A 72,089-nucleotide genomic window follows, 5' to 3' on the forward strand; every position below is an offset into this window, starting at 1 on the left:
CCATGCGATACGGCAGAATAGAAATGGGCTGAGTGCCCGGAGCCAAATCAATGCAGAAGTCAATATCCATATCGGGGGGCATCCCCGACAGGTCTGAAGGAAATATCTCAGGAACTCGTGAACAACAGGCACAGAATCAATAGAGGGAACCTCAGCACTAGAATTGCAAACATACGCCAAATAGGCCAAACACCACTTCTCGACCATATGTCGAGCCTTCACATACGAGATAACACTGCGGGTAGAATGACCAGGAGTCCCTCTCCACTCTAAACGGGGCAAATCCGGTAAGGCTAAGGTCACAATCTTGGCATGACAGTCCAAGATAGCGTGGTAAGGTGATAACCAGTCAATCCCCAATATAACATCGAAATCAACCATGTCTAGAAGCAACAAATCCACGCGAGTCTCAAGACCCCCAATCAAAACTACACAAGAGCAATGGACTCGATCTACCACAATAGAATCACCCACCAGTGTAGACACATAAACAGGAATAATCAGTGAATCACTAGGCATAACCAGATACGGTGCAAAATAAGATGACACATACGAATACATAAACCCCGGATCGAATAACACTGAAGCATCTCTATCACAAACCAGAATAGTACCTGTAATAACTGCATCTGAAGCCTCAGCCTTGAGCCTAGATGGAAGGGCGTAACATCGGGGTTGGGCCCCACCACCCTTAACTACCTCTCTGGGATGGCCTGCTGCTGGCTGGCCTCCACCTCTGGCGGCCTGAGCTCCACCTCTAGGACCTCTACCTCCACCTCTAGCACCTCTACCCCCACCTTTAACTGGATGGGCGGGCTGTGGAACACCTGGTGCCTGTACCATAGCATGAGAACCCTAATGTTGAGAGCTACCCAGTGCTCGAGGGCAAAACCTAGCAATGTGACCCGGATCACCACAAGTGTAACAAGCCCTCAGCTGCTGAGACTGTTGGCCCTGTCGACCTGAATGACCACCTCAGAAACTCTAAAGCAGCGGTGCGCTGATGGGAGCTGGTGGTGCACTATAAGGCTGCTGATCAAAATAATGCGTCTGAGAACCACGACCACCTGAAGTGCCATGGGAGACTTGGAGAGCTGACTGAAAGGGCCTAGGAGGATGGCCTCTACCATATGAATCTCTACCTCCAGATGAGGTACCACTAAATCTGCCTGAATGACGGAGTCTCTTATCCGACCCATGACCACATACTTGTGACAGAACCATCTCAACTCTGCGGGCCACATTGGCCGCCTCCTGAAAGGTGATCTCACTCCCGGCCTCCTTGGCCATCTGAAGACGAATTGGCTGAATAAGACCATCAATAAACCTCCTCACCCTCTATCTCTCTCGGTGGGAAGTATGACAAGAGCATGGCGAGCTAGATCGATGAACCTGGTCTCATACTGGGTGACCGTCATAGAACCTTGCTGGAGGCGCTCAAACTGCCTCCGAAAGGCCTCTCTCTGAGCCACGGGGAGAAATTTCTCCAAAACAATGCTGTGAACTGCTCCCAAGTCAAAGATGGCGAACTGGCTGGTCTAGCTAAGAAATAATCCCTCCACCAAGTCTTGGCGGATCCAGACAGACGAAAGGTAGCAAAATCAACTCCATTGGTCTCAATGATCCCTATGTTCCGAAGAACCTCATGACAACTGTCTAGATAATCCTGGGGATCCTTAGTAGATGCACCGATGAATGTAGAAGTGAAGAGCTTGGTGAACCTATCCAGCCTCCACAAAGCATCGACGGACATAGCCGCTCCATCGTCGGTCTGAGCTACTACACCCGGATGAAGTGCCACAGCTGGTTGAACCGCTGGAACCTGAACCTGGGGAGCTACCTGCTCTAGAGTGCGCATAGCAGGAGTTTGAGCCCCTCCTCCAGCCTGAGAAGTGGCTGGTGCTACAAGAAGCAAACCTGCTCGGGTGACACTCTCCATGAGGCCCACCAATCGGACCAGAGCGTCCTGAAGAACTGGGGTGGCAATGAACCCCTCTAGTACCTGAGCTGGGCCCACCAGAACTGTTGGGGCCGGAACCTCCTCCTCAAAATCAACCTGAGTCTCCGCCACTGGTGTTGCTGCTCGGGGCTAAGCTCTGCCCCTACCTCGCCCTCGCCCTATGCCCATAGTGGGAGCTGTTGTTGGGAGCTCGGGCTGCTGAGCGGTAGATGAGGAAGCGCGTGTTCTTGCCATCTGCGAAAAAACACAGTAGAAATCTAATTAGCATTTGAGGAACAAATCCGCACGACAAGAAAGAACAAATGTGAAATATTCCTAACTTTGTAGCCTCTAGGGGATAAATACAGACGTCTCCGTACCGATCCCTCAGACTCTACTGAACTTGTCCGTGAGTTATGAGACCTATGTAACCTAGATCTCTGATACCAACTTGTCACGACCCGGATTGTCCCACCCTCGGGAGTCGTGATGGAACCTACTAATGAGAGCTAGGCAAGCCAACCCTTAACTACCTTTTTCATTATCACATTACTTCTTTTATCAATTATCAGTGATAGAATTAGAACAACAGAATTAAATAAGTAAGCGGAAGACTTAAATTAAATAAGCTGAACAATAATGCGAAAGTCAACATACGCTTCTACCCAAGAACTGGTGTCACATCACTCACGAACTACTAAGAGTACTAAATACAATCGTTTGAAATAAATATAACACTGTTTGTCTCGAATACATGAGATAACATAATGAAATATAGGATAGAGGAGACGTCGGGCCTGCGGACGCCTGCAAGACTACCTCGGTGTCTCGGTGGACTGAAAGCTGGCTCCCGCGCTACTGCTGCTGTCCAATACCTGGATTTGTGCAAAAGAGCACAGAGTGTAGTATCAGCATAACCGACCCCATGTGCTGGCAAGTGCCTAGCCTAACTTCGTCGAAGTAGTGACGAGGCTAGGACCAGTCTACCAAATAACCTGTGCAGTTCAAATGTATGTACAACGGAAAAGAAATACAAAACAATAACCAGTCAATGTGGGAGGGGGAAACATGCTGTGGGGAAAATAATAGTTCCGAATAGAAAGGCATCAAGTAAGGAAAGAAACAACATAGCTAGAATATCAACAAGGAAGCAGAAATCCACAATTGCACAGCATTACCCTTCGTGCTTTTACTCTCAGCCTCACCAAAACAATATTTTATGATAAAAATGTGCACGGCATCACCCTTCGTGCTTTTACTCTCGTTCTCACCAAATCAATCGTATCATAATAATGTGCACGACATCACCCTTCGTGCTTTTACTCTCTTTCCTCACCACATAGTCAATGAATATCGGTTTTCCGCCCCGCGAGGGTACAAGGGAGTTTTTTCCAATTAAAGGACGATCGAAACGGGATTTATTTATTTATTTCAGAGTCGCCACTTGGGAGATTTAGGGTGTCCCAAGTCACCAGTTTTAATCCCGAATCGAGGAAAAGAATGACTCTGTATTACAGTCCGTGAACCGGAAATCCGGATAAGGAATTCTGTTAACCCGGGAGAAGGTATTAGGCATTCCCGAATTCCGTGGTTCTAGCACGGTCGCTCAACTGTCATATTCGGCTTATTTATCTGATTTTAATACAAATATGAACTTATGTGCCAATTTTAACTTTTTACCGCTTTATTATTATTATTTTAAAGGGATGTGAACATTGTTTAAAACATGTCTTTGGATTACGTCACATGAAATGCACCCGCAATCCGAAACACATTTTTATTCAATGTTTTGGGATTTGGATTTGGGTCGCATGAAATGCACACCCGAGTTTAAGAAGGTAAGCTTATTAAAATGCGCGCCTAAAGCAATTAACGTATTATTATTTTTGGGTAAGGCCGTGGAATTTTGCTAAACGGCTCATCCCAAAGTCTATTTAATTTTAATTAAACATTTATCGAGGGCCCCACAATTTTGTATTTTTATTCGGCAAGGCTCGTCTCATTTATTTTAAAAGACAATACTAAAATGCCTACATTATTCTCTATTAAATTTGTCTCTACAAAATAAAATAAAAAAATGTCTTAATTTATTTACATGCTGAAATTAACCAATAATATTTAATTAAACACCATTCCTCCAAGTTCCAAAATGGTCTATTTTGATAAACTAACGTGTTTTTGAGACATGATAATCATCCAACAATACCGAATTAACTAGATGAAGTTACTACACCATTTATTTATTTTTAGGCAATATATAGATAGTTTGTCCGTTAAGCTATCATCCGATGTTTCACTATGTATATTAAACAACTACATGATTCTGATTAGAGTAAGCTAAACAATTTATATATACAAATAAAATTTAGAATATAATTAAAATAAATCTGAAACTTCAACTCTTCATTTTCGTATCCATGCTACATGTTTCAGTTTACAATAACCAGCGTGTCAGTTGTGTACCTGATATTGGAAGCAAAAGAAAATGAAGATGAGAATCAGCAGCAGTAATAACAATACAGCACAGCAACAACAGCCCAGCAACAGTAACAACCCAAGAAAAGAGTTTGCAAACCGGTGGAATAGTAATCCCAAAACAAAAGCTTCAAGCTTCGATCAAACAACAACAATTAATGCTAATTTCAAACAATGAAAGAAAGCAGAAGATTTTTTCTTTAGTTTTTTTTTATTTGAAAGTTTAAATATTTTTCGGAATTTTCTTTCTCTCTTAAATATTCAGCTCTTTTTTTCTCTCTCTTATTCTCCCTGTCCGTTTTTTTTCTGTTCTGTTACTCTTTTTCAGATTAGTTCCTCTCTGTTATTCTTTCTATCTGTGTGTCTGATTTCAAGACCTCTATATATATCACATCCCATAAATCTTTTAATCAATTAAAATCAACCCATTTTCTCCTACCAAACCCATTATCTTCTCACTCATCCCCATTACATTAAATAAATATATCAACCTCACCCCATTATATTTTGTCCCCCATGCTTTCACTAAACAAATACAAGATTCCTCCCCACTAAATTTTGTCTTGTCCCCCCTTTATATTAAACAATTATATCAAACACCACCCCATTATATTTTGTCCCCCATGCTTAACATAAACAAATGCAATAATGTTCAATTACCAAACTACCCCTCCGACCTTATTGCAATTACCATTTTACCCCTAAATGTGATGCAATTTACAAAACTACCCCCGTCAGCTCTAAACAATCAATTAATCAAAGCTTAACCAAAATATAGCCAAGATGACCAATTTCTCAACAATCTTCAACAACAAATCGTATGAACACGATGAACAACACAACTCAAAATTAATGGAATGAATTAACCATATCGGGAACCAATCCTGGTTAATTTAGACCATCAATGGATGAGCAAGGATACAACAATACCAACAACAAAATACATGATTCAAACTAAATCAACAAATCAAAAACAAACATAAACTCACATTAAATCACTGGATTAAACATGAACTTCAAACAAAGATGAACATGGACTAAATCTATTTTTAAACAATAAACATGACGGATTCAAACGATTCAAACAACATTAATAATTTATGGAAAATACATAACAACACATGAAACAAATTGAAGAAATAATTAATTAAATTTCAACTTGAATCTACCAAACATCAAACTAACAATTCTTTTTTACGAAATAAATAAGATTAACATGACATAAACATGAAAAACAACTGATTAAATTTCCATTTGAAATCTGAAAATTAAATCAACAAAACACATGAACAAACCAAAAAAATTAATTCAAACGATAGACATGAACAAAACAAACATTTGCCGATTTTAGATTCGAGAATATCAAAACAAAATACGGACAAAAATGGAACTCAAAACCCAACTAACCGAAAATGACCCACGACGAACGGAAATGGAAAACTCGGACAGAAAACTCGACATACAGGATCTCGACTCGACGAAAAACCCTCGAACTTTGCCGGACTTTAACCGGACTGCCTTACGTCGTCAACAACAGTACGATGGTGAGCAACAAACATGACTCATGGAGTCGTCAATGACAGTACGCAGCAGTGAAGTATCTGAAGCAGACGCAGCTTGACGCAGAAACAGGAGCAGTGAAGCGAAGCGCCGCGTCCATGGCTGGAGCTCGGGAGCTCGACCACCCAACTCGAAGTCGACGAAACGAAGAAGATGAAGCAGAAAGATCGATCATGGGGCAGTTGCGGGCAGCATGGAGGAACTGGAAGGAGGGGTCGTTTGCAGTGGGGTTTCCACCATGGGAGGGCAGCTATGGCGATGGGTTGACGCGGGGGAGGCAGCCATAGTCGAGCAAGCTTTGAGCTTGACGAAAGAGATGAAGCTATGGTAGCGACGGTGTTATGGTGGGTCGTTGGAGATCGAGGGACTTGTGTCGTTTGGTCGAGGAAGAAGAAGGCAGAAGCAGCTGGTTGAGGGCATCCATGGACGACGTTTGGTGGTTCTTAGTTTTTTGGAGAAGATGGAGAGTGGGGGGCGGGTAGTTTTCTTTAGGTTTTAGGGTTTGGTTTTTTGTTTTGTTTTTTGCAAGATAGGGGTGTTTGGACTTTGGACGGATGTTTTTTGTTAATGGGGCAGACCGGGTCGACCCGGTTTGAAGTGGACCGGGTCATAGGGAAGGTTGGGCAATTATTTGGGCCTGTGGTTTGAAAATTGAAGAAGTGACCCAATCCGATTTTTCTTTGTATTTTTGTTCTCTTTTCTTCTTTTATTTTTCTAAAACTAAATTATAAAAGTACTTAAACTATTATTTAGAACTAAATTAAGTTATAAAAGCGCAAATTAACTCCCAATAACAATTAACGCACAATTAAGTAATAATTAAGCATAAAATTGTTCATTTGGACATTAAATGCTAAAAATGCAAAAGATGCCTATTTTTGTAATTTTTAATTTTTGTAAAACAAATTTAATTACTAACAATTGTAGAATTAAATCTTACATGCAAAATGCGACTTATTTTTGTATTTTTTTATTAATTTAACAAATAAACAAGCACAGACAAATACAAATAATTATCCAAAAATCTCACAAAATTGCACACCAAGGAAAATCATTTTATTTTGAATTTTTTGGGAGTAATTCTCATATAGGGCAAAAATCACGTGCTTACACTCACCATATAGTTAATGAATATCGGTACGGAATGGTACATCGTACGGCACGACATCACCCTTCGTGCTTTACACTCTTTCCTCACAATAGCAAACAATGCACGGCATCACTATTCGTTCTTTAACACTCTTCCTCACCCAAACAACAATCACAAACAAAGGGGCAAGGGAATAGACAAATAATGGTAGAAATCCCGGCAAGGGAATACAATTAAACAGCTAAATCCCGGCAAGGGAACAATATCAATAAATCTCAATATCCCGGCAAGGGAGATAATCAACAAAGCAACAAACATCCCGACAAGGGAACAATTCAATAACTCTTTCTCTTTCTTTCACTTCTTACTTTATAACTCACTTTACCACTTGAGTCAATGCTCTAAAGGGTTCAATTACCTCATATAATTTTACCATTCGTATTATAACTCGAGTCAATGCTCCTCGAAGTTCAAAGATCACAATTTCTTTCACATGCTTTTTACAACATATAGGAATCATCATTAAGGCATGAAAGATACAACAAAAATCAGAATATCCGCAATATAAAGACTCACGGTCATGCTAGACACTAACGTATAGATACTCGTCATCATGCCTATATGTTGTACTCGACAATTAGCACGTAGCAAATAAGACTCAACTCATAATCCCTCAAGCTAAGGTTAGACCAAACACTTATCTCAAACTTCCACGACCAAATCAATCCTCAATTACTGCTTTTTCTCTTGAATTTGGCTCCAAATCGATTGTATCTATACAATAATGACTTCAATACATCAATAAATGCTAAACAATGCGAACCCAATGCCTAATTATAGCTTTCCAAGCATTCTTCCCAAAATCCCAAAAATCGACCCCGGGTCTGCTTGAACAAAACACGAGGTTCGGACCAAAATAAAATCACCCATTCACTCACGAGCCCGAATATATCATTTGTTTTCAAATTCGACCCCAAAACGAGGTCTAAATCAAGAAAAATCAAAAAGCCCTAACTCTACCCAATTCCCTAATTTCTACCCTTAATTACATGTTTTAAGCCTAGATTTTCAATAGATGTTGATGAAAAATGAAGGAAACGAGTTAAAGATTACTAACCCAAGAGATTATGGTGAAGAATTGCTTCAAAGATCGCCTAAGAGTTTTGGAGAAGAAGAGGTTTTGTGAAATTTTGAGAAATCCCGTAAGTGTTCTGTTTTTGTCTTTTTAAAAATCACTGGGCGATTTTACTCTGCGCGTTTGTGACAGACCCTTCGCGTTCGCGATGGTCAGGCTGGTTAGCGTTCGCGTTCGCGTTAACGGGCTCGCGATCGCGAAGCTTTAGCTTCTCGATCCCTCGCGTTCGCATCCTACAGGTCGCGTTTGCGTAAGGTAACTACCCTTCCCCCTGCCCAGGCCCATTTGGCCTTCGCGTTCACATGGCCAGGAACTCGTTCGCGAAGGTATAGCCCCCCGCTGCCTCGCGTTCGCGACCTGGGCTACGTGTTCGCGTAGAAGGAAGTTCCTTTAGTAACATTTTACACATCGCGTTCGCGAGGGCCATCCCACGAACGCGAAGAAGGAAATACCAGAACACCTGAACTGCTTTTTCTGCAATTTTTCTTAAGTCCGAAACCTTCCGAAACACATCCAAAACACACCCGAGCCCTCGGGGCTCCTAACCAAACACATACTAACTCAGCAACATCATACGAACTTATCTGTGCGGTCAAATCGCTAAAGTAACCTTAAAAACAATGAATCAAACCTAAAAATCAAGAATTTTTCCAAATACTTCATCAAGTTTCAAATTTAGGATTTCAAGTCCGAAACACGTCAAACGACGTCCGATTTTAACCAAACTTTACAGAAACATCTTAAATCATATATAAGACCTATACCGGGCGCCGGAACCAAAATACGGGCCCGATACCAACACGTTCTAATCAAATTTCATTTCAATTTTCCTTAACAATTTCAGAAAAATAATTTCCTTTAAAAATTCATTTCTCGGGCTTGGGACCTCGGAATTCGATTCTGGGCATACGCCCAGGTCCCATATTTTCCTACGAATCCTCCGGGACACTCAAATCACCGGTCCGGGTCCGTTTACCCAAAATGTTGACCGAAGTCAAATTTATTCATTTTAAACTCAAAACTTAGCATTTTTCACAGAATTTCATATTTAAGCTTTCCGGCTACGCGCTCGGACTGCGCACGCAAATCGAGGCGACTCTAAATGAGGTTTTCGAAGCCTAGAAAGCACATAATGGGTAAGAAAGCAGGTGATGACCCTTTGGGTCGTCACAAATAGTAATGCATTTAATAAGAGAAATATTTCTATCATAAGATTAAAACGCAATTTGTGCAAATCACATGATAGAATTAAAAAGATATCTTAGCTAGCAGAAATGAATATGTGATGAACTAAATAAAAGGCTGATTGCAAAATTTTATAATAAAAATAAAATGTTTTTTCAAATTTGACTCAGCAGAAATGATACCAATAATTACTACCAAGAAGAATACTTAAATATTTTAATACCAAATGACCTTCTACCATACATGTTTGTTGTCAAGTTTAATATTTCTTACGTATGTTAGTGTCACCGTATATATAATAGACTAGGTTAAAGTTGATCTTCCATTATATAAGTTAATTTTGAAAACAAAACTTGTCCGTCATGCTACTAGAAAACGTAGATACGCCGAATAACTTATGTAATAACACACAAATGGTATATAAGAAGTTTTGACAATAACATCATACATGCAAAAATTATGATACTGGTCAATGTGCTTCTAAGTATATTCTTATCCCTCAATTCAACTTTTGTTTTCCGAAACTAAGGAATATCCTTTTAAATTTGTGTGAAAATAATTATTAGTATGTTTATGTTTTGCAAATATAACAAATAAAGTACAAGGACAAATATCCTAAATATTGGACTATATTTACAGCAATATTTTTTTGCACGAACAACTGTATGTTACACTTTCAAGAGGTATATCGAGATCGACACTTTCAAGAGGTATATCGGGTCGACCCGGTTTGAAGTGGACCGGGTCATGGGGAAGGTTGGACAATTATTTGGGCCTATGGTTTGAAAATTGAAGAAGTGGCCCAATCCGATTTTTCTTTGTATTTTTGTTCTCTTTTCTTCTTTTATTTTTCTAAAACTAAATTATAAAAGTACTTAAACTATTATTAAGAACTAAATTAAGTTATAAAAGCGCAAATTAACTCCCAATAACAATTAACGCACAATTAAGTAATAATTAAGCATAAAATTATTCATTTGGACATTAAATGCTAAAAATGCAAAAGATGCCTATTTTTGTAATTTTTAATTTTTGTAAAACAAATTTAATTACTAACAATTGTAGAATTAAATCCTACATGCAAAATGCGACATATTTTTGTATTTTTTATTAATTTAACAAATAAACAAGCACAGACAAATACAAATAATTATCCAAAAATATCACAAAATTGCACACCAAAGAAAAATCATTTTATTTTTGAATTTTTTGGGAGTAATTCTCATATAGGGCAAAAATCACGTGCTTACAGCTGCCCCTCTTTGCCCGAAGACACGAAGGGTTTTCGTGCAAAGATAAAGCGAGCGATTTTTGCCCATCCGAGTACTCCGTGTGAAGCATTTTTTGAAAAAGATTTGACCGAACCTTTGCTTCAAAGGTTTCCTACATATCCTGGGCTAAACAGGAATCAGGTCAATGTAGTTCGGGAAGTTTTGGTAGCTGGGACTACCGTGGGACTGCAATGTTACTGTTGTTGCATGCTATTACCACTGCTTACCGATCTCCTTGTTACACCGTGCTTAAAAGAAAACAAGAAGCTAGGCTAGACTACAATTTGTTCTTGTTACCTTGCTTTCTTGTCTGCTTGCATTTTTTCCGGTGCTTTTCTTTTGATGTTTTTCTTCCTTTTGACACATGCACTTGAGTTTGTGCTGGGACCTCTTGTTGCAACCTTCTGCTTCCCGGTGCTGGAGATTTTTATTTTTTCCTGCTGGGGATTCCTGTTGTAACCCTCTGTTTTATTGTCCTCTAACTTGATCTTGAAATGTATGCCTCTGTTGTATGGGCGGGCTCCCAACTTCAATACTTGAAATGAAAAACTGAAATGTATGCCTCTGTTATCTGGGCGGGCTCCCAACTTCAACGCTTGAAATGTAAAGACTGAAATGTATGCCTCTGTTCTATGGGCGGGCTCCCAACTTCAACACTTGAAATGAAAAGACTGAAATGTATGCCTCTGTTCTATGGGCGGGCTCCCAACTTCAACACTTGGAATAAAAATACTGAAATGTATGCCTCTGTTCTATGGGCGGGCTCCCAACTTCAACACTTGGAATAAAAAGACTGAAATGTATGCCTCTGTTCTATGGGCGGGCTCCCAACTTCAACACTTGGAATGAAAAGACTGAAATGTATGTCTATATTCTATGGGCGGTCTCCCAACTCCAACAACAACTTTAAAAATAAACGTCATTCCTCTCTTCAGGCGGGCTCCTGACTTCAACCAATAAATCGCCATTCTGTTATTCAGGGGGGCTCCTGACTTCAACCAATACTTGAATTGTGTGTCTCCGTTCTTCAGGCGGACTCCTGATTGCTAAATTTAAAATTGAATGTCTCTATTCTCCAGGCGGACTCCTGACTTTTGAAATTTAAACTGTATGTCTCTGTTCTTCAGGCAGACTCCTGACGTCAAACTTGAATAGTATGTCTCTGTTCTCCAGGCGGACTCCTGATTGCTAAATTTAAAATTGAATGTCTCTATTCTCCAGGCGGACTCCTGATTTCAACAACAACTTAGGAGGAAATGCCTCTCCTATGGGTAAAACTAAACTTTAGGAGGAAATGCCTCTCCTATGGGTGATACTAAACTTAGGAGGAAATTCCTCTCCTATGGGTAAAAACTAACTTATGAGGAAATGTCTCTCCTATGGGTAAAAAAAACAAACTTAGGAGGAAATGCCTCTCCTATGGGTAAAAAAACAAACTTAGGAGGAAATGCATCTCCTATGGGTAAAACTAAACTTAGGAGGAAATGCCTCTCCTATGGGTAAAAAAACAAACTTAGGAGGAAATGCATCTCCTATGGGTAAAACTAAACTTTGGAGGAAATGTCTCTCCTATGGTAAAAAAACAAACTTAGGAGGAAATGCATCTCCTATGGGTAAAACTAAACTTAGGAAGAAATGCCTCTCCTATGGGTAAAAAAAACAAACTTGGGAGGAAATGCATCTCCTATGGGTAAAACTAAACTTAGGAGGAAATGCCTCTCCTATGGATAAAACTAAACTTAGGAAGAAATGCCACTCCTATGGGTAAAAATAAACTTAGGAGGAAATGCATCTCCTATGGGTGAAACTAAAACAAACTTAGGAGGAAATGCATCTCCTAACTTCGATACTTGAAAATAAAATGTCATTCCTTTCTTTAAATTGGCGAGATTTAAACAACTTTAAAGATAAACGCCTTTCTCTGGGTAAAACAAACTTAGGAGGAAATGCATCTCCTATAGGTAAAAATAAACTTAGGAGGAAATGTCTCTCCTATGCGTGAACCATTTCCTTCTTCCTGAATTATTTACTTACCTGTGTTGTCTTCCCTCGAAACTGCTGGGGATTATTTTGATGGGGATGACTTTTCCTTTTCTTCCTTACCCACTCTGGGTTGCCCGAAACTCTGTCGAGGATGCTTCTACATCTCGATGATCCACTAGGGATAACACTGCTGTGGATAACTCTGCTGAGTAAATATGTTATCTTACTCCTTCCAAAATTACTTCCTTTTGAGTAGGATGTTTCATTCCTCTGCAAACTACTTCCCCCTTTTTCTTTTTTTCGTTTTTTTTTTGAAATGAAAAGACTGAATGTATTCCTCTGTTATATGGGCGGGCTCCCAACTTCAACCAACAAATCGCCATTCTATTCTTTAGGGGGGCTCCTGACTTCAACCAATAATGTCAAAAATAAAACGCCATTCTGTTTTTCAGGGGGCTCCTGATTACTTAAAATTTGAATTGTATTCCCTTATTCTCCAGGTGGGCTCCTGATTGCTGATACTTCCATTGTATTCCCTTATTCTCCAGGTGGGCTCCTGATTGCTGATACTTCAACTGCTCTTCCTTGTTCTCCAGGTGGACGCCTGATTGCTAATACTCCAACTGCTCTTCCTTGTTCTCCAGGTGGACGCCTGATTGCTGGGGATAATACTACTGGGGAAGTCTCTTTTCTTCCCCTCCTTCAAATTCAATTTTTTTTTGTTTTTTTTTTCAACACTGCTGGGGATAAAAGTGTTATCTTCTCGGGATAACGTTGTTGAGGATAACGCTGCTGGGGAATTTTATCCCTTCAAATCGATGTTTCATTCTTCTGAAAGCTGCTGGGGATGATAATGGCTTTTTGCTTTTCTGAGCACAAGTGTCATCCCTTTATTCTGTCTGCTGGGGAATACTTCCTCCATTGAAACTTATTATGTTGGGGCAACACTGGTTCAAACACAACTTCCTTGAGACTGGTGCTATCTTTATTCTTCCTCAAATGGGTACCTGACTTCCAGAAAATTTTCCAAATGAAAGGAAAATTTTCTTCCCCAGTTTGACAGTCTCCCTTATGGCATGCATTTCTGTCATCAATGCCATTTCCTTTACCTGTTTCAAATCAAACAAAATTTGTTAGTTTAAAACGTGGTGGTTGGTTGTGATACTCCTACTGGGATGGCTTTTCCTTTTCTCCTTCCTTGCTCTGCGCTCCACAACTTGTTGGGGATGATATTATTTGCTGGGGATAATCCCTTTCTGCTGGGGATATCCCTCTTCTTTTGTGGCATAGCTCGGAAACTGGCATTTCCCCGACCTTTTAGTCTAGTATGAATTTCCCCAAATCATGCTCACTGCTCTCCTTGCTTTGTTCAACGGGCCTTGGCCTTGAGGTTTATAACCTTTGATTTCGGCAAGGGTATCCCTCTTGACACTTGTCAATCCTTTTGTCAATTCCCTTTTGCTGGGGATATCTTTTTTTTGACACTGGCCTCGCGCTTGTTCCTTGCTGACTATACCATTTGGATGTACTAGTCAGATCTCATCTTGCATGATTGGAAAGCTGATGGCCTATTTTGAAGTCAATTCTCGCTTGTTCTGACCAGACAGACTCTACTGGGGAATTTTTCTATGAAAGGGAAAGATAAAAGGGAACAGAATAAAAAGACAAAGGCAAAATATGACTCTTTAAAAAAAGAAACTATAAATACAAACCTATTAAAAGCAGATACCGACTCTAATGGTCATGACATGCACATGTGGCCTATCCTCTGCCGTCTTTCAAGACCTTCAATTGGCAATTCCCCATTTGATTCCCAATCTTATTCGACTTGTAGTGCCCGAAGGTTTTTCACTATCAAGCCTCTCTCATTTTGGTTTTTCTCTCAGCTTTCATTGCCTTATGGTGTCCGTGAAGATTTTCACCGATAAGACTCTCTCATTTATATCACTTTCCAACTGGGGATTTGGAGTGTTGCCGGTATGACTCTCTCTGCTGGAGATTAGAGTCCTTTCTGCTGTGGAACAGAGTGTTATGTTCACCGGTAAGACTCTCATTTGTCTGACTTGGCATCTTTTGAAGACTGATCAGAAGGTCTTTCTTTGGACCATAATGTGGGTTTTTGGACAGGCTATAAAGAAAGGGTATTAAAGGCTCAAAAACAAAATAAATTTGGGGTTTTAAAATTACAACCTTCGGAACCAATTTTGCTTACCAAAAGCGCAACCCTTGTCCCAGTTTCTTGCTTGGGGATTATTTACTTATTTTTTATTATTTTTATTACACCATGACCGAGCCGTGAGGCGCCTACGTATCCTCTTTGAGGAATCAGGTCGAACGTAGTTCCCAATTCCTCTTTTTCATTTGACTTTCCTTTGTTTTTGTTTTTTTTTTGTTATCATTTTTCTTTTCTTTTCTGTTCTCTTTTTTTTTCGTTTTGTTGTTGTTTTCTTTCTTTCTCTTTTTTTTCGTTGCTACTGATTCCGAACGAGGGGTATGAAAGAAAATAAATAATGCTCAAAAAGGGGTAATGAAAGATAAAGTGTTTAGGTAGCAGAACAAAATGCCTTCGTCATTCCAGCCTTCAAAACATGCCAAGTGCAAACAACACAATTAAACAATAGATTTATAGTCTCTTCTGATGGTGCTGGACTTGACAATTATATTCAACATCTGTTTGTTCATTTGTCACTTCTAAAGCACCGTTGGGCGACACTCTCATTCTCATTATTATGAACGACCCTCATGCCAATTTGGCGAATATTTGCTTTTAACGATTTTCTTTGTGTTTAACTTGCCCTAGTTCCACATGACTCGAGCTCCGAACAATCTCAAACCGTACTTATTTCCTTTAACCGTTCTGATCACCTTTCCGGGGTTTTATGATTAACTTTTAAGATTAGGCCCGAACTGTGTGTGCATGTCATGTCACGAGAATCGGCGCTGAACAAAAAATGATAAAAGGACTAAACAAAAGAAAACTGGAAATAAAAAGGACCGGATTTTGCATTAGATTACCGGTGAAAGGGTTTGAATGACAAGACAAACAAAACAAACCAGAATAAAATTTTAAACAAACTGGACAAAACTTAAACAGACCGCTATGACGAAATGAAAAGATAAGAAGGTTTGACACAAGATAATATCCGGATTACAACCCTAAGAATAATCCAGACAACAGAAATGACAACAAAATACGCCACCACAAGCTTCTCTCTTGCTAACCAAGGAACGGAGCGTCCTCCTACTTTATCAAAATTGGCATCTTAGCCACTGAGCTTCGCATCAGTATTGTCCAGACCATTGCCAGCTTCAATATCATCAACTTTAGTCAACAAGTCCCAATAGGATTCGAGTGCTTCTGTTATCAGGCCTGATCCCCACAAAGTGTGCTTTTGGGTCTTGTATTTCCGGCTTACCACAAACTAACCACCTTAACTTTCTTTGTGATTCAAAACAAAATAGGTTAGAATGGACTCAGTCGGTCCTCAATATTAACAACATCTTTTCTTTTTTTTTTCTTTTTTTTCATTTTTTTTTGATTTTTTTTTCGATTTTTTTTCTTTTTTTTATCATTTTTTTTCTTTTCATTTTTTCCTTTCATTTTTTGTTGTGGTCGAATCTTATGGAGATTGCCTACTTATCATGACCCCGCATGAATCAGACCTTGCGTAGTTCGGACCAATAAAAGATAAACAATACTAAACTTTTTTTTTTCAATTTTCATATTAAAATAAACTAGGTTTCAAAAGTTTGAAGATGACCTCCAAACTCAAGAATCAAACAACCCACATATTCTAATCAAAAGATTTACAAACTCAAAAAATAAATGGCCAGCTTCCTTTCTCCGTTTGACAAATGCAACCGAACGGTTATTTTTTGCAAACGTGGCCCCTTCCAAATCTCACATGAATTTTGAAGCCGGGGAGGATTATTTTGACACTTTACAAACTTGACCGTTCTTTTACGAAAATAGCCTTTCGACAACTGAAAGATACTCTAAGTCTATTTCGGCAAGAACGGTTTAAGACGCGGCTGAAGCTGGCTCGACTTATTTTGACCAAAAAATTCAAATGGTATTCACCTAACCGCTGACTCTTTGTTTTTTTTTCAAATTACAATGAAAATGTGGTGTTGCAAACACGGCCCTTCAGCGCCTCGGGGACGAAGATTTTTAAGGCTGTGTGGGTCAACTGGACAAAAATCCTAAACATGACCCAAAAAGTGGTTGTTTATGCGAAGTCAGCCTTCCGGCGTCCCTTTCGGGAACATTCGGCTATTTTTGACAAAAACAGTATCACCCTGACTTATTTATGACTCTTTTTATCAAAAAAATAGAAAACTCAATATTGCAAACACGGCCTTTCAACGTCTCGGGGACGAAGATTTTTAAGGCTGTGTGGGTCAACTGGACCAAATCTTAAAAAATGACCCAAAGGTGGCTGTTTATGCAAAGTCAGCCTTCCGGCGTCCCTTTCGGGAACATTCGGCTATGTCTTGATAAAACAGCGTCACCCGACTTCTTTATGACAGAATTAAAATTTTGACATATTTTTTTTTTTTATTTATTTGTTTTTGGCTATTTTAGCAAAAGGTGGGGTTGGACCTGATGAGGGTTGCCTACGTGTCTCACATCCGGTGAGAATCAAACCCGCGTAGTTCGGGTAATCCCGAATAAAGTAAATAAACTAACCCTTTTTTTTTAAATTTTATTTTTTGAAGGAAAGACTTATAAAGAAGAAAGAAAATATTTTTGGAATTTTACTTTTAATGAAAGATATGCTTACGAAAATATTTTTTGAATTTTGAATTTTCTTTTCAATGGAAAAGAAAAAGGAAAATATTTTCGGATTTTTTTTTATTATATATATTTTTTATTTTTATTTTTAATAATTAAAAAGACTTTCTAAAGAAGTCAATAATGGAAAATATTTTTGGATTTTTTTGTTTTGAAAATTGGGGGTATAAAGAAACTTTTCTAGACTTTTTGGCAAGACAAATATTTTTTGCAACAATTAAACATATATATATATATTTTTGAAAATAAAGAAAAACTTTTTGGATATATATATATATATATATATATATATATATATATATATATATATATATATATATATTTGCAACAAATAATAAAACCACTTTCAACGCCCGACTCTTTTATTTTTTTTATTTTTTGACATTTTCATAAACAAATAAATAAAAATAAAAAATATTTTTTAAAAATAAGAATCTTTTTCATTTTCATTTTCATGGCAAGACAAACTATTTTTTTCTATATTTTTTTTTTGAACAACAAGACAGAACAACGATTTTTTTTTCTTCTATTTTTCCTTTGCTTTTAATAAAACAGACTAATAAGACATTTTTCATTTTCTCAAAATTTCGGCAGAGTTTTGACAGTATTTGAGTATTGGTTTTTTTCAAAAATAAACAATCAATTCCCTAACCGCTATTTTTTTTTTCAATTTCAAAATATTATTCCTGATATTCACAAGTCAGTCAACACACAAGTCCGAATCAAATAAATGCGCAAGTAGTAGCAAGTAAGATGCATCAGGATGGTCATTTTCATTTTTTGGTACACCTGTCCTAGACAGACCCAACCCCTGTGTTGAGCCTCCAAAGTCAAATGCACGTGATGCAAACAAACGTTCCTACTAGGGATCCGGCATGAAGCTGAGTTATTCTAGGTTCATAACCTGGGTATTTGTTCTAGACTGTGTACCCGAGCGGACAACTCGAGTCGAGGAGGGGGCTACGTACCGGGGACCCGCGGGGTCCGTCCGGCTTTGTAACTTGTCCGGCCTCTTTCTTATTTCAAGGTATGACACTAACAGAATAGGGAGTCTCGACCAGCGAGCTTCTCCCCGGAGGTAAGAAGAGAAGGGTTTCGGCACAGTTTATATACAGTTCAAATAATATCAAAGCGGTAAAAGCATCATTTAGCACATTAGGCATGTATCATGTAACAAAACCAGATAAAACCAAATATAACAATTCATCTAAGCTCGAATTTCTAACCCTGAACCAGTGGTTCTGGGTCTATTCCCCAGCAGAGTCGCCAGAGCTGTCATACCTCCTCCCCCCCCCCGCCCCGCGAGGGTACAAGGGAGTTTTTTCCAATTAAAGGACGATCGAAACGGGATTTATTTATTTATTTCAGAGTCGCCACTTGGGAGATTTAGGGTGTCCCAAGTCACCAATTTTAATCCCGAATCGAGGAAAATAATGACTCTGTATTTCAGAGTCGCCACTTGGTAAGGCCGTGGAATTTTGCTAAACGGCTCATCCCAAAGTCTAATTAATTTTAATTAAACATTTATCGAGGGCCCCACAATTTTGTATTTTTATTCGGCAAGGCTCGTCTCATTTATTTTAAAAGACAATCCTAAAATGCCTACATTATTCTCTATTAAATTTGTCTCTACAAAATAAAATAAAAAAAATGTCTTAATTTATTTACATGCTGAAATTAACCAATAATATTTAATTAAACAACATTCCTCCAAGTTCCAAAATGGTCTATTTTGATAAACTAACGTGCTTTTTGAGACATGATAATCATGCAACAATAGCGAATTAACTAGATGAAGTTACTACACCATTTATTTATTTTTAGGCAATATATAGATAGTTCGTCCGTTAAGCTATCATCCGATGTTTCACTATGTATATTAAACAACTACATGATTCTGATTAGAGTAAGCTAAACAATTTATATATACAAATAAAATTTAGAATATAATTAAAATAAATCTGAAACTTCAACTCTTCATTTTCGTATTCATGCTACATGTTTCAGTTTACAATAACCAGTGTGTCAGTTGTGTACCTGATATTGGAAGCAAAAGAAAATGAAGATGAGAATCAGCAGCAATAATAACAATACAGCACAGCAACAACAGCCCAGCAACAGTAACAACCCAGGAAAAGAGTTTGCAAACCGGTGGAATAGTAATCCCAAAACAAAAGCTTCAAGCTTCGATCAAACAACAACAATTAATGCTAATTTCAAACAATGAAAGAAAGCAGAAGATTTTTTCTTTAGTTTTTTTTTATTTGAAAGTTTAAATATTTTTCGGAATTTTCTTTCTCTCTTAAATATTCAGCTCTTTTTTTCTCTCTCTTATTCTCCCTGTCCGTTTTTTTTCTGTTCTGTTATTCTCTTTTTCAGATTAGTTCCTCTCTGTTATTCTTTCTATCTGTGTGTCTGATTTCAAGACCTCTATATATATATATATATCCCATCCCATAAATCTTTTAATCAATTAAAATCAACCCATTTTCTCCTACCAAACCCATTATCTTCTCACTCATCCCCATTACATTAAATAAATATATCAACCCCACCCCATTATATTTTGTCCCCCATGCTTTCACTAAACAAATACAAGATTCCTCCCCACTAAATTTTGTCTTGTCCCCCCTTTATATTAAACAATTATATCAAACACCACCCCATTATATTTTGTCCCCCATGCTTAACATAAACAAATGCAATAATGTTCAATTACCAAACTACCCCTCCGACCTTATTACAATTACCATTTACCCCTAAATGTGATGCAATTTACCAAACTACCCCCGTCAGCTCTAAACAATCAATTAATCAAAGCTTAACCAAAATATAGCCAAGATGACCAATTTCTCAACAATCTTCAACAACAAATCGTATGAACACGATGAACAACACAACTCAAAATTAATGGAATGAATTAACCATATCGAGAACCAATCCTGGTTAATTTAGACCATCAATGGATGAGCAAGGATACAACAATACCAACAACAAAATACATGATTCAAACTAAATCAACAAATCAAAAACGAACATAAACTCACATTAAATCACTGGATTAAACATGAACTTCAAACAAAGATGAACATGGACTAAATCTATTTTTAAACAATAAACATGACAGATTCAAACGATTCAAACAACATTAATAATTTCTGGAAAATACATAACAACACATGAAACAAATTGAAGAAATAATTAATTAAATTTCAATTTGAATCTACCAAACATCAAACTAACAATTCTTTTTTACGAAATAAATAAGATTAACATGACATAAACATGAAAAACAACTGATTAAATTTCCATTTGAAATATGAAAATTAAATCAACAAAACACATGAACAAACCAAAAAAATTAATTCAAACGATAGACATGAACAAAACAAACATTTGCCGATTTTAGATTCGAGAATATCAAAACAAAATACGGACAAAAATGGAACTCAAAACCCAACTAACCGAAAATGACCCACGACGAATGGAAATGGAAAACTCGGACAGAAAACTCGACGTACAGGATCTCGACTCGACGAAAAACCCTCGAACTTTGCCGGACTTTAACCGGACTGCCTTGCGTCGTCAACAACAGTACGATGGTGAGCAACAAACATGACTCATGGAGTCGTCAACGACAGTACACAGCAGTGAAGCATCTGAAGAAGACGCAGCTTGACGCAGAAACAGGAGCAGTGAAGCGAAGCGCCGCGTCCATGGCTGGAGCTCGGGAGCTCGACCACCCAACTCGAAGTCGACGAAACGAAGAAGATGAAGCAGAAAGATCGATCATGGGGCAGCTGCGGGCAGCATGGAGGAACTGGAAGGAGAGGTCGTTTGCAGTGGGGTTTCCACCATGGGAGGGCAGCTATGGCGATGGGTTGACGCGGGGGAGACAGCCATAGTCGAGCAAGCTTTGAGCTTGACGAAAGAGATGAAGCTATGGTAGCGACGGTGTTATGGTGGGTCGTTGGAGATCGAGGGACTTGTGTCGTTTGGTCGAGGAAGAAGAAGGCAGAAGCAGCTGGTTGAGGGCAACCATGGACGACGTTTGGTGGTTCTTAGTTTTTTGGAGAAGATGGAGAGTGGGGGGGCGGGTAGTTTTCTTTAGGTTTTAGGGTTTGGTTTTTTGTTTTGTTTTTTGCAAGATAGGGGTGTTTGGACTTTGGACAAATATTTTTTGTTAATGGGGCAGACCGGGTCGACCCGGTTTGAAGTGGACCGGGTCATAGGGAAGGTTGGGCAATTATTTGGGCCTGTGGTTTGAAAATTGAAGAAGTGGCCCAATCCGATTTTTCTTTGTATTTTTATTCTCTTTTCTTCTTTTATTTTTCTAAAACTAAATTATAAAAGTACTTAAACTATTATTAAGAACTAAATTAAGTTATAAAAGCGCAAATTAACTCCCAATAACAATTAACGCACAATTAAGTAATAATTAAGCATAAAATTGTTCATTTGGACATTAAATGCTAAAAATGCAAAAGATGCCTATTTTTGTAATTTTTAATTTTTGTAAAACAAATTTAATTACTAACAATTGTAGAATTAAATCGTACATGCAAAATGCGACATATTTTTGTATTTTTTTTATTAATTTAACAAATAAACAAGCACAGACAAATACAAATAATTATCCAAAAATATCACAAAATCTCACAAAATTGCACACCAAGGAAAATCATTTTATTTTGAATTTTTTGGGAGTAATTCTCATATAGGGCAAAAATCACGTGCTTACACTCACCATATAGTTAATGAATATCGGTACGGAATGGTACATCGTACGGCACGACATCACCCTTCGTGCTTTACACTCTTTCCTCACAATAGCAAACAATGCACGGCATCACTATTCGTTCTTTAACACTCTTCCTCACCCAAACAACAATCACAAACAAAGGGGCAAGGGAATAGACAAATAATGGTAGAAATCCCGGCAAGGGAATACAATTAAACAGCTAAATCCCGGCAAGGGAACAATATCAATAAATCTCAATATCCCGGCAAGGGAGATAATCAACAAAGCAACAAACATCCCGGCAAGGGAACAATTCAATAACTCTTTCTCTTTCTTTCACTTCTTACTTTATAACTCACTTTACCACTTGAGTCAATGCTCCAAAGGGTTAAATTATCTCATATACTTTTACCATTCGTATTATAACTCGAGTCAATGCTCCTCGAAGTTCAAAGATCACAATTTCTTTCACATGCTTTTACAACATATAAGAATCATCATTAAGGCATGAAAGATACAACAAAAATCAGAATATCCGCAATATAAAGACTCACGGTCATGCTAGACACTAACGTATAGATATTCGTCACCATGCCTATACGTTGTACTCGACAATTAGCACGTAGCAAATAAGACTCAACTCCTAATCCCTCAAGCTAAGGTTAGACCAAACACTTACCTCAAACTTCCACGACCAAATCAATCCTCAATTACTGCTTTTTCTCTCGAATTTGGCTCCAAATCGATTGTATCTAAACAATAATGACTTCAATACATCAATAAATGCTAAACAATGCGAACCCAATGCCTAATTATAGCTTTCCAAGCATTCTTCCCAAAATCCCAAAAATCGACCCCGGGTCCGCTTGGTCAAATCACGAGGTTCAGACCAAAATCAAATCACCCATTCACTCACGAGCCCGAATATATCATTTGTTTTCAAATTCGACCCCAAAACGAAGTCTAAATCAAGAAAAATCAAAAAGCCCTAACTCTACCCAATTCCCTAATTTCTACCCTTAATTACATGTTTTAAGCCTAGATTTTCAATAGATGTTGATGAAAAATGAAGGAAACGAGTTAAAGATTACTAACCCAAGAGATTATGGTGAAGAATTGCTTCAAAGATCGCCTAAGAGTTTTGGAGAAGAAGAGGTTTTGTGAAATTTTGAGAAATCCAGTAAGTGTTCTGTTTTTGTCTTTTTAAAAATCACTGGGCGATTTTACTCTACGTGTTCGTGACAAACCCTTCGCGTTCGCGATGGTCAGGCTGGTTAGCCTTCGCGTTCGCGTTAACGGGCTCGCGATCGCGAAGCTTTAGCTTCTCGAGCCCTCGCGTTCGCATCCTACAGGTCGCGTTTGCGTAAGGTAACTACCCTTCCCCCTGCCCAGGCCCATTTGGCCTTCGCGTTCACATGGCCAGGAACTCGTTCGCGAAGGTATAGCCCCCCGCTGCCTCGCGTTCGCGACCTGGGCTACGTGTTCGCGTAGAAGGAAGTTCCTTTAGTAACATTTTACACATCGCGTTCGCGAGGGCCATCCCACGAACGCGAAGAAGGAAATACCAGAACACCTGAACTGCTTTTTCTGCAATTTTTCTTAAGTCCGAAACCTTCCGAAACACATCCAAAACACACCCGAGCCCTCGGGGCTCCTAACCAAACACATACTAACTCAGCAACATCATACGAACTTATCCGTGCGATCAAATCGCCAAAGTAACCTTAAAAACAATGAATCAAACCTAAAAATCAAGAATTTTTCCAAATACTTCATCAAGTTTCAAATTTAGGATTTCAAGTCCGAAACACGTCAAACGACGTCCGATTTTAACCAAACTTTACAGAAACATCTTAAATCATATATAAGACTTATACCGGGCGCCGGAACCAAAATACGGGCCCGATACCAACACGTTCTAATCAAATTTCATTTCAATTTTCCTTAACAATTTCAGAAAAATAATTTCCTTTAAAAATTCATTTCTCGGGCTTGGGACCTCGGAATTCGATTCTGGGCATACGCCCAGGTCCCATATTTTCCTACGAATCCTCCGGGACAGTCAAATCACCGGTCCGGGTCCGTTTACCCAAAATGTTGACCGAAGTCAAATTTATTCATTTTAAACTCAAAACTTAGCATTTTTCACAGAATTTCATATTTAAGCTTTCCGGCTACGCGCTCGGACTGCGCACGCAAATCGAGGCGACTCTAAATGAGGTTTTCGAAGCCTAGAAAGCACATAATGGGTAAGAAAGCAGGTGATGACCCTTTGGGTCGTCACAAATAGTAATGCATTTAATAAGAGAAATATTTCTATCATAAGATTAAAACGCAATTTGTGCAAATCACATGATAGAATTGAAAAGATATCTTAGCTAGCAGAAATGAATATGTGATGAACTAAATAAAAGGCTGATTGCAAAATTTTATAATAAAAATAAAATATTTTTTCAAATTTGACTCAGCAGAAATGATACCAATAATTACTACCAAGAAGAATACTTAAATATTTTAATACCAAATGACCTTCTACCATACATGTTTGTTGTCAAGTTTAATATTTCTTACGTATTTTAGCGTCACCGTATATATAATAGACTAGGTTAAAGTTGATCTTCCATTATATAAGTTAATTTTGAAAACAAAACTTGTCCGTCATGCTACTAGAAAACTTAGATACGCCGAATAACTTATGTAATAACACACAAATGGTATATAAGAAGTTTTGACAATAACATCATACATGCAAAAATTATGATACTGGTCAATGTGCTTCTAAGTATATTCTTATCCCTCAATTCAACTTTTGTTTTCCGAAACTAAGGAATATCCTTTTAAATTTGTGTGAAAATAATTATTAGTATGTTTATGTTTTGCAAATATAACAAATAAAGCACAAGGACAAATATCCTAAATATTGGACTATATTTACAGCAATATTTTTTTGCACGAACAACTGTATGTTACACTTTCAAGAGGTATATCGAGATCGACAACAAGAATTTTGGTTAAGGTAGAGCAACCAAAGCATTAGGAGAAAACATACACAAAAAAATATTATCCACAAAGAAGTGTTCGTTAATATACTAGCACATTAAATACTTTTAAACTATAATAGTACATAATATCTAACTAACATGATAAAATTGATCATTTGTGTAAGTTTTGATGATGTCCTTTTATTTTAAATTCATGTATTATGTATAATAATATTTTTCGGCATTTAGATGATTGTTATATTATTATATATAAAATTTGTCTCTTTAATTAAATTTTATTGTTCCTTCATATAAATAAATATTTAAACAATCACGTGTCATTATTAACGTGCAACGCACGTTCATAGATACTAGTATAACTAATACATAGCAAGATATGATATTAGCAATACCAAGGCTATTAATGCATGCATTAGCATAGTTAAAGATAAAATTATCCTTAAAGTCCCTTAAAGCTAAAGAATATGGAGCAATGCATTTTAATTTTTAATACGCCACACCAAACAACCAAACAGTGGATAAGAAACAATCTCTGCATAACTAATGCTTGCATTACTAATCCATGCATTACTAATACACCTTATTTAATACTATTATTATACACCTTACCAAACAACCTCTAACTAAAATATTGTAAGATCCATGTGCTGGGGTTAATTTTGGCAAATGGCTGTTGAAATAGGAAGTTCTAACTGTTAAATGTATAAAATAGGAAAAATATGTACAATTGGGATGCTTTAGAAATGGATGTCTTTAATATATTTATGGATGAGGAAATCTGGTGCTAAAATTGTGGGATTGTATGTACCCAATGGAATAGTGGAGGTGCGTGCAGACTATCCCTGACAATAGTGTCAAAAAAATTATCAGATTGACGAATTGTTTGGGAGCAAATATATGCAATATCTATTATACTAACCATGGTCAAGACCTTGCTTTAGTTAATTAAATCAAATCATTGATTTTAAAATGAGACCTACATCATCTATATAAGTAAGAAATTAGGGAAATGGAGAGGAGCCAGATCCATCTTTTACCTATTACATGAGATTATTACTTAGTTGTTTTTTAGGCTGCCAAATTAGGCTTTATTACAAACAGTTACCTTTAGTCTAATGGAATAAAAGTTTTACACTATCAGAGGGTGGAAATTAAACTTCAACATGAATACTTCTCAAAGCATTAAAACACAGCAAGCAGTACTACTCAAAAATTTGCACTAAGAAATCAGTAGCAATGGCTCTTTTATGTTGATTCAAAAAAAGAAGAATATATGTGTCACCCATCCAAGTAAAAACTTGAGGAAATGGAGACAGTGTGATATGTAGAAGAGCCGGATCCATCTATTACCTATCACAATGGGTGATGGAGTAGACGTTTTACATTAATAGTGCGCCAAAGTTGAACTCCAACATTAATACTTCCCAAAACATTAAAACAGAGCACGGAATACTACTCAAATATATGCAATATGAACCAGGGGTAATGCCTCCTTTATGTTGATCATAGTATATAGCCTTGTAAATTTGATCCTGAGAGAAGTACATCAATGAAGCTACCTAAGTTCAAGATAGAACAACAAAATCATCTCTATCACTATTAAGAGATTTCCACTGCAACATTTTAAGCCAACCTGTTTTACTTTTTTCAATTTAATTAAACTTGTGATGTCTTTTGTCAAAGTTTCACCTTCTTTTTTCCACTCATGGCTTCTTTCAAGATTGTCAGCCATGGCATTTCTCTCTAAACAATTTTAGGTCTACTCAGAAATTTACAAAAAGATAGATATTCTCTCAGTATAAGAGAGTCACTTCTACGATGACAAATATTGATGCAATTCATGGTGAATAATAGATAGCTAACTCAACATAATTAGTAACAAGTTAGAAATATCCAAATAGAATTTGACGTTTTGAATAGTTTATTTTGTCAAAGATCCAAAATATAAAAGCCAAGGACAACTTTGTTTTGAACTTGAGTGAATATAAGTTTCAGGCAAAAGAGATCTGAAAAGTGCATGTGATAGATGTGATCACTGATAAGGATACTATAGACTGTAAATTAAGTGGAAGGAAAAGAATGCATGAAGATAGGCTACTGATCATGCTGTACAAACAGGGATTACACTATTTGGTTGCAGATAGTCTATCAAAACAAAAAAAAAAAGGCGACTTGGGATTTCTTGTTACTACAATATGAAGTATTTCATGTTCTTATAAGTTATTATGTGGAAGGTTAACTGCTAAACAACAATATAACAACTATGCACACGATTATTTTGAGATTTGAGAATGTTCATGAAGGTATATATTAAGAGCTAAATATCTATGCTTTTGCAAAGCTTGCATAATGAGAAAAAAAGGATAAGACAATATAATATGGCTCGACTTAAGACCTACGGTGTGTTGGTATGGTGGAATACATTCTCATCTAATTTTTCCATGTTTGGTTGCCTTAAATATTTTCCCTAAGAACATATTATCCTCTAATTTCTAAAAATATAACTTCTCAACTAGCAAGAGGAGGGAATTCATTATCCAAAACTTTTCCATGCCATTTCCAAATGATGATTCCCCCCCACCCCCCACCCCCACCCCCCACCCCCACACACACAAAAGTTAGTTAATTTGTCACGTTATAGTTTCTGAGATTATTTTCTGCTTAATTACCCAACACCAAAAAGAATATGTGAGAAAATCACTTATTTATGTTTTCCTGCATACCAAATACACCCCCTTGTTTCTGCTAGTGCTTTGGATGTCTGCAGGAAAACATTACAATTGTATCATATATACATGTCCAACTACGATGATTTCACAGTATTGCTATCGTCCTCCTTCTGCTGTAATTGTCAATTGATTGTTAGAGACTTTGGAGAGAGAAGATGATGTGCTAGACGTGTGTGTCCTTATTACAAAAGCTGGTCGATTAGGTCTAGGAAGACTCATACCATCCCCTCCCAGCATTACAATGACATCTGATATGTTAGGACGATTATTTGGATCTTCTTGTACACACAAGAGTGCAACATTAATGCACTTTACCACTTCATCTCTGTTGCATGGTTCAAGTAATGATTTCTCTATTAACTGTATTGCATTATCATCTATCCACAATTTCCATGCCTGTGAAAACTTTCTATCAGAGAATCAAAGCTAATAAAAAGATATACATATTAAGTCATGGGAAGTTTCTTCACTTACATAGCATAGCAAGTTTAAGGCTTCTTCTGATTGATAATATCCATTGTTCTTCCTTCCACTGACTATCTCAAGTACGACTACCCCGAAACTGAATACATCTGACTTGATGGAAAACAATCCATTCAGTGCATATTCAGGTGACATATAGCCACTGGATTGCACCAGGTGAACAAAGTGTTAAGCATGAGAATTTTACCAAAACCGAAAAAATAACCAAACACCCATTATTAGGATCATTTGGAAGAAATAAACGATAGGAAGGGATGTAATACTTACTAGGTCCCCACCACTTTCTTCGTTTTTGCTTCAGTTCTTGTTCCTTCAACAATCCTTGCCAAACCAAAATCCGAAATCTTCGGATTCATCGCCTCATCTAACAAAATGTTACTAGTTTTTAAATCTCTATGAATGATTCGCAGTCGTGAATCGTGGTGTAGATAAGCAAGACCGCGTGCAACGCCTAATATGACGTCATAACGTTTCTTCCAATCCAAAAATGTGCTAAGTGATCCATCTTGCATAGTTACCATGTCAAAGAACTCATTGTATCAGTAAAGCTAAATCACTATATAAAACATGTGACTTAGAGAATAAAGAACTTAGTTTAGCTGACTTACCAAATATGAATGTGTCTAAACTTTTATTCGGCATGTATTCATAAAGTAATATTTGTTCCGTCGTATTGATGCAATAGCCTAATAGCCTCACCAAATTTCGGTGCTGAAGTTTTGCAATTAAAGTTACTTCATTCTTAAGTTCATCTATGCCTTGTCCTGAATGAGTAGATAACCTTTTCACTGCAATTTCTTTTTCTCCTGGAAACATACCCTGCCAAATGTTTTTCGTCTCATTACTATAGGTCAATGTGGCCGTACCAGTTCACAGAGGTGTCAGACTGAAATTTTCACCTTGTAAACAGGACCAAATCCTCCTTCTCCGACCTTATTTGCATCTGAAAAGTTGTCTGTAGCTGCCAAAATGGTCTCCAAATGAAAGTATGGAACATCTATTACTTCATTGTTTTCGTTCCTCAATACTTTTGCTTCTCCATTAAATTCGTGCCAGTGAGATATTTGTATCCCTTGATTACCTTTTCTTCTATCTGCAATAGAAAGGACAAAAAAAGACAAAGGAAAACAAAGTAACCCCAATGTGATTGAGAAAGTCACTTGAAATTAAATAAATAAAAATATAACAGAAAATATTTTCCAGAGTGGGATTCATTCAGCAAGTACCTGCTCCTTTTGCCATTCTTCTTCTATAATAAATGTAGCTAAAGCTGCCTATGATTAGAACCATAAAAGCTGTTATGGATGAAAGGATAAGTTTTAGCTGCATCGATTTCTTAGCTTTAGTTTGAGCTGAAAGTAGAGAGCCAAAAACAAGTTAGATACTTTTAACTCTATCTTGAAGGACTTGATGCAAATATTCAGTGTACCTCAGAACCTATCATTATCGTTTTAAGAATTTATTTCAAGCTTAATTTTTACTTGCTCAACAAAGAAATAGGAAAATAAGAATCATTGTGTAATGGATCCATATTTACTAAATGTATAGATAAGATGATATTCAACCAACCTGAGGAAGTACAACTGAATGTTTCTCAATCTTTAGGGAAAACAAGGATTGAACAAAATGGAAAAAAAGAAAAGGGAGGTTTCGGACTGCTATTACAAAATAGCTAATGAAAAGAAAAAATGACAGTTCTAGCATACCCTGCCACTAGAGACTCCTGCTATTTATAACCAAGATATTCCCCTCATCCCACCAATACTTTAATAGCTTTTCTCAACCTTGATCCCACATCATACATTGGTTTTGCCTCATTTTAACAACTAACCCAAATACCTTAGCTTTTAGCCCAGTAGAGTAATGGGCCTATTCATAACACATTGTTATTAAGTGCTAATGTTAATTACAAGGAATTCCATCCGCAACAAAGTGCAACCATTATGAGATAAAGAATTAAGCTTAGTTATTCTATGTTATTCTAACCTTGAGGTGAGCCAAGTTTGACAAAGATAATCCTTCCTGTTTCATTTTTGCTGAGCAGTTGCAGATTGAAGAGATCCCCTGTCCAAATTGAACAGGTACGGGAACCATCATAAGTATAAGCAGTGCAAGAGCAATTGTCGAAACAAGTCGACCTACACTGTGAGGCTTCCTCAACAGTGATATTAGTATCTGGAGAAGCAGGTAAACTCATGCTTGAATTCATCCAGAAACTATCATTGTCTACAGTAAAGGCGATGCATTGTAGCTCAACATTTCTTACACAGCCACCCGAATAATCATTCAAATTCCATTCTCTATCTGATCTTGGCTTGAAAATACTGAAACAAGTGCAGTGTGAATTAACATTATCACAAACTCCAAATGCCCCACAATAACCATAAACCTCACATTGTTGACTAGGTCGAGCCCAAAATTCATTCCAACCAGCAGAATTATTCAGCCAAGTTAGTTGCTTAATTTGTCCTGAGACATCCATGATGAATCTTGATGTAATAGTACTACTAATATGACGGGAATATGTAAAATATGACTCGTTCTCATTGTCAATGTAGCTGTAATTGTATACTGAGTTCAACTTGTCGGGCACTGAGCTAAATCTATGGCCATTCCATGAACCAGTTGCCCAATACTCTGTAGTCCTATTCCATTTTAAAACAAGTTGGGCATTCCTTAGATCTAATTCCATGGAAAACAATCCTGGTGCCGGATTGTCAAAATCCTTCCATGAAATTAGAACCTGCTTCTGTTGTGTAATTTTGTTGTATCCAATCTTAGCACCTGTCAAAAGTGTGTCTGTCGGATTGTCAAAACTTTGCCAAAGTGTAAAGGGTGTTGATGAATTTGACACATCACTCAAAATCAAATTACCATCATCACCAAGAACTGCTATGACTGTACTATTTCGAGTGGCGTTATTTGTAGCATGTGTTGATGACCAAATTGAATTTTGATTTTTATCAAGAAGGACCAAGTTGCCTTGAATAACTGTCAACTGGGCAGTATCACTAACTGGTGTCTCCCTATTTGCTACCCAAACTACTGTTCCCTGAGAAACAATATTGTTTTTGTACCATATGCCTATGTAGTAATTGAGAGAGTTACCTGGTTCAAAGAAACCAAGCTCAAACTTCCCACCTGAAGATACAATTGTTTGACCAAATGAAAGAGATTCATTTGCAGAAATGGTGTCCCCTCCAAGTGAGATATTGCTGTTGAGACTGCAGGATAGAAAGAGCATAAATATGAGAAGTGATAAGATCTTCTTCATTTCCATGGCTGCATAATTTATTGGTAGGATCAATGATGTGATGTAGAAAGAAGAAAAAGATAAGAAGACAACATGGTACACTTCTTGTCAAAAGGAGATTTTTTCTGTGTGTGTTTTGGTAACCCGCTTCACTTTTTCTAGTTGACAGAAATAATATTCCTATGTACTATGAAGATGACCAAAATAAATTTATATTTAAAAAAAAAAACTATTAGAACAATTAATATTGAACGTGATTCTGAAAATTGATAACTTGACAATTGATACCAAAATAAATCAATAAGTCGACGGAGAATATTCTTGCTTGTATTTGCTCAGTTAATGCTTAAAAACTTGAGAAAACATGAAAATAATGTGGAGTTCCAATTATTCAATGCACTTTATTGTTTGACAAAATATATAGATGCATATATGAAGGAGGAAAAGAAAGCATATTAAGTATAAATAAGAATTAGAAAGAAATGACCTAAAAGAAAAGGAAACGAGACTTGCAATATACTATTAAAATGCAATGTCTCTTTTTTTTCAGCTGCCCTTTTTGGTCGCCTTCAATAAGTTGACATTCTTTTCGTACAAAGATTTTATATATTTTTCTCTACAACTTGAATATTTTCTAAATATAATTTAAGCCCTAGAACTAACTACTTCCAATTTTTGGGGCATAAAATAAATGTTTTATTTGCTTGGCCCTAGAGCCGTCCCTGATTGTGGGTCAACTATTGCGGTCAAATATCAACATCACCCTAGCTAACTACTATGAATTGACAAACATTATATTAAAAACTTGTATTGAATCTACTATTTCACGCGGAGTACTTTCTTTTGTTTTTTTGCTTCTAAAAAAGTTATAATAGACACATTCAGAACACTATTCAATGAACAAGTTCATTAATTTTAATACATGATCTAACAGCACTAAACATAATGAGGTACCGCAGCTTCATCAATTCTATTAACGAATTTGATGTAGCCATGATAATGGCGAATCAGTTCATTTCTTTTTACTCCTTCCTTTTTTATTCCTAGCAATATGTGTCGACCAAACTAAGCCTTGAAATTCATTGAGAAGCACCAGGTTGCCTTGATGATTGTCTAGTTATAAGTACGATAATAAATGGTTTATCCCTATTTGCTGCCCAAACTACAGTTTTCCAAGTGTTTTTGTACCATGTCTGTTATGATATACTATAAACTATGCGTTTTGTTACGGTATTTTTGTGAAAAACTTATTTATTTATTTATTCAATTTAATAAATTTTTATTTTAAATTAATCATGTATTTGTATGTGTGTCCTTTGCTTTATATAGTAGATGATTTAATATAGAGTTTAGCTTATACATGGAAGATTAAACTATCGGTTCTTAAAAGTCAAAAAGTTTATGTTCACAATCTAATTATAGAAGTAGACAAACCATCGGAATGATTGTAGCACAAGATTAAATATAATTTATCTTGATTATGGGACTTGTTTAGTTCTGACTTCTCGTGCTAGTACATTTTGTATGTATTGAAGGGATCAAGAAATTAGTATTTTATACTGACTTAATAAAATAATTCTCCAATTCATTCAATGTACTTATATTCTTAATATTGATATAATTATTATTAGTTTTGTGTGTTATTTATTGTTTTGATTTATTAAAAACGAGATTTTTGTATGGGTTAACAAGCCTGGTAAATTGAACAAAATAATATACATTGGCAAAATAATAATTAGTTGATGGAATCCATGTCTCAGTTTTGAGATTGATGATACTCCTTTATGAAAGCTTATAAATTTTCATGTGTAATTCCGACCGATGGATTTTGTATTTGACACATGGAATGAGTTAAGTGAAAGTCCAAATAAAGTAATCAATAAATTAAATTGTCAGCAATTTAATTTGATTGATTAGTATCTGAATTTTAATATGAGAAGTTAAATAAGGTTTTATGAAAGAGTTTCGAAATTGAACTAAGGATTGCGATTACAACTTTTTAGTGAAATAATTTGTAATTTATTATGGTAGATATTAATTTCAAAAGTTCAAAATTAAATAATATGGAGCCTTGTTAATAAAATTTTGTGGTCCTTACTGTGCCTAAATAATACTCCCTCTATTTCAATTTATGTGAACCTATTTGACTGAGCACAAAGTTTAAGAAAAAAAAGACTTTAAATTTGTGATGTAAAATGAGTCACATATATTTTGTGTGGCTATAAATCATTGCATAGAGGTAATTTATTTCCAAATATGAAAGAAATCATTCTTTTTGCACGAACAAAAAAGAAAATAGATTCACATAAATTTGAAACGGAGAGAGTAGGTAATAAAGAAAACATTTCCTTGGTGGAAAAAAAATCCAACAAGTTTTGGAAAAAGGGGTTTTGACCCTAACAACATGTCAATATATACATGGTTTTTTCCTCCATCGGGCTAGCGATTTTTTTGAGTGTGGTTTTCCTTGAAACTTCGTTCACACGAAGTTAGCTCTTTCGAATATTATTTAGGTAACACATGTTGTGGGAGGTCGTGATTGTAGTATTGGTAACGTTCTGATCGAGTTACTCTGCAACTAGAGACCAATGTCACGACCTAGAACCAAACCGTCGTGATGGCGCCTATCGTGGAACTAGACAGGCCAACTACTCAACCATTTTAGCACAATAAAAGCTTTTAAAAATACGGAAGCAGTTAATATTTAAGGAAAACCTTTTAAAGATAGAAATAAATTCGCAACTCAATAAGAAATCTCTCCTAAAATCGAGGTGTCATTGTGCTGAACCTTGTCCTTGAGGACAAGCAAATGAAGGTCATCATATTGGCGCTCTCTGCTGCGATCAAATAAGGAAGACAGAGAAACCACACAAGCTAGAACCCGACTGGGCTCCGAAACATCTAATCTCACGAACTGGTTGGCCAAGGCCTGGACATCAACTGCAAGATGTCTCTCACCAACATGAATGAATGCAAGGCTACCCATACTCACTGCCTTCCTACTCAATGCATTGTCCATCATATTGGCCTTCCCCTGATGATACAGAATAGTAATATCATAGTCCTTTAGCAGCTCCAACCATAACCGTTGTCTCAAATTTAGATCCTTCTGTTTGAATAAGTGCTGGAGGCTATCTGTAAATACCTCACACGACACACCATAGATATAGTGCCTCCAAATCTTCAATGCATGAACAATGGTAGCCAACTTCAAATCATGAACATGGTAGTTCTTCTCATGAGGCTTCAACTGGCGCAAAGCATAAGCAACTACTCTACCCTCCTGCATCAAAACACACCCAAATAGCCGCTGCCATAGGGTACTGAGGAATAGAAACGGGCTGAGTGTCTGGCACCAAATCAATGCCAATGTTAATATCCCTGTAGGGCTGCATGCCCGACATGTCTGCAGGAAACACATCTGAAAAATCTCGTACCACCGAAAAAGAATCAATAGTAGGGGTATCCGCACCAACATCCCTCACAAAGGCCAAATAAGATAAACACCCCTTCCTAATCATTCGTCGGGCCTTCAAATATGAAATTACTCTATTGGGAACATAGTCTAGCGAACCTCTCCACTCAATTCTTGGCAACCTTGGCATCGCCAACGTCACGGTCTTAGCGTGACAATCCAAAATAGCATGACATGGAGACAACCAATCCATACCTAAGATCACGTCAAAATCGACCATACTAATGAGCAAGAGATCAACTCTGGTCTCCAATTCCCAAATAGTCACTATGCACGACCAGTATACACAGTCCACAATAATAGCATTGCCTACCGGCGTAGATACATGAACAGATAAAACTAAGGACTCATGGGGCATATCCAGATAATGAGCAAAATACGATGATACATATGAATAAGTGGAACCAGGGTCAAATAATATAGAGGTATCCCTGCGGCATACTAAGACAGTACCTGTGATCACTGTGTCTCAAGCAATAGTATCTGTTCTGGCAGAAAGAGCATAGAATCGTCCTAGCCGCCACCTGATCGGCCTCCCCCTCTAGGGAGACCCCTAGCCGCCATAGCTCTACCCCGAGCTGGGTGGGTGGCTGGTGAAGTAACTGGTGCTGAAGTCGTAGACTAACTCCTCTGCTGAGCTGGACCTCTCGAAAGGCGGGGACAATGCCTCTTGATGTGACCCAAATCTCCATACTCAAAACAACCTCTCCCTGTGAATAGCGGTAAGTACTAAGACGGACCCTAGAACTAGAGTAACTATCAGAAGGACCCGGTACAGATAGGGGTGGGCATTCAGTTGGTTCGGTTCGGTTTGAAGAAATTCGGTTCGGTTATTCGGTTTTTGGTTTTGTAAAAGTAGTAACCGAAACCGAACTGAAATAAGTTCGGTTCAGTTCGGTTATTTTAATTTTGGTTCGGTTATTTCGGTGCGGTTTTCGGTTTGAACATTATTATATTGGACTCCTTCTATGTAATAATACGACTGGCGAATTTGGTGATTTTTCCCAAAACTTCGAAATTGTTGTAAATATTGTGTTTATAGAAAAAAATAGACTAAACTTTGCACACTTTATTGATCATAAAATTCAAACATAGTGTAAATTACAACTCTCTGTGAAATTTTTCCGGTATCTATCACATATGCTATGGAAGTTTTAATAGACTGAAAGTCGTTAAGATTGGAAAGTTGATGGACTTACTTAATTGGATTGAGTCTTTGATAGATTGGACCTAATAGTATTAATTTATTACCTATGGGCTTAGCCTATATATAACTTAAAGTACATATATGTTAATAATTCGGTTTTTCGGTTAACTGAACTAAAAAACTTAATAACCGAAAACCAAACCGAAAAATCGAAATTTTAAAATTTTAAACCGAAACCGACCGAACAAACCGAATAACCGAAACCGAAATAAAAAAGAAATCGGTTCGGTCGGTTTATTCGGTTCCGACCGAAATATGCCCACCTCTAGGTACAGATGAGCCCTGAGTTGGTGGTGCACGAGACAAACTTTGAGCTGAAAGAGCACTGAGAGAAGAGTGACCCTGATGTGCACTATATGAACTATGGCCAGATGATACACCACAGTGAACTAGACGAGCCGTCTGGGCGTGCCTATAAGGACGTCCCCTACCGTGGAAGAACTGACCCCCAGAAGGAACACCACAGAAACCACCCGATTCACGAGGCCTCTTGACCTCCCTCTCACCCCGCTCGTGGCTGCAGACTATCTCTATCTGTCGAGCAATGTCAAACACCTCATCAAAAGTAGCACCAGATACGCTCTCCCGAGTCATAAGCAACTACAGCTGATATGTGAGGCCATCAACGAACCTCTTAATCCTCTCTCTATCAGCGGGAACCAACCAAACTGCATGACGAGGCAACTCAGAAAATCTCATCTCGTACTGCGTCACAAACATGCCATCGTGATGTAATTCTCAAACTGTCTTCGTAGCTCCTCTCTGCGAGACTGCGACATGAACTTCTCCAAAAAGAGAATGGAGAACTCCTGCCATGTAAGTTGTGCTGCACTGACCGACATGCGTCTCTCATAAGCCTCCCACCATCTGAAGGCAACCCCAGAAAACTAAAAAGTAGTGAACGAGACACACTAGTCTCCAGAATACCTGTTGTATAGAGAATCCGCTGACACTTGTCCAAGAAACCCTGAGCATTTTCCGACTCTGTCCCACTGAAAGAATGAGGCTGGAGCCTCTTAAACCTCTCTAGTCTCCGCTGCTTATCATCAGTCATAATAGGAACCACATGGGTCTGAGCAGCTGCCACCGGCTGGTCTAGTAGTGCCCCCGGTGTTTGGAGTCCCTACATTACCTGCTCTGGTGTACGAGCGGCAGGAGTCTGAGCACCTCCCCCCGCCTGAGAAGTGGTTGTTGCGGCCGGAACAGAGACCACTTGAGCAAGGCTGGTGCACACAGTCAGAATCTGAGCCAAAGCCTCCTGAAGGCCTGGAATCACAATGGGTGCAACGGGTACCTAAGCTGGCCCAACTGGCTCAAATGTATGTGGTACCTGCTCCTGAGCTGGAGCGACTGGTGGGTCTACATGTGTACGAGCTGCACCTCTGCCTCTACCAACTTCAGCAGTTTCTCAAATTCAATCTTTCATCCCTTAACTATCCGGAATCAACACGAGGCCCCCGGGTCTTCAACCAAACATACTAACAATTCCTAAAATACGATACGAACTTAGTCAAGCCTTCAAATCACCTCAAACAACATCAAAAACACGAATCACACCCCCAATTCAAGCCTATTGAAACTAAGAAAATTCGACTTCTACAAACGACGCCGAAACCTATCAAATCGCGTTGGAATGACCTCAAATTTTGCATACAAGTCAAAATGGCACCACGGACCTACTCCAACTTCCGAAATTCCAATCCGACCCTGATACCCAAAAGTCTACCTTTGGTCAAACTTTCCAAAAATCCAACTTTCGCCTTTCAAGCCTAATTTAACTACGGACCTCCAAATTACAATCTGGACACGGTTCTAAGTCTAAAATAACCCAACGGAGCTAACTAAACCATCGACACTCCAATCCAGAGTCGTTTACATATAAGTCAACATCCGTTCAATGTTTCTAACTTAACCTTCCAACCCTGAGACTAAATATCTCAATTCATTCCAAAATCTCTCCGGACCCGAACCGACTAACTTGGTAAGTCATATAACTATTGTAAAGCACAAAATGAGCAGTAAATGGGCGAACGAGGCTACAACTCTCAAAATGACCGGCCAGGTTGTTATACTAACGGAATAGAAGTACTTAGTTTACGCTTCAAGAGGTAACTTGAGTAAACTTCATGTATGGTAATTGCTTAATGTACGCGTAAATTTGATACTGGAATCGCTTCCGCTGCGTTATATAATCCAACAATGCCTACTAAAGATTTGGAAGAGCTACCAGGTCTGAAGAAACTGAGCTCAAAGGGAGACAAATGTTTGGGAAAATGAAAGAATTTCATTCGCAGAATGGTGTTCCTCCTGAGACAGAGATTATTGTGGAGACTGAAGCATAAAAAGAGCACAATTTGTTAGTAAAACAGATGATGACTGATCACGCCCAACTATGCCTTATAAAAGGACAATGCGGACGTTGCAAATATAACCTGAGTATTTATGCCCGAAGTCGAATCCACAGACAATTAACCTATCAGTTACTTTCGTTGGACTTACTAAATTCTTTAGAATCAACTTTCCCAAAAGTTGTGAATAACAGTTGATGGTATATTTAATAACTAAGATTGAAAGTCAATAAACAGTTGTAAACTAAATAAGCTTAAGTTGTGAACAATAATGAGAAGGTTCTAAGGTAGTAATTTCCCCTATTGATGGAATCCCTTCTGTTTATGTTTCCTATAGATTTACCATCACATCTCTATTGACCATGAACACTCTTTTTACCGTGAATCTCTCCCGAGTAATCACGATAATTTACTAGACGCAGTCTCCCGAGATACGCTATCTGGCTTTGTTTATTACAGTTCACTTTAGATTGCACCCAAGACTTCGTTATCCCTAATCCCGCCTTTAAACCCGCAGTTATAGATCCCTCTTATACTTTGGGAGTGATGTTGTTCAACAATTACCTAAATATGCACTCTCTCCCGAGTTATGCATACTAAATAGGCACAGCTAATTGAGGATCCTATCAATTAACTACAACAAACACGTAGTTGAACAAATAGAGATTAAACTGGCAAACTATATTAACATAATCAAGAAGTTCATCATTCAATAGGTTCCATCAAAACCCTAGACAAAGGATTTAGCTACTCATGACAATGGGTAAATAAACTATGAAAATATTCATGATCAAAATTGCAAGAAAAATAAAGAGAAGAAGAAAACATGATAATTTGGTTGATCTCTCACACTTGTTTCTCTTTCCAAAGTACTTTCTAAGATATTACCTCCTCCCTTGGAAGAGTTCTATTGTTTAATATAGGGTTTTGGGCTAAAAATCCCGTATTTTGCACTTCAGTCCCTCAATTTTTCGCTTCCTATCGCGGTCCTACCGCGGTTACGCCAGGACCGTGACCAACTAGCCTCATAGAATCCGCAACAGCTTTCTGCCGCGGTTCGGCCGCGGTTACGCCGGGACCGCGGCAGTCCATCTCCAGTTCTGGTTTTGCTGCCTTCGCGTGGTGCACTTAGCGGATATTGTACGATTGGCCTCTTTTTCTCCGTAACTGATCCCAAAAGTACTCCATAGACTTCTTTTATTGTATATAGCCTACAAAGCATGAAAAGCACCAATCAGAGCATTTTGTTATCACTTTTTACCACAAAAACTATACAAGAAGGTGGTTCTTTAGGGCCTAATTATTGTCCAATTTACCTATTATCAATACCCCACACTTAAATCTTTGATCGTCCTCGAGAAAGTTGAACCACACTTCTAGGCCTAATCGTTCGATGTATTGCCCAGTTTATGTCACACCCGCCATTATGAAAGAACAACCTAAGCAGTGCAACACCCACACCTCAGATGAAGACTCTAATGCCATGCCACACTCGTGCTTACTCTAGTTACTCTAAACAGAGGTGAAAACTTATTTTTTCTTCCTGAGTCACATGCCCTCACATAACATTTCTGAGAGAAGTTCCACACACATAAAATCAAGCAACAAGGAACTATAGATAGAACGAATCCACTCACTCTCAGCAAAGAACATTCACATGCCACATAGATACACCATAAGCTTGCTCTTAGTGTAATACTCTACTAATCGAGTTGTTCAGTCCAAGATCAAGAGGTCTTTATTTGGTTATAATGTAGGCTAAGGGACGGGTAGGATATATTTGGATATAGTGACTAACCTCCCTAAGCACTCTTAATACAATCGTTCCCTTTATTCCAATTTCCCTGTTCAACCCAATCATTCTTCCACACTTGTTTCATAGGCTACCCCCACTTTTCTTTAGGTGCAACTGGCCTTTGTTTTTCATAGCCATTGCAACATTCAAGTATTTTCCCGATTTTCCTTTTCCCACTCCATTACTACCCCACACTTTGACTTTTATATGCTCTTTAACGATTCAAGTGCTTCTAGGAGGTATAGGTTCAAACAGTCAAACTATTCAAACACAGGGATGTAGGTTGTTGTAAGGTTATCAAAGAACAGGCTTCAGGCTCGAAGGGGTTAACTATGACAATATGTACAGGTGGATTCATAATTATACAAGCTACACAAGGAAATGCCTCAATCATCTCTAAGACCAAACAACTTCTATTTCGCTTTGCAAACACACAGGGCAAGTTCTAGGTATCGCATGCAAGCACAGAATACAAGTATTATCTCACACACACTTGGCATGTAACTCATTCTGAATTAGTTTGTCGACACACTCACGTGAGCGTTCAAGAAAGACAAAGTGTGCAGAATTAAGACATAAAATTACGAGTCTACAAACGAGTCTAGACGTCGCACCCTCAAGTTCGTTTTAGTTATTTGCAGGTGGATACATTACGGGTTGCATTTCTTGCCTTCACCCATCTTGGTCCAATAGAGTCCTAAGGGTCCTAAAAATATTAAAGAAAAATCTACCTAACCCGGTTCAAGAAAAGCCCTTGAAAAAGAACCGTGGTCAAAAGAAAAACCAAGGAGGAATTATTACACTACCTAAAAAGAAAAAAAAATTAAAAAAAAATCTAAATGGACTACTTCCCTCAAGAGTACTGTCCAAGTGGTTCGTCCTCAGGAAGAGTCTCCTACATTTATTTATTTTACAACCAATGTATATGTACACTAACAATACACCACTAAAGAAAGTCTCCCACCCCACACAAAAAGAATATGGCATGTCCCCATGTCATAACACAAATAAAGTGCAGAAGGGTAAGAAGACTTCCCTGAGCATCACTCGGAGTCGGAGACGGTGCTGGGATCCACATGACAAGCCCTACCCAAAGCACGGAACCAAGCTATCATCCGGCTCTCAGACCTGGCATGCCGCTGGGACATGGCATCCATACACACATGCAGGCCATCCACCGAGGAGCGAAGATCTGCCACCTCTTCCTCCAAAGAATGCAACATGGGTCGGCTGGACTGTGATCTAAAGAACCCTGCCCCAGTATGGGGTCACCGAGAGGATCTGGCTCCATCATAGGATCTCCTGGATGATGCCATGGGTGTTGGGGCATCATACTCATCATCAAGCTCAATGGTTGTGGGTGCACCTCTGCCCATTGTGATCTTTGAAGCTCTGAATGCCGCTTTTGCGGGCAAAGCTCCATCTGTAGGATTGGTAGGGACACCATCCAGCAAACACACCCTCTACAAGTGAGGGGAAGTAAAACCCCTTAGATAGCAGAGGTGACCGAAGGATCATTTCATCTCCAATAATTCTCGCCACATCAAAGTCTTTCTTGGTGACGAAGCACCACACCAATAGAACCCGTAGGTGGTTCACATCTGTCGTGTTGTCCGTGGGAAATAACTGGCTGCAAATAATGGTGAACCAACACTTAGCCTCATGTGTGAACGACTTGGAGTGAAGGGTAATGTTTTCCTGTAGCCAGATTGGTCGACCCCCTGCGCAGATTGTCGTAATCATGGTGTCCCAAGTGACCCATAGGGCGTTGTGGTAATGATCAATGTCACCAGTGAACTGGGGAAGCTGCAAGACCTGGCGAATCTTCATAATTGAGGCATCCACCACCCTGCCCCGCACAATCACAGACCGACACAAATTTTTCGGGCAGTTCGCGTAGAACTCCCGGACTATCATCGGGTTTGCCGTCTCAGGTTCATCAAACAAGAACGCCATCTCCCTCCGTCTGATTTCCTCATACATGTCTGCCTTTTCTATACGGAGGGCATCCCTTTCAACAGAAATCTCAGGGATAAAGCTTTTGGTGGCCTTAGCATGAAACGCGTCCTCGGCCTCCTGCGACTGGAACCTGGTGGCATCATATGTTGGCATTTGGGAAGTGCTTGCGGAGCTATTTCGCCTTTTTCGGGCCATACTACCTGCAGACAATTCAGAGTAACAATCAGATGCATCCTAACATGTGCCAGTCGGATGGGTACTCAGACTTCGCCACCCGATGGCACCAAACAGTTTCCTTTTGTCAAACAATGTCAGTATACCCAATTAGTAAGGTGCCCAAAGTTGACAACCTCCACTATTGCCCTCACACCACTATTAATTCTACAATTCTTCCATATAATACCCCACACAATATCCCACAAGTGAATCATGTCAAATGCTACCACCACCACAAACTAAGAAGGGCACAAAGTGCTCCAAAATTTTACAACACACCCCCAATTTTCGGCCATTTAGACTCCTCTACCAAGCTTCACCCTAAAAAATTTGCTTAGGCCTCCAAAACTTCTAAAAACCGCCCCCAAGTTAAGCACAATGAAAACCCAACCATTTAAACATCAATCATGGCCAAAAGAAGCAAATAATGGATAAAAGGAAAGAAAAGAAAGAAAGAAAAAAATAAAATATTTACACTAAAACACTACACTAAGTTATGTAAAAGAAAGAGAAAAGAATAGAGAAGCTTACCTTGAGAAGGAATGGAAGGGATAGGTTGTGGAGAGAAAGAGATGGAGAAGAAAGGAGGGGCAACAATGGGGGTTTGAGGGATGGGAGATGGTGTGAAAGATAGAAGATAAGAGAGAATGGGATAGGGGATGCGGGTGGTTTGAAGAAAAGAAGGGTTTGGGGGAATAGTGGGGGGTTAGGTTTATTAAAAGGGGGGAAAAAGGAAAAAATAAATAAATCTGCACTTACCTGGCTCGCGCTGGTCTGCCGCGGTCCTACCGTGGTTACGCTGGGACCGCAGTAGACCTCTTTCAGAGGGGGTATTTAACCGCGGTCCGATCGCGGTTACGCTGGGACCGCGGTAGACTTCTTTCAGATGAGGGCCTTGACCGCGGTCCGACCGCGGTTATGCTGGGACCGTAGTCTGGGCGTGTTCCTTATACTTTTTGTTTTTTATGAAGTTATGCATTACACTTACAACACATTCGTGGGTTTCCTCCCACGCAGCTCCTGATTTAATGTCGCGACACGACGCAGATGAGCGCATTTAAGGCTCGCTCGACCTCTGTGGTTCAGTCAGGTGTAGCTTAGACACTTCCTTTGGTTCGCTCATGCCCACATATAGTTTCAATCTCTGCCCATTGACTCTAAATGTATGATAGTCTTTCTCTGTGGCAACCTCGACAGCACCTGAAGGGAAAATCACGACCACTCTAAATGGTCCAAACCATCGTGACCTGAGTTTACCCGGAAATAGCCTTAATCGTGAGTTATAAAGCAACACCATATCTCCAGGATTGAAATTTTGCTCCACAATGTTCTTGTCGTGCAACCTCTTCATTCTTTCCTTGTACAACCTTGTGCTCTCAAAAGCAAGATGTCTGAACTCGTCGAGCTCATGCAATTCTGTGATCCTCGTTGTGCCCGCAGCCTCGATGTCTAGATTCAACTATTTCAGTGCTCGCCATTGTAAGCACGTGATTTTTGCTTTACGGACAATCGCTCCAAAAGAAAATAAAAATAGTGACAAATGGTTTCGCTGTACAATTTTCCGATCTGTTCGTGACATGTGTTTGTGGGTCTGTCCATTTTGCATCTAGTCATTATCAAACGAAAATAAAAAAAAATGTATATATATAAAGTATATGTGTCGTTAAAAGAAAATTCAAAAATATGAATACATGTGCGTCGTTCGTTCTAGGTTGTGATTTAACTTACTTAACTATTTTGTGATAATTATGTGGAAATGTCACAGTGTTGTTGATTTTAATTTCACTATTTTTATTATTATTAAAAGAAAAAAAAAGAAGAAAAAAAAAGAAAAGTAAAAGAGTGAGGGAAAACCGGTTTGGGCCCAAAAGAAATGAAATAAAACAGGCCCAAACCAGCACTCTGATCCAGTCCAAAACAAGCCTGCCCCAACAGGACCCCCAAACGACGTCGCATCAGTACCCCTGATTAGAACCATTGATCTGACTCAAACGAACGGTCCCGATCAGGCCACTCGTTCGACCCCAAACGACGTCGTCTAAGGAAGGTGATCTGAGCCGTCCAACCCCTTGATCCAACGGACCTAGGCCATTCCCCTAAACCCGCCCAGTTTTGACCCGATCCAACCTTACCCGGTCTCACCCACTACCAAAACCCAAACGACACCGTTTTCCCTAAGTGAATAGATCCTGGCCATAGGTCTCGTTTGATCCAACGGCCAGGATCTAAGCCCCTAGATCGTATATAAGCCTCACCCCTTACCCCCACGCCCCAAACCAAACCCCCCTAGCCCCACTGTTCACCTTCGTCCCCGAACCCCCTCCTCTCAAAACCTAAGAAACCTTAGGTTCCTCCTCTGTAACCCCGGCCACTCGGATTCCGATGACCACTAAAATAACATCCCCGATGCACCCGGCCACCCTGAACACGAATCCGTTAACCGCTCACCTCGAATCAACCCGTAGCCTCTCGAATCTTCAAACGAAGATTCGAGCAAAAACTAGATCTACACCGATTGACCCCAAACTCACACCACAGCCCCTCCTGACCTCCCTCACCCCCTGAGTGGCTTTGGTTCCGTTCGAATCTGACTAGAATTGAACGGTTCCCAAATCGAACCTCAAGAGCCCTAGGATTCAGATCTATGGGTTTTGTTCGAATCAGTGGCAGGATCAGGGTCTAGCAGACTTTTACCAAAGTGTTCTCAGTTGAGAACACTTCGGTTAAAGTCCATTAGACCCCAAAATTACCTGGCCCGAGTTCGAATTTGAATCGATCTTAGTTTCATTTTTCTGAGGTATTTTTCCTTTTTCTTTTGCCCTCCTAAAATCTATCTGTCGTTCGTGTTCTAGTTTGTTTGTTCCGCGACTCATCTGTCCATGTGTGTACGTTTTAAGTTAATAATGAGTTGGTTGTTGGTTTATTGGTTGCTTGCTGTGTATTATAGCTTGTATAGTCATCTAAATAAGCGTCGTCAACTGAATTCACTTGAAAGATGTTATAGCTTGTGTAGTCATCTAAATGAGTCTACATTTCAGTATTGATTACTATGCCTGTTTCTTGTTGGCTCTACTTGTATCGGCATGACCAACTTGTACCCTTTAATTGACACCCTGTTTGCTTAAAGTTTGAATCATTGCCTGAATTTGGGCAGAGAATTGGCAATTAGCTTCAGAAATCTAACAAATCAGCCTGAAAACAGTTTGAGTTTAATTAGCTAGTAGTCAGGTATTGGCTGAAATTAGTGAGGTCTATATACTAACTATTAAGAGTTAGGGTAATACAGTAATATGCAAAGTGTAAGGGTAATCTTGGCATAAGGCAGGGTCTGATTAGGGGATAATTTCAGAATGTGTCAAGTGGTAATTAAAATAGGATTAAATTAATGCTAATGGGGGACCAGACCTAAGAGTATGGGAATTAATTGAATACTTAACTAAACCCATAACCCTTGATTAGAGTAATATAGACAGGGCATGGGGGCTGTTTAAGGATTCCAAGAAAGATGCCTTTAGGCATGGGGAGTTAAGGGGTATGGGCAGTCTGCAAGTAGGAGGGAGGCAGCTTAGCTGCCCTTGGTCATATGGCTTATAAATAGGCCATTCGAAAACAAAAAGGGGGCTGGACTTTTAGTCTTCAGAAAAAAAAAAGAGAAAAGGCTGGAATTTTTAGTTTTAAAGCTGAAACTTTTAGTCTAAAGAAAGTTTTACTGAGTTTAAAGAAAGCTGAATAACATAAGTTAGTTTCCAAATAGATTGTAACCAAACACTGCCTGAAAGTTGTATAAGAGTGCATATTGGTCAAGCTGTCTTGGCCAAGTTCTGTTGCTTGCATTGACTGAGTTGTTTGTGGTTGTTGAACTGGTGGTTTTACTGCATCTGAACCCTCAGTTACTGCTGCTATTTCTTTACTTTTTCCTGGGACTACTGGCTTGGCACTCGACTATTTGCTAGTCCTTGTATTCTGGGAGATCACTGTTGGTTGTCTGTGGCTGTGGAAGACACTTGGTTCAGTTGGTTGTTGCTGTGTTTGTTGTGTATCTGTTGTTGCTGTGTTTACTGCATACTGCCTAGCTGACCATTCCTTCCTTCTTTGTCCTCCATACCAGGTACACAATTAATACCACAAATGTAACTGAAAGTTTGAGCATGAATGCAAAAGAGAGGACCTGCAGATTGTTTTTTATATATGTACATGAACTGTTACTCTAAATGTCATGAAATAGTTACATTTTTGTTTGGACAATAGAAGCAGCCTACATACTAAGTATATCAATGTAGGTTAACGAATGCTAGCCTTGTATGTATACTGCTAGGTGAAAAATATGCCCAGTGTAATAAGTTGTATTTCAGACTTAGTCTGATGGTATAGTATATTCTCTAATGTAGGCCAAATAGGAAAGCTATCCGTTTTAGTTAAAGTTCTTTCTCCTTTTGCCATATTGTCCCATAAATTGATAAACTCATTTCACAAAATAAAGAATCAGTTCAGGGCCTCAACCTCATGAAGGTCGAGCCCAAATCGAAGCAAACCAAGTAGGCTCGCGTAGAACAGGCAGAGGCCCAGGTCTGGCCTATCACGCATGGGCTGGATTTGGGCCTATAATTGTTTGTTTGGCTGACTGCACATACAGCCCCATTTCTGAATTTTTTTTAGCTTTTCTGAATGTCATTACAAATAACTTGCAAGCATTTAATTAATTAGGACTATCTACTGTTTTCAATTGATAAGGACAAACGCGATAAGAAACGTAGTTGCTATAGGATATCCTTTTAAAATAAGAACGAGATGAGCCTCGATGAAAATAAACAAAACGTGCAAATGCGGGGCCCTTGTTAAATGTATATTATTGAAGCATTTAGTTTCCAGGACGGGTTGCTTAGCAAATCTCACAACCCTCCTAAAATAACAACACGTTAGTCTCTTTAGGATACGCTTTAATAAACCTTACCTTCTTAAACTCGGGTGCACATTTATGTGACCCAAATCCAAATCTCGACGGATTCGAAATGTATTTCTAATCACGGGTACATTGATTGTGACGTGGTTCGAGATGCGTGTCCATGACGTTGCAAATTCATTTTAAAAAAATAAGAATGAGATGAGCCTCGCCAAATAAAATACAAATTGCGGGGCCCTCAGTAAATATTTGCTTTAAAAATTATTTGGACTTCGGGATGGACCGTTTAGTAAAATTCCACGGTCTTACCCAAAATAAATACGCTAGTCGCTTTAGGCGCGCCTTTAATAATTTAATTTCCTTAAACTCGGGTGCACATTGATGTGACCCAAATCCAAATCTCAACGGAGTCAAAGTGTGTCGACGACCACGGGTACATTGATTGTAACGTGGTTCGAGATATATTTTTATAACGTTGCAATTCTTGATAAAAATAACAGTAAATGATAAAAGCGGTTGAAAGATAAAATTTGCACATAAGTTCATATTGTATTTAAAATCAGATAAATAAGCCAAATATAACAGTTGAGCGACCGTGCTAGAACCACGGAACTCGGGAATGCCTAACACCTTCTCCCGGGTTAACAGAATTCCTTATCCGGATTTCTGGTACGCAGACTGTAATATAGAGTCATTCTTTTCCTCGATTCGGGATTAAAATTGGTGACTTGGGACACCCTAAATCTTCCAAGTGGCGACTCTGAAATAAATAAACCAATCCCGTTTCGATTGTCCTTTAATTGGAAAAAACTCCCCTGCGCCCCCGCGGGCGCGGAAAAAGGAGGTGTGACAGCTCTGGCGACTCTGCTGGGGATTATAAACCCAGAACCACTGATTCAGGGTTAAGAATTCGAGCTTAGAATAATTGTTATTATTTGGCTTTATTTATTATCTGATTATTACATGTTCTGAGCCTAATGTGCTAAATGCTGCTTTTACCGCTTTGATATTATTTGAACTGTATATAAACTGTGCCGAAACCTTTCTCTTCTTACCTCCGGGGATGTGCTCACTGGTTGAGACTCCCTATTCTGTTAGTGTCATACCCTAAATAAAAGAGGCTCGGAAAGTTTCTAAGCCGGCTGGCCTTTTGGTTCCCGGAAAGGAGCTCCTTCCTCAGCTCGAGTTGTCCGCTCGGGTACACTGTCTAGAACACCGACCCAGGTTTTGAACATAGAATAACGTGACTTCATGCCGGATCCCTAGTAGGAACGCTTATTTGCATCATGTTGCATATGACTTAGGGGACTCAACACAGGGGTTGGGTCCGTCTAGGACTAGCAACCTGATATGAAAAGACCATTCTGATGCATCCTATTGTTTTCCGTACATTTATTTGTCTCATGCCCGCATGCTGACCGGTGTTTGGAATATTGTGAAAAAAAGAGGAAATAACGGTTAGGAATTGATTGTTTATTGTTGAAAAAAAAAGAAAAAACAAATACTGTCAAAACTCTGCCAAAATTTTGAAAAAAGTCGTTGTTCTGTTTTTCAAAAAAAATAAAATATCAATAGAAATATAGAATTTGTCTTGTCATAAAAAATTTTTAAAAAAAAAGAGATCTTATTTTTAAAATGGTTATTTTATGAAAATAATAATAAAAAGAGTCTTGTGTTGTCTTTACTTTTATTATTTGTTGCAAATATATGTATATATATATATATATGAAAAGTTCAAAAGTTTTGCTTTACTTCAAAATGTATATATATCTTTATTTGTGGCAAAAGTATTTGTCTTGCTAAAGGTCTAGAAAAGTCCTTTCAGGCTCCCAGTGTTCGAAACAAAAATCTAAAATATTTTCCGTTATTGACTTCTTTAGAAAGTTTTTATATATATATACGAAAATTCACAAAAAATCGCATATATTTTTTGTTTTATCAGGATAAGTGTCGTTGTTAAAATCTTATTAATAAATGTGCAGAATGAGCACGATTCCGAATGAACCCTTTTCAATCATGAATAAAATTCCCCTCCAATTGCGGCTCTGGTGGAATGATTTGGGCAAAGAAGGGCATGACGAAATCAAGAAGTATCTGAAAGGCCTCACGAGTTTGTTGGATATCAGGCCACGAGGAGATATCATAAGGGCACTAGTCCCCCACTGGGATCCTGCGCACAATGTCTTCCGTTTCTCAGATTTTGAACTTACCCCAACCTTAGAAGAAATAGCAGGGTATATCGGCAGCGCTGAGACTCCTTTGAGGCACAAATATCTGATTGCTCCAAGAGCTGTAGCAATACACCGGTTCCTTGACTCCTTAAAGATAGTCAGAACAATTCATAACCCTGACTTGGCAAAAGGTTTTTGCAGCATGAGTTTCATATATCAAAGATATGGTCACATAGGAGGATTCGACAAGCCAGAAAACCAGTTGTGCAGCAAAGGTAATCGCCAAAAGTGGGAAGAACATAGACGAATTGCTTTCATGATAACTTTCTTAGGACTACTAGTATTCCCAAGAAAAGATGGGAATATTGACATAAAGATAGCAGGGGTCGTCAGTACGTTGCTCACACAGAAGTGATAGTACGTTGGCGCCCATGATAGTATCTGATATATTCCGGGCACTCACTTCTTGCAAAGCCGGAGGAAGCTTTTTCGAGGGTTGCAATTTGTTGTTGCAAATGTGGATGATCGAACACCTATGTCACCGAGCCCAGTTTCTGAGCCATGGATCCGCTGGAAAGACCTGCATAGAGGAGTTCTATACCAGAGTTGATGAAACCTACCTACCAGAAGGAGTTATAGCATGGACCTCATATTTCCATACCCTCAACGCCAGTCAAGTACAGTGGGCGCTAGGGTGGCTACCGATCGACGAAGTCATATACATGCCAGCAGCCAGGCCCCATTTTCTCTTAATGGGACTTAAAAGTATTCAACCATACGCGCCGCATCGGGTTTTAAGGCAACTTGGGAGGTATCAGATAGTGCCGAAAGACGAGGATCTGAGCATCCAGGTAATCGAGATCAGTCCCGACGGCCAGTTTCCTGAAGCAAGGGTTCGTCAAATTTGGAGCCAATGTCAATACTTAGAAGCAAATACTTGTGTAATGAATCGGGCAAAAGGGGAAGTTTCGCCCGGGTATCAGGCCTGGTACAAAGGGGAGACATCATCTGGAAGACCGACCAAAAGACCTCACCTGCAAGAATTTGCCAAATCTTCACAAGAACAGTGGGGCTGGTTGGCCAAAGAGCAGGAATATCTTGTCAAAGCAGGCAAACTGAAGCAACAAGTTCAGGATATGAAGTTTGAGTGCCAATTACAGTCTGCTGCCCACAAGGGAGAAAAGAACAAGTTAATCAGAGAAGGCGAGATCCTCAAAGCTCAGATCCGGAGAATGAAAAAAGAGGCTAATAGCCAGCTAGGAAGCCGGGCAGATAAAAGATTGATAGCAGGGTTAAAAGATCAGGTTGCGGAATGCCAGGAAGATTTGGAAAAAGCCAGGGCCAGCACAGCAAAATTGCGAACCAAGTGGGCAAAGGGTGCGATGGCTCGGAGGCAGCGCCTGCAACAAGTCATAAGGGAGTATGAACTGAGCATCGGGACATTAAGGGAAACGAATGCCTCTCTTCGAGAAAGGATCCTCAAGCAAACACGAAATGCCCAAGCCGACAGAAGGCAATATTACGATGCAATGACCAGAATGGAAAGGCAAATGGAGATGTTCCAGGATCAGCTTGCCAACAATGCGCAAACACTGGGATTGAAGAACCAACAGATAAGGCATTTGTTCACAGAAAGGGACAACATCCGGGGAAGGATTGATGAAATAGGGCATTACATCTATACGAAATGCTTGGCATATGAGCGAACACCTCGGAAGACCCTCCTTGTTTCCATCATGGGCTGCGTCCACCGGATTATGAATGAGTTGAAGAGCTTGCAAAGAGACCTTACACCTAGAGCCGCGAAAAGACCGGATGATGCCTCGCGGCCCCTTAAATTGGAGAATTAGTTTTGGTTGAGTCCTGTTTATTTGGCTTTGTCGCTTTTCATATGTTGTTTTCCTTTCTTCAAAACGGGTTAAGAACTGTGGAGTCTGTACTATTGCTATTCCTTGCTTGAAGTAATTTGTAATAGCAAAATTTTGAGAATGAATTTAATGATTTCACAAGAATTGTGTGTTTCTTTACTTTAAGGCAGAACTACGCCTGGTCTGATTCACGCGGGGACGTGATACGTAGGCAATCCCCATAAGATTCGACCGCTTTTAATAAATAAAGAAAAAATGTAAATAAAATAAAACGCGGGGTTTCGCAAAATACTTTAAAAAGAAACGAATGAACAAACCGGGATGACGCATGTGGTTTGAAGCAAAGCATGTAGAAACGGTTAACTGCCTAGGTGCATTGCATCCTGTATGTGTTATGATCAAATCTGTTAAGCTCTAACACTAACAAAGTTTGTTGTTGTCTGATACCAGACAGTTAGTTGTTAAAGAATTCTGGCAACACATTCATACCAAACCAGATCCAAAGGACCGGTAGCAACAAGCATGACTACTTCTGAGAATAGTAATGAGGAAGAAAGGCCGATGAGCCAGTTGCTAAAAGAGGCAATGGAAAAGATTGAAAGGATGGGACTAGAGATGCATGCAATGCAGCTAGCCCTGGCCAAAACGCAAAAGAGCCCTGAGACACTGGGACACGTGCCGGAGTACCCTCACTCTGGCCCTTCCACAAGCCGCCCAAATCCCCTCTATCATCAAGAAAGAAGCCCTCATGATTCCCAAGCTCCACCACCCCATCAACCTCTCCCAACACCCAATATTCCCATTTTTGTGGGACCTGCATCAGCCCCTTTGCAGCGAACGACCAGTGAGCCATTGTTTCAGGCTCATGATACACAATACTATCCCCCTGAGCCTACATTCCATGCACCCGAACCACAGGCTTACAATCCCCATTTGGAAGTACCGGCAGAGGTTGAGAAGCCGGTTAAGGCCCCTGAACAGGATGAAGTGTTGAGAAAGTTCAAAAGCCTGGAGCAATCCTTCAGGAACTTACACGGGCTGGGCAACCAAGTCAGCGTGGCATACAAAGATCTGTGCCCTTTCCCAGATGTCCAACTCCCGGCAGGGTTCAAGATGCCCAAGTTTGATTTATATGAAGGGCACGGTGATCCCATGGCACATTTGCGGGGATTCTGTAGCAAAATGAGAGGGGCAGGAGGCAAGGATGAGCTTTTGATAGCTTATTTCGGCCAAAGTCTGAGCGGATCTGCACTGGAATGGTATACCAGGCAGGATTTCAGCAGGTGGTACACGTGGGATGATCTGGCACAGGCTTTTGCAGGTCATTTCCAGTACAATCTAGAGATAGTCCCTGACCGTCTCACGTTATTGAGAACTGGGAAGAAACCCGGGGAAAGTTTTCGCGAGTTCGGATTCCGCTGGAGAGAACAAGCAGCTAGAGTCGATCCTCCCATGAGAGAGGGAGAAATGGTAGACTACTTTTTGCAGACATTGGATCCAACCTACTTTGGTCACTTGGTGACAACGGTTGGAAAATCTTTCAACGAGGTGGTCAAAATAGGGGTCATGATAGAAGAAGGTTTGAGGTCGGACAAGATCTTAAACTATTCGGCACTTAAGGCCACAACCCAGGCTATTCAAAGCGGCACGGGAGGTGCGCTAAGAAGAAAGAAAGAAGAGGTTGCCACGATCGAGGCAGGCAGTTGGTCCAGGGCTGGCAGGCCGCACTACAACCAACCCAGGCCTCACAGGTCAAACTACCCATACAACCCACCACAAAATTTCTATCCACCTCGAGAACCACATTGTTCCGTACACCAAGCCCAGGTATACACTCAGCCTCCGGTTCGCCCACAATGGCGCGCACCGGCTCCCCAGAACATATATGCACCACCACAAAACACTTACCCTCCACCAAGGGCATATAGAAATCCTTCAGGGGCAGGTTTCCGGGGAAATCCAGATGCTAGGAATGACAGGTTGCGGAAGCAAAGAACCTTCACCGAATTGGGAGAAACCTACACCGCTGTGTTCCACAAGCTGCGGCAATTGGGTTTGGTTAGTCCTGTCCATACTCGGGAACCAAATCCCCCGCCTCAGAATTTGGATCGTTCAATCAGTTGTGAATACTGTTCAGGGATGCTCGGGCACGATACCGAGAAGTGCTGGAAGTTAAGGCATGCCATACAGGATCTTATTGACACCAATAAGATCGAGGTCCAGACACCAGAGGCTCCTAACATCAACCAAAACCCACTGCCAGCGCACCACGAAACTCACATGATTGAGTTGGTGTGTGAGGGAGGAGAATTAAGAAAACCCTCACAAACAGTGATGATGATCCAAGCTGCCCCAAAAGAAGTCTTAACCAGTGGAGGAACAAATGTACAGTCGCAGGGAGAAGGCGTCAAGCCGGTAGTAATATGGGGGAAGAACCCGTCCGTCATAACAAGCAAACCCGAGCCAAGCAAATTGGTAATACCAGGGATCCTGCCCACACCGGCAGTCATGTTGAAAGGGGTATGTAGAGAACGGGTGACCATAAAGCCGGTGGTCCAACTGCCTATGCTTGACAGCAGGGCTGTGCCCTGGAAATATGAAAAAGCAGTGGTGACGTACCAAGGAAAACAGGTGGAAGAAGTCAGTTGTGAAGCGCAAGGGCTGACTCGATCAGGTCGATGTTTTGCTCCGGTGGAGTTAAGAAAAACCAACCCAGTGGCAACCAAGAAGCCAGTGTCAGAAGAAGAGGCTGAAGACTTCCTGAGGAAGATGAAAGTGCAAGACTATTCTGTGGTTGAGCAGCTGAGAAAAACACCTGCCCAGATCTCACTATTGTCCTTACTCCTCCATTCCGAGGAACATCGCCGGGCCCTGTTAAAGATATTGAACGAGGCCCATGTACCCAGTGAGATTTCTGTAAACCACCTGGAAACCATTGCTAGCAAGATTTTCGAGGTGAACAGAGTGACATTCTCAGATGATGACCTGCCGGTGGAAGGTACGGAGCATAACAAAGCTCTATACCTAGCTGTCAAATGTGAAGACTCGGTGGTAACCCGAGTATTGGTGGATAACGGCTCAAGCGCCAATATTTGTCCATTATCCACCCTGGACCAGTTAAAGATTGACCGTGGAAGAATCCGGGAGAATAGCATCTGTGTCCGGGGGTTTGACGGAAACGGAACAGCCACTGTGGGGGATGTTGGTACTTGAACTAACCATTGGCCCGGTCCTGTTTACCATGGAATTCCAGGTGTTGGACGCCACGGTATCTTACAACTTGCTGTTAGGACGACCTTGGATTCATGCAGCTAAAGCGGTGCCTTCTACCCTACATCAGACAGTGAAGTTCGAGTGGGAAAGACAAGAGGTCGTGTTGCACGGCAAGGATACAACAGGCACCATGGGCGGAACCATTGTGCCTTTCATAGAGACCACTGATGACAAGGGTCCCTGGGTCTACCAGATTCTCGATACAGGGCCGGCCAACAAAATTTCTGAAGGAGAAATCATCCCGCGCCCTAGGGTAGTTGCCGCAACAGTCATGATGATATCAGAAATGCTGGGTAATGGATTTGTGCCGGGAAAAGGCCTGGGAGTTGAACTTCAAGGGATAGTCCAACCTGTCTCCCTTCCTAAGAATCTGGAAACTTTCGGGTTGGGGTTCAAACCAACCGCAGCAGACAGGAAGCAAGCGCGAAAAATGAAGAAGAGAGTCTGGTCTCTGCCTAAACCAGTACCACGCCTCTCAAGGTCTTTTGTTAAAGCTAGTGCCAAGGGGTCAGCGATCCCAAAGATTCGAGGACCTTTGATCGGCATAAGTGAAGACCTGAATCAGAGTCGTGAGAGGCTATTTGCGGATGTCAGTATGGTGGAAGCTGGAGAAGGTTCCAGCAGAGCAGAGATACAATTTGTGGGGCCTGAGGCCAAGACCAACAATTGGACGGTTACTCCTCTTCCTGTCCGAGGGGAGTCTTGGTAGTAGGCTTTGATTAATGTTTTGTTTGTTTGTTTGTTTGATCGGATTATTCAAGGGTGTAATCCCAATTTTACTTTCGTTTTGTAAAAGTGTGAACCCCTTTTATCCTGCAAATTTAATAAAGTTCTTTTCTTTTGTCCCGTTTTGATTTCTTGTTTTGTTCTTTTTCTTTCTGAACAGTTCTCTTTTTACTGGTCCTAATGACATGGCATGCACAGCGGATCTCCGACCTAGTCTAATAAATCAATCTGAAACCGACTCAATGATGCAAGAGGTCGTTTGTGATAATGAATCCGAATGTGACGAAGGGGAAGCCTTCGAAGAAATAAATCGAGAACTGTGCCAATTTGAAGAGAAACCCAAGCCTAACCTAAATGACACTGAGGCTGTGAACCTAGGAGACGCTGATAACATCCAAGAGACCAAAATTAGCATCCACATTGAGCCGAATGTCAAAGCAGAATTGATCGAAACTCTCAGGGAATTCAAAGATGTTTTTGCATGGTCCTATGATGATATGCCTGGATTGAGCACCAATTTAGTGGTTCACAAACTACCCACTGACCCGGCATACCCTCCGGTCAAGCAAAAACTAAGGAAATTTAAAACAGAAATGAGTGTAAAAATCAAAGAAGAAGTGATCAAGCAGTTGCAATCGAAGGTCATTCGGGTCACTCGATATCCCGAGTGGTTGGCCAATGTGGTACCAGTCCCAAAGAAGGATGGAAAAATCAGGGTGTGCGTCGACTACCGCAACCTTAACAAAGCAAGTCCCAAGGACAATTTCCCGTTACCCAACATTCATATCCTGATCGATAATTGCGCTGGGCGCGAGATCGGATCCTTTGTGGATTGCTATGCGGGTTATCATCAGATCCTAATGGACGAAGAGGATGCTGAGAAGACAGCGTTTATTACGCCATGGGGAACCTACTGCTATCGGGTAATGCCGTTCGGGTTAAAGAACGCCGGGGCAACGTACATGCGAGCAATGACTGCGGTGTTTCATGACATGATACACAAGGAAATTGAGGTGTACGTCGATGATGTGATCATCAAATCTTGGCGTCAGGAGGACCATGTAGCAGACCTAAGGAGATTTTTCCAAAGACTCCGGAGGTATGATATCAAGCTTAACCCGGCCAAATGCGCATTCGGGGTTCCATCAGGAAAGTTGCTAGGCTTCATCGTCAGTCGACGGGGGATTGAGTTAGACCCATCCAAAATTGAATCCATCCGAGACTTGCCACCGCCAAGGAACAAAACAGAGGTAATGAGTTTGCTGGGTAGACTCAATTACATCAGCAGGTTCATCGCTCAACTCACAGCAACTTGTGAGCCCATATTTCGGCTACTGAGAAAGGATGCTGCAGTAGGTTGGACGGCAGAGTGTCAGGAGGCTTTCGACCAAATCAAAGGGTATCTGTCTAATCCACCCGTATTGGTCCCGCCTAAGCCCGGGAAACCTCTAATCCTTTACCTGACGGTTTTAGAAAATTCATTTGGTTGTGTACTGGGGCAACATGATGACACAGGAAGGAAGGAGCAGGCCATCTACTATCTTAGCAAGAAATTCACAGTGCATGAGGTCAAGTACACTCAACTCGAGAAAACGTGTTGCGCCCTAACTTGGGTAGCTCAGAAATTGAAGCACTACCTGTCTTCGTATACTACTTATCTCATATCCCGTTTGGACCCGTTGAAGTATATCTTTCAGAAACCTATGCCCACGGGAAGGTTGGCAAAATGGCAAATTCTGCTCACAGAATTTGATATCATCTACGTAACGAGGACGGCCATGAAAGCCCAGGCACTGGCAGACCATTTGGCAGAGAATCCCGTTGATGAAAAATACGAGCCCTTAAGAACGTATTTTCCTGACGAAGAGGTGATGCATACGAATGAGTTGGAATTACCCGAGGAACCGGGTTGGAAGCTTTTCTTCGATGGAGCTGCAAACGCAAAAGGGGTTGGAATAGGAGCAGTACTCATTTCTGAAACAGGACGGCATTATCCTGTTACGGCTCAACTGCGCTTCTATTGCACCAACAATATGGCCGAATATGAGGCTTGCATTCTGGGTCTGCGCCTGGCTGCCGACATGGATGTCCAAGACGTCTTGGTCTTGGGAGACTCGGACCTCTTGGTACATCAAATTCAGGGTGAATGGGAAACACGAGATCTAAAGCTCATACCATACTGACAATGCTTGCATGATCTGAGCAAGCAATTTCGATCGGTGAAGTTCAAACACATCCCGAGAGTTCACAATGAGGTTGCGGATGCCTTGGCCACCTTGGCATCAATGCTGCACCACCCTGACAAAATGTATGTTGATCCTCTACACATCCAGGTCCGTGATCAGCACGCCTACTGCAACGCCATAGAAGAAGAAGCAGATGGCGAACCCTGGTTTTATGATATCAAGGAATACCTCAGGATGGGGATATATCCAGAACATACCTCTGGAGACCAAAAAAGAGCCCTCCGGCGTTTGTCGAATGGTTTCTTCCTCAGTGGGGGAATATTGTACAAAAGAACCCCGGATCTGGGATTGTTGAGATGCATAGACGCCAGGCAGGCAACAACGGTTATGGCAGAAGTACATGCTGGAGTTTGTGGGCCACACATGAGTGGATATGTATTGGCAAGAAAAATCCTTCGAACAGGGTGTTATTGGCTCACCATGGAACACGACTGTATCACTTTCGTGAGGAAATGCCATCAGTGCCAGATACATGGAGACTTGATTCATTCTCCGCCAACAGAGTTACATACGATGTCAGCACCTTGGCCGTTTGTGGCCTGGGGCATGGATGTCATTGGGCCCATCGAGCCAGCAGCGTCCAACGGTCACAGGTTCATTCTAGTGACCATTGATTACTTCACCAAATGGGTTGAGGCTAAAACCTTCAAGTCGGTAACCAAGAAGGCAGTGGTGGACTTTGTTCACTCCCATATCATCTGCAGATTTGGGATCCCAAAAGTGATCATCACGGATAACGGTGCGAATCTCAATAGCAGCCTGATGAAAGAGGTATGCCAACAATTCAAGATTACACACCGCAATTCCACCCCATATCGTCCTAAGGCAAATGGAGCAGTCGAAGCAGCCAATAAGAATATCAAGAAGATACTGCGAAAAATGGTGGAAGGGTCCAGACAGTGGCACGAGAAATTGCCCTTTGCTTTGTTGGGTTACCGCACTACCGTCCGGACTTCCATAGGCACAACTCCTTATTTGTTGGTGTATGGAACTGAGGCCGTGATACCAGCGGAGGTCGAAATTCCGTCCCTCCGAATTGTCGCTGAAGCCGGGATTGATGATGATGAATGGATCAAAGCTCGCTTGGAACAGTTGAGCCTGATAGATGAGAAAAGATTGGCAGCAGTGTGCCATGGTCAGCTGTACCAGAAGAGAATGGCAAGAGCGTATAATAAAAAGGTGCGCCCCAGGAAGTTTGAAGTAGGGCAGCAGGTATTGAAGAAGATCCTCCCACATCAGGTCGAGGCGAAAGGCAAATTCGCCCCAAATTGGCAAGGGCCTTATATCGTGACCAGAGTCTTGGCCAATGGTGCTTTGTGTTTGACAGATGTCGAAGGTAGATGTGTCGACATGGCTATCAATTCAGATGCAGTCAAGAGATATTATGCGTAATTTCTTTAAATTATGGCAATTTTGGTTTATTTGTTTGTATTTGGCATTTGTTGAATAATGAGATGACGGAGGCAATTCTTTCTTCTATCCAAACACTTTTAACCCTCGCTTCCCCCTTTGAGCCTTGAGCAAATTCTTTCAATACCCCTCTTTTGGAATCACTAATACAAAAAAAAGGAAAAAGAAAAAGAAAAGGAAAAGAAAATGAAAAGAAAGAAAAGAAAAATCAAGGAATATAAAACCGTGGGAACTACGTTTGACCTGATTCCTCAAAGAGGATACGTAGGCGCCTCACGGCTCGGTCATAGTATGCATCATAGTGAATATAGGATGCATAATGTACATAGTGTGCGTAAAGCGTGCGTAACGCACATAGCGCAACATAAGTATAAAAAATAAATTCCCCAAGCAAGATACCTGGGGCAGAAATTATGTTTTAAAATTCCAACAAAGGTTTGATTCCATAAGTTGTAGCACATCACCCATCAAATTATTTTCATTTTTTCATATCCTTTCTTTAACTCCACACCAGAACCAACATTCAACGTCCAAAAGACCTCCCGATCAATGTTCAAAATATGTCGAAGTCAGGCAAATAAGACCGAGAATAATACACCAATCCCCAGCAAAGAAGAGGATCGTAAGACTGGGAATGAATTGATAGCCAAAGGAGTCTCCAGAAGAGAGGGTCGTATCTACAACGCCCCGATTCCTCGAAAGAAATAAAATGAGAGAGCCTTATCGGTGAAAACCTTCACAGGCACCGAGAGGCGATGTAAGATGAGGGCTATGAAATGAGAGAGTCTTATTGGTGAAAACCTTCACAGGCACCATAAGGCGCCGGGAGATGAGAGAAAAGAGAGAGTCTCATTAGTGAAAACCCCTCGAAGGGCACTATGAGGCGACAAGACAGATCAGCAAAGCTACCACATTCGAAACGAAGTGAACACTCCTTTATCATCCCCAGCAGGTCAAACCATCGAGCAGATCAATCGATACAAATAGACTGGGTCGGAATCTATGGTGCACGCCATGATCACGAGGACCAGTTTTGTCCTACAAATAGCAATTTTTCTCTCTTTCTCTTTTCCATATCTTTATTTCTTTTCCTAAAAAAGTGTCTTTAAAGGATTTTTCAAAGCTTACTACCAGGAACCAAAGGGGAATTCATCCAGCGCAGGATAATACAAACAGTCTTAAAGGCCGGTCCCGGGCAATGCAGTGATTGTGCCCGGAAATTTTGGAAGAAGTAAGCTCTAAAAGGGAGTGGTTTCGAGAGTTAGAAGCGGACTCCCACATCATGTGTTTAAAGAGAAAGCAGAGTAGGGGATAAACTGAAAACCAATCCCCAGCAGGCTAGAGACCCCCAACAGGCAACTTTGCCCGCCAACCAATTATGGGGACAAAGAGCAAGAAAAGAGGAAGAGAGAAAAATTGCTCGCCAGAAAGGCACCCTCTACCACCACGATAAAAACTAATTAAATCCTTTTGTCTGTTGCAGGGGAACAGAGGATTGATGAGGGCAGCAAGATGCAATGCCATGGAAGTCACCAAAAACCGGGGCAGAAAATTTTCTGCCGATTGTCGAAAATTTTCTCGGAAGAACGGGGAAACAATTTCAATACTTTTAAGTTCTAGGTCGCCCACCAGTATAATGCGGGAATACATTTAAGTTCTAGGTCGCCCACCAGTATAATGCGGGAATACATTTAAGTTCTAGGTCGCCCACCAGTATAATGCGGGAATACATTTAAGTTCTAGGTCACCCACCAGTATAATGCGGGAATACATTTAAGTTCTAGGTCGCCCACCAGTATAATGCGGGAATACATTTAAGTTCTAGGTCGCCCACCAGTATAATGCGGGAATACATTTAAGTTCTAGGTCGCCCACCAGTATAATGCGGGAATACATTTAAGTTCTAGGTCACCCACCAGTATAATGCGGGAATACATTTAAGTTCTAGGTCACCCACCAGTATAATGCGGGAATACATTTAAGTTCTAGGTCGCCCACCAGTATAATGCGGGAATACATTTAAGTTCTAGGTCGCCCACCAGTATAATGCGGGAATACATTTAAGTTCTAGGTCGCCCACCAGTATAATGCGGGAATACTTTTAAGTTCTAGGTCGCCCACCAGTATAATGCGGGAATACATTTAAGTTCTAGGTCACCCACCAGTATAATGCGGGAATACATTTAAGTTCTAGGTCACCCACCAGTATAATGCGGGAATACATTTAAGTTCTAGGTCACCCACCAGTATAATGCGGGAATACTTTTAAGTTCTAGGTCGCCCACCAGTATAATGCGGGAATACTTTTAAGTTCTAGGTCGCCCACCAGTATAATGCGGGAATACATTTAAGTTCTAGGTCGCCCACCAGTATAATGCGGGAATACATTTAAGTTCTAGGTCGCCCACCAGTATAATGCGGGAATACATTTAAGTTCTAGGTCGCCCACCAGTATAATGCGAGAATACATTTAAGTTCTAGGTCGCCCACCAGTATAATGCGGGAATACATTTAAGTTCTAGGTCGCCCACCAGTATAATGCGGGAATACATTTAAGTTCTAGGTCGCCCACCAGTATAATGCGGGAATACATTTAAGTTCTAGGTCACCCACCAGTATAATGCGGGAATACTTTTAAGTTCTAGGTCGCCCACCAGTATAATGCGGGAATAATTTTAAGTTCTAGGTCGCCCACCAGTATAATGCGGGAATACATTTAAGTTCTAGGTCGCCCACCAGTATAATGCGGGAATACTTTTAAGTTCTAGGTCGCCCACCAGTATAATGCGGGAATACTCTTTAGCTCTAGATTTTGGAATCAGTCACCCCACCTGGAGACGGAAGGGTACAACAGAGAGCCCCAAACGGGAAACAATGAAATCCCCAGCACCAAGAAGCAGACAACTGCAGAGGCAAGTGTGCAATTCAAAAGGAAAAAGGAACGCATCTCAAAAGAAGCAGTTTGGAAACGTTGTAGCATGCCCAGTATGACGATGCTGATGAAGAAACACACCACTGAAGAAACCATTGGAAAATTTAAAAAAGAAAGTCGTGTCCCCATCGGATCAAGAAAAGTGATGAAACTGGCATTCAAACGTCAGCAAAGGACCAGCATCATCTCCCAAAGTCACAAGATAAAGGCATCGGAGGAAAGTGGTAGCCGACAAGAAAGCAAGGCAACAAGAACAAGTTGAAGATGGATGAGATTTCAGGATCCTCAGTTTAGCTTAGCTTCTTGTTTTCCTTTGAGCAATGTAATAGGGAGATCGGTTGAGCAGTAGCATCCTACATCAGCATACAACAGCGCACAACAACAACAACAAGCACTACAGTCACACGGTAGTCCCAGCTACCAAATTTCCCGAACTACATTGACCTGATTCCTGTTCAGCCCAGGATATGTAGGAAACCTCTGAAGCAAAGGTTCGGTCAAATCTTTTTCAAAAAATGCTTCACACGGAGTATTCGGACGGGCAAAAATCGCTCGCTTTATCTTTGCGCGAAAACCCTTCGTGTCTTCGGGCAAAGAGGGGCAGCTGTAAGCACGTGATTTTTGCTTTACGGACAATCGCTCCAAAAGAAAATAAAAATAGTGACAAATGGTTTCGCTGTACAATTTTTCGATCTGTCCGTGACATGTGTTTGTGGGTCTGTCCATTTTGCATCTAGTCATTATCAAACGAAAATAAAAAAAAACATGTATATATATAAAGTATATGTGTCGTTAAAAGAAAATTCAAAAATATGAATACATGTGCGTCGTTCGTTCTAGGTTGTGATTTAACTTACTTAACTATTTTGTGATAATTATGTGGAAATGTCACAGTGTTGTTGATTTTAATTTCACTATTTTTATTATTATTAAAAGAAAAAGAAAAAAAAGAGAGAAAAAAAAAGAAAAGTAAAAGAGTGAGGGAAAACCGGTTTGGGCCCAAAAGAAATGAAATAAAACAGGCCCAAACCAGCACTCTGATCCAGTCCAAAACAAGCCTGCCCCAACAGGACCCCCAAACGACGTCGCATCAGTACCCCTGATTAGAACCATTGATCTGACTCAAACGAACGGTCCCGATCAGGCCACTCGTTCGACCCCAAACGACGTCGTCTAAGGAAGGTGATCTGAGCCGTCCAACCCCTTGATCCAACGGACCTAGGCCATTCCCCTAAACCCGCCTAGTTTTGACCCGATCCAACCTTACCCGGTCTCACCCACTACCAAAACCCAAACGACACCGTTTTCCCTAAGTGAATAGATCCTGGCCATAGGTCTCGTTTGATCCAACGGCCAGGATCTAAGCCCCTAGATTGTATATAAGCCTCACCCCTTACCCCCACGCCCCAAACCAAACCCCCCTAGCCCCACTGTTCACCTTCGTCCCCGAACCCCCTCCTCTCAAAACCTAAGAAACCTTAGGTTCCTCCTCTGTAACCCCAGCCACTCGGATTCCGATGACCACTAAAATAACATCCCCGATGCACCCGGCCACCCTGAACACGAATCCGTTAACCGCTCACCTCGAATCAACCCGTAGCCTCTCGAATCTTCAAACGAAGATTCGAGCGAAAACTAGATCTACACCGATTGACCCCAAACTCACACCACCGCCCCTCCTGACCTCCCTCACCCCCTGAGTGGCTTTGGTTCCGTTCGAATCTGACTAGAATTGAACGGTTCCCAAATCGAACCTCAAGAGCCCTAGGATTCAGATCTATGGGTTTTGTTCGAATCAGTGGCAGGATCAGGGTCTAGCAGACTTTTACCAAAGTGTTCTCAGTTGAGAACACTTCGGTTAAAGTCCATTAGACCCCAAAATTACCTGGCCCGAGTTCGAATTTGAATCGATCTTAGTTTCATTTTTCTGAGGTATTTTTCCTTTTTCTTTTGCCCTCCTAAAATCTATCTGTCGTTCGTGTTCTAGTTTGTTTGTTCCGCGACTCATCTGTCCATGTGTGTACGTTTTAAGTTAATAATGAGTTGGTTGTTGGTTTATTGGTTGCTTGCTGTGTATTATAGCTTGTATAGTCATCTAAATAAGCGTCGTCAACTGAATTCACTTGAAAGATGTTATAGCTTGTGTAGTCATCTAAATGAGTCTACATTTCAGTATTGATTACTATGCCTGTTTCTTGTTGGCTCTACTTGTATCGGCATGACCAACTTGTACCCTTTAATTGACACCCTGTTTGCTTAAAGTTTGAATCATTGCCTGAATTTGGGCAGAGAATTGGCAATTAGCTTCAGAAATCTAACAAATCAGCCTGAAAACAGTTTGAGTTTAATTAGCTAGTAGTCAGGTATTGGCTGAAATTAGTGAGGTCTATATACTAACTATTAAGAGTTAGGGTAATACAGTAATATGCAAAGTGTAAGGGTAATCTTGGCATAAGGCAGGGTCTGATTAGGGGATAATTTCAGAATGTGTCAAGTGGTAATTAAAATAGGATTAAATTAATGCTAATGGGGGACCAGACCTAAGAGTATGGGAATTAATTGAATACTTAACTAAACCCATAACCCTTGATTAGAGTAATATAGACAGGGCATGGGGGCTGTTTAAGGATTCCAAGAAAGATGCCTTTAGGCATGGGGAGTTAAGGGGTATGGGCAGTCTGCAAGTAGGAGGGAGGCAGCTTAGCTGCCCTTGGTCATATGGCTTATAAATAGGCCATTCGAAAACAAAAAGGGGGCTGGACTTTTAGTCTTCAGAAAAAAAAAAAGAGAAAAGGCTGGAATTTTTAGTTTTAAAGCTGAAACTTTTAGTCTAAAGAAAGTTTTACTGAGTTTAAAGAAAGCTGAATAACATAAGTTAGTTTCCAAATAGATTGTAACCAAACACTGCCTGAAAGTTGTATAAGAGTGCATATTGGTCAAGCTGTCTTGGCCAAGTTCTGTTGCTTGCATTGACTGAGTTGTTTGTGGTTGTTGAACTGGTGGTTTTACTGCATCTGAACCCTCAGTTACTGCTGCTATTTCTTTACTTTTTCCTGGGACTACTGGCTTGGCACTCGACTATTTGCTAGTCCTTGTATTCTGGGAGATCACTGTTGGTTGTCTGTGGCTGTGGAAGACACTTGGTTCAGTTGGTTGTTGCTGTGTTTGTTGTGTATCTGTTGTTGCTGTGTTTACTGCATACTGCCTAGCTGACCATTCCTTCCTTCTTTGTCCTCCATACCAGGTACACAATTAATACCACAAATGTAACTGAAAGTTTGAGCATGAATGCAAAAGAGAGGACCTGCAGATTGTTTTTTATATATGTACATGAACTGTTACTCTAAATGTCATGAAATAGTTACATTTTTGTTTGGACAATAGAAGCAGCCTACATACTAAGTATATCAATGTAGGTTAACGAATGCTAGCCTTGTATGTATACTGCTAGGTGAAAAATATGCCCAGTGTAATAAGTTGTATTTCAGACTTAGTCTGATGGTATAGTATATTCTCTAATGTAGGCCAAATAGGAAAGCTATCCATTTTAGTTAAAGTTCTTTCTCCTTTTGCCATATTGTCCCATAAATTGATAAACTCATTTCACAAAATAAAGAATCAGTTCAGGGCCTCAACCTCATGAAGGTCGAGCCCAAATCGAAGCAAACCAAGTAGGCTCACGTAGAACAGGCAGAGGCCCAGGTCTGGCCTATCACGCATGGGCTGGATTTGGGCCTATAATTGTTTGTTCGGCTGACTGCACATACAGCCCCATTTCTGAAATTTTTTTAGCTTTTCTGAATGTCATTACAAATAACTTGCAAGCATTTAATTAATTAGGACTATCTACTGTTTTCAATTGATAAGGACAAACGCGATAAGAAACGTAGTTGCTATAGGATATCCTTTTAAAATAAGAACGAGATGAGCCTCGATGAAAATAAACAAAACGTGCAAATGCGGGGCCCTTGTTAAATGTATATTATTGAAGCATTTAGTTTCCAGGACGGGTTGCTTAGCAAATCTCACAACCCTCCTAAAATAACAACACGTTAGTCTCTTTAGGATACGCTTTAATAAACCTTACCTTCTTAAACTCGGGTGCACATTTATGTGACCCAAATCCAAATCTCGACGGATTCGAAATGTATTTCTAATCACGGGTACATTGATTGTGACGTGGTTCGAGATGCGTGTCCATGACGTTGCAAATTCATTTTAAAAAAATTAAGAATGAGATGAGCCTCGCCAAATAAAATACAAATTGCGGGGCCCTCAGTAAATATTTGCTTTAAAAATTATTTGGACTTCGGGATGGACCGTTTAGTAAAATTCCACGGTCTTACCCAAAATAAATACGCTAGTCGCTTTAGGCGCGCCTTTAATAATTTAATTTCCTTAAACTCGGGTGCACATTGATGTGACCCAAATCCAAATCTCAACGGAGTCAAAGTGTGTCGACGACCACGGGTACATTGATTGTAACGTGGTTCGAGATATATTTTTATAACGTTGCAATTCTTGATAAAAATAACAGTAAATGATAAAAGCGGTTGAAAGATAAAATTTGCACATAAGTTCATATTGTATTTAAAATCAGATAAATAAGCCAAATATAACAGTTGAGCGACCGTGCTAGAACCACGGAACTCGGGAATGCCTAACACCTTCTCCCGGGTTAACAGAATTCCTTATCCGGATTTCTGGTACGCAGACTGTAATATAGAGTCATTCTTTTCCTCGATTCGGGATTAAAATTGGTGACTTGGGACACCCTAAATCTTCCAAGTGGCGACTCTGAAATAAATAAACCAATCCCGTTTCGATTGTCCTTTAATTGGAAAAAACTCCCCTGCGCCCCCGCGGGCACGGAAAAAGGAGGTGTGACAACCATGCTCTATGTTCAAGTTCCACTGGCAAATGGCAGGCCTTCCCGAACACCAACTTATATGGTGACATACCAATCAGTGTTTTAAAAGCAGTTCTATAGGCCCAGAGTGCATCATCTAACTTTTTTGCCCAATCAGTTCTTGTGGCGTTCATAGTCTTGGTTAGCACACTCTTTATCTCTCTGTTGGACACTTCAACCTGTCCACTAGTTTGTGGGTGATAAGGGGTAGCCACCTTGTGGCGTACATCATACTTTGCAAGCAACTTCTCGAAAGCTCTATTACAGAAGTAAGTGCCTCCGTCACTGATAATTGCTCTTGGTGTCCCAAATCTGGTGAATATGTTCTTCTTCAAAAATCCCACTACCACTCTTCCATCATTAGTGGGCAACGCTGCAGCTTCTACCCATTTGGACACGTAATCCACAGCAACAAGTATGTACTTATTGCCATAGGAGCTGACGAAGGGACCCATGAAGTCAATCCCCAAGACATCAAACACTTCCACCTCTTGAATTGGGTTCATGGGCATCTCATGGCGACGAGAAATGTTCCCGGTCCGCTGAAATTCATTGCAGCCCTTCACCCATTGGTGCGCATCTTTAAACACTGTTGGCCAAAAGAATCCGGCCTCAAGCACTTTTGCAGCTGTCCTGACCGCTCCAAAATGTCCTCCATAAGCCGATGCGTGACAATCCTGCAAAACAGAAGATTGTTCTATCTCGGGGACACACCTCCGGATCATATTGTCAACACAAATTCTAAATAGGTAAGGCTCATCCCAATAATACATGCGGCAGTCACGATAAAACTTTTTCTTTTGTACAGATGAAAGGTCATAGGGAACTATACCGCATGCCAGGTAATTTGCAAAATCTGCATACCATGGCGCTTTCTCAAGATTAGTAGCGAGCAGCTGCTCGTCTGGAAAGGTTTCCAGAATATCTTCAACCTCAACTGCATTTTCAGCTCTTTCAAGTTGTGATAGATGATCAGCGACTTGGTTCTCTGTGCCCTTACGGTCACGAATTTCAAGGTCGAATTCTTGCAGCAGCAACACCCAACGAATCAGGCGCGGCTTAGACTCCTTCTTCTCAATCAAGTACCTGAGAGCTGCATGATCAGTGTATACAATTACCTTAGAACCAATCAGATATGATCTGAACTTGTCGAAAGCAAACACCACAGCCAACATCTCCTTCTCAGTCACAATATAGTTCAGCTGGGCTCCACTCAACGTTCTACTAGCATAGTAGATTGGATGCATCAGCTTGTCCTTCCGCTGTCCCAGCACTGCCCCCACTGCGTAGTCACTGGCATCACACATGAGCTCGAATGCCTGCTCCCAGTTGGGGGCAACAATGATAGGTGATGTGACCAGTCTCTTTTTCAGCTCCTCGAATGCTACCCTGCAATCATCAGAAAACAAGAAAGGGTGATCTTTTTCTAACAACTTACAGAGAGGGTTGGCAATTTTTGAGAAGTCTTTTATGAATCTCCGGTAGAAACTGGCATGCCCAAGGAAGCTTCTGATTGCTTTGACTGAAGTTGGAGGAGGTAGCTTTGCTATTACATCCACTTTAGCACGATCCACCTCAATTCCTTTGCTTGACACCCGGTCCCCCAAGACTATGCCTTCTTGTACCATGAAGTGGCACTTCTCCCAGTTCTGAACCAGGTTAGTCTCGATACACCGTTTCAGCACACGCATCAGATTTATCAGGCACTCATCAAATGAATTCCCCACCACTGAGAAGTCATCCATGAACACCTCCATTATGTCCTCTACCATGTCAGTGAATATGGCCATCATGCACCGTTGGAATGTGGCAGGTGCGTTGCATAGGCCAAAGGGCATCCTCCGAAAGGCATAAATGCCATAAGGACAAGTGAAAGATGTTTTCTCTGTGTCCTCCGGTGCAATGGAAATCTGGTTGTATCCTGAGTACCCGTCCAGAAAACAGAAGTGTGACCTCCCTGCCAGTCTGTCTAACATCTGATCAATGAAGGGAAGTGGGAAGTAGTCTTTCTGGGTGGCTATATTTAGCTTTCTATAATCCATGCAAATTCTCCAGCCCGTGACTGTTCTTGTAGAGATCAATTCATTGTTATCATTCTTAACTACCGTCATGCCACCCTTTTTAGGTACACATTAAACTGGGCTAACCCAACTGCTGTCAGAGATTGGGAAGATAATTCCCGCGTTTAACCACTTTATTACTTCCTTCTTCACCACTTCCTTCATGTTAGGGTTCAGCCTTCTTTGGTGTTCCCTGGAAGGTTTGTGTCCCTCTTCCAGTAGAATTTTGTGCATACAGTAGGCGGGGCTGATCCCCATTATGTCTGCCATGGTCCACCCAATGACAGTCTTGCACTCCTTAAGTACCTGCAAGAGTTGTTGCGCCTGCGCATCTAACAAACTAGATGAGATAATAACAGGTAATGTGGAGTTAGGTCCAAGGAATTCATACCTGAGATGGTTGGGCAATGGCTTTAACTCCAACTTTGGTGGTTCTTCGATAGATGGCTTGGCTGGAGGAGTCTCTCGATTTTCCAAGTGTAAGAGCTCAAATTCTAGAGTTCTATCCCAGAATCCTCTACCCTCTAATGCCAACACCCATTCCGCCAGTTCCTCTCCATTCACCTCATCCAAATTCATTAAACATGCGGCAAGGGGGTCCTCAATGGTTAGCACCTCATCATCAGTCTCCACGATTACATCCACAACATCAATACGAGAACAATTGGCGAATTCACTTGGTCGCCTCATAGATTTCTGCACATTGAATGTTATCACCTCATCGTTCAATCTCATCTTGAGCTCCCTGGTTTCACAATCAATGAGAGCTCTCCCTGTGGCCAAGAATGGTCTTCCCAAAATTATGGTAATCTCTTCATCCACTCTGCAGTCTAAGATCACAAAATCTGCAGGGAACACAAATTTCCCTACCTGAACTAGCACATCATCCAGTATACCAGAGGGTCGTTTCACTGTCCTGTCAGCCAACTGCAACAACATAGATGTGGGTCTAACTCTTCCAATGCCCAGCCTCTTATAAATCGCCAGGGGCATAAGATTGATGCTGGCCTCTAGATCACACAGTGCTTTAGCAAAAGCAAAATTACCAATAGTGCATGGAATTGTAAAGCTCCCTGGGTCAGACAGCTTTTCTGCAATTGGTCTAGTCACCACTGCACTACATGTCTGAGTAAGAGTAATTATGGCTAAGTCTTGGAAATCAAACTTTCGGGACATCAAGTCCTTCATCATTTTTGCATACCCAGGCATCTCCTTCAAAGCTTCAATCAATGGTATGTTTACCTGGATTTGTTTCAGCATTTCGAAGAACTTCTTATATTGTTCCTCCTTTTGATACTTAGCTAGCCTCTGAGGGAAAGGTGCGAGAGGTCTCTTCTTCCCAATAAATTGGGATTGATCCTTATCAGCTACTACATCAACTACTAGTTCCTGGACTGTCTCAGCTTCTTTATCGGTCGCATTCTGGATGCTATTTTCTTCCTAGGCAGGCTGGACTGGCACCTCCGTCAGTTTCGTTGACTCATCCAGCTCAATGGGCACTGGTATAAGTGTCTCAGCTTGTCTAGTTTCTCGAGCCCTCTCTTGCTCTACATCCAGATCTCTTCCATTACGTAGACTTACTGCCATCAGCTGCTTTGGGCCTTGATCTTTTGGATTTATCTGGGTGTCTGCAGGTAGTGTCCCATGAGGACGATTGTTCAGAGACAGAGAAATTTGGCCCACCTGCACTTCAATATTCTTGATTGCTGCATCATGTGCATCCACTCTCTCATTAATCTTTGCATTAGACCCAATAACCTGCTGCATCATTGCCTCAAGTCTAGCAAACCCATCTTTCTGTCTTCCACCATGCTGCTGCTGAGGAGGGTGATACCCCTGCTGCTGATTCTGATTATTATATCCCTATGGCCATGGGTAAGGTGCCATATTGTTAGGAGGTCTCATACCTCCTATGTTTCCATTGTTGAACTGTGGATGGACTGGCCTGTATTGCTGATTTTGCTGGCCCCAATTCTGACCACCCTGTCTCCGGCCTCCATAATTAGACACATAATTCATGTCTTCAGGATAGTGGTGATGATCATGTTCTGCATTCCATTAGTTAACGATTGGATGACTAATGCAAGATGCGCACAATCCCCCATTGGTAGTATCTACGATGTGTGTCTGCTGCTTCTGCCCTGACTCTTCCACCTTTTTGGTGAGTATACTCATCTGTGTCAATAAGGTGGCCATATTTTCAGCCATAGATTTGGATGGATCTAAGGGCACTGAGTGAACCACTGGAGTGATAGGTGCATTCCTGGTTGTCCATCCCGAATTTTGTGTCATCTTGTCAAGCAGACTCTGCCCTTCTCTCCATGTTTTGCTCAAAAATGCTCCACCAGCTGAAGCATCAACAATGTTTTTCACGCTATCTGACAATCCCATGTAAAACCGCTGCCCCAACATCAGATCTGGAATATCATGGTGCGGGCATATAACCAGCATCCCTTTAAAGCGCTCTCATGTTTCATGCAGTGTCTCCATTGGTCTCTGTTTAAAACTCAAAATTTCATCAATTTGTTGAGCAGTCTTATTGGGTGGGTGGAACTTGTTATGGAATTGCCTGAGTAACTCATCCCATGTTGTTATAGAATTTATGGGAAGTGAGTTTAGCCAAGTCTGGGCAGCTCCTGTCACTGAGAATGAAAACAATAACAGCTTGATTGCTTCAGGAGTTACGTTGGGCTGCCTTTGGGTTTTGCAGATAGAGAGGAAGTTCTTCAAGTGTTGCTGAGGATCTTCGACTTGCGACCCCGAAAATAGTCCCTTGTTCTGCAACAAGTGCAACATGTTATTCGTAATTTGGAATGACTCAGCCTGTATCTGCGGAACTACAATGGTTATGGACATATTTTCAGCTATGGGTTGTGCCCAGTCATATAGAGCAGCCTCTAACACTATTGGTACCACTGAGTTTTCCTCGTGATCCCCCATGACTGTTTCGAAT

The 72,089-nt window shown here is 40.4% G+C and overlaps 2 protein-coding genes and 1 non-coding gene across 5 annotated transcripts; 1 reads left to right on the forward strand and 2 right to left on the reverse strand.

Annotated features, from left to right (window-relative positions):
- Positions 1-26,472: 26,472 nt before the first annotated feature.
- Positions 26,473-31,835, reverse strand: LOC104239878 (G-type lectin S-receptor-like serine/threonine-protein kinase At4g03230). 3 transcript variants are annotated; one of them, XM_009794611.2, is made up of 7 exons: positions 30,375-31,835; positions 29,615-29,740; positions 29,288-29,481; positions 28,997-29,207; positions 28,656-28,893; positions 28,380-28,530; positions 26,473-26,708 (listed from the first exon to the last, which is right to left on the reverse strand). In XM_009794611.2, the coding sequence occupies exons 1-7, from the start codon at positions 31,666-31,668 to the stop codon at positions 26,556-26,558; spliced, it is 2,367 nt and encodes a 788-aa protein (XP_009792913.1). In that variant the 5' UTR covers positions 31,669-31,835; the 3' UTR covers positions 26,473-26,555. The 3 variants fall into 3 exon arrangements, with proteins under 3 accessions (XP_009792913.1, XP_009792911.1, XP_009792910.1); XM_009794609.2 differs by lacking the exon at positions 26,473-26,708 and adding an exon at positions 27,812-28,301 and having other exon boundaries at positions 29,615-29,683; positions 30,375-31,829; XM_009794608.2 differs by lacking the exon at positions 26,473-26,708 and adding an exon at positions 27,812-28,301 and having other exon boundaries at positions 30,375-31,827.
- A 38,115-nt stretch (positions 31,836-69,950) lies between these two features.
- LOC138880935 (uncharacterized) lies at positions 69,951-70,396 on the reverse strand. Its single transcript, XM_070161120.1, has 2 exons — positions 70,007-70,396; positions 69,951-69,959 (listed from the first exon to the last, which is right to left on the reverse strand). Exons 1-2 carry the CDS (start codon positions 70,394-70,396, stop codon positions 69,951-69,953), a joined length of 399 nt encoding a protein of 132 aa, XP_070017221.1.
- Positions 70,397-71,558: 1,162 nt separating this feature from the next.
- On the forward strand, positions 71,559-71,661 carry LOC138882435 (small nucleolar RNA R71). The gene has a single exon (XR_011404039.1). It is a non-coding gene; the product is annotated as a small nucleolar RNA R71 (small nucleolar RNA).
- The last annotated feature ends 428 nt before the right edge of the window (positions 71,662-72,089 follow it).

The sequence above is a fragment of the Nicotiana sylvestris genome, chromosome 11, assembly GCF_000393655.2.
Source record: "Nicotiana sylvestris chromosome 11, ASM39365v2, whole genome shotgun sequence".
Lineage (NCBI taxonomy): Eukaryota > Viridiplantae > Streptophyta > Magnoliopsida > Solanales > Solanaceae > Nicotiana > Nicotiana sylvestris.

Coding starts and splice junctions, on each gene's coding strand:
- LOC104239878 (XM_009794608.2), bottom strand. CDS start 31,668: ATGGAAATGAAGAAGATCTTATCACTTCTCATATTTATGCTCTTTCTA. Junction 29,482..29,614: donor AAGAATGGCAAAAGGAGCAG/GTACTTGCTGAA, acceptor TTTCTATTGCAG/ATAGAAGAAAAGGTAATCAA. Junction 28,302..28,379: donor CCTTAAACTTGCTATGCTAT/GTAAGTGAAGAA, acceptor AAGTTTTCACAG/GCATGGAAATTGTGGATAGA.
- LOC138880935 (XM_070161120.1), bottom strand. CDS start 70,396: ATGCTGAAACAAATCCAGGTAAACATACCATTGATTGAAGCTTTGAAG.